Source organism: Archocentrus centrarchus, chromosome 2 (assembly GCF_007364275.1).
Source record: "Archocentrus centrarchus isolate MPI-CPG fArcCen1 chromosome 2, fArcCen1, whole genome shotgun sequence".
Lineage (NCBI taxonomy): Eukaryota > Metazoa > Chordata > Actinopteri > Cichliformes > Cichlidae > Archocentrus > Archocentrus centrarchus.
Genome location: NC_044347.1, coordinates 23,731,687 through 23,803,775, shown reverse-complemented (window position 1 = coordinate 23,803,775; position 72,089 = coordinate 23,731,687). Strand labels below are relative to the sequence as shown.

Genomic DNA, 72,089 nt, shown 5'->3' with positions numbered 1-72,089 from the left:
AGCTCAAAAAAAAGGAAGCTCAAAAAAAAAACCAACAGTAACAGAAAACACAAAAAAACGGTGATGTTGATAAGTTCCTTTATTCTGTACATTGGTTTGAAGCCTCAACATTAGCTCAAGTATCAGAAGTACCAATACATGGACAGGGTAAAGTGCTAAGTTATCAGCTAATGCTAATAACTGCTTGCTGCATCTATAAACTGTAAGTGGGGTGTCAACGCGCAGAAATGATACCTGCTAATTAGTGCTCTGTCACAGATTGGTAAAACTGTAGAATTGTGCTCATCAAAACTCGTGCACAAGCATCTTAGACAGGCTGCACTTCACATCACGCTGTATCATTTGTTAAATAAAATGGCACCACAGCACAAACAGTGTGCAGTGATTCAGATCACCTACTTAGATAGCTGAGTTGAAACCTGGCAGGCTGTTTCCACAAATCAAAAGCAGCCACATTCCCCGACTTTGAGCCATAACAAATCAAAGTGGGTGTATTGTAAACTAAATTATACCCTACAGTTGAAATAAAGGGGTAAATAGGCCATAGAGACCATTTTCCAGGTGGCTGAAAACATGCTAATTTCATGGCTGAAGTCAAGGCTTTTAATGATAGTCTGTGGGAATTGGCTCGTTTTTAGAGAAACTGCAGGTTTTCTGTCATTTTCATTAGCTTCTTTTTTCAACTATTAAGGTTCCCACTTGGTACACACACACACACACACACACACACACACACACACACACACACACACACACACATATCTATATATATCTATATCTATATCTATATATATATATATATATATATATATATATATATATATATATATAGATATAGATATATATAGATATAGATATATATATAGATATAGATAGATATATATATATAGATATATATATACACACACCTTTGGGCAAATTCTAGATCTTTTGAACTGTTTAAGTATAGTAAGCATCTGTATCCGCACATACTTTTAGAAGACAGAAGCAGTACAGCTGTGACTGAGCTGCTCCATAAGCCCGTAAGCAGCCAGTTCAGACACATTGTCATTTAAAATGGCAGCCGGCTAAGGTGCCACAGCCTCAGAGGCTGAACATTACAGCCCCTTCTTAGGGACGCCATGGTTCACATGCTTTGCAATTCTATTCAGTCTTTCATTTTATATTTTGGCACAGAACACTGAAGCTCTTAATTGTATATTACAGTGCAGCTGGCTTCCCTCTGTCCTCATCTCACTGTGTACTAAATGTACAGAGAGGAAACCTGGTCACGCCAGTATTTCATTCATTTGTCTTTAATTGACAGCTGACATTTTCACGCACTGGCACAAATTTTCATAGCCCTTGAAAGACGAAGCAAAGAGTCACCTTATGGATAACACTGCTTTCTTCATGAAGCCAGAATAATAGGAAAACACCTTCTGTGTTATTAAAGTAATCCTATGCATAACCTTGCAGTGCCTCATTATCTTGACACAAAGGGGAATGGGGCTTGTCACTGTACTTCTCCACATTTTATCCATGATTTAGCACAAAGCCGCCCTGAAGTCACAGTGACTGCTCCTTCTTACCTGTAGCTTGTATTCTTGTGTAATAAACTTTAAATTATGTAATCCTCTGCGCGCCTTTGTGCTTAATGACAAAGTCCTTGACGAACACGATGAAGAAAAAAAAAAAAAAACAAGTAGCAACTAAGCTCATTTTTGCATATTCTGAACTGCACTTGAAAACAGTTATTAAGCATGAATCTTCCCTCCTCACAGTCATTACCCACAGACAACTTTTTTATAGGCAATATCTTGGCTATTGGGATGCAATGTTTGCCATTTTTATGAGATTCTCCTTCAGTTTTGTCCACAAAGCGCTTAAAGAAGCATTTCGCTGATTCATTTTAAGTCCAGTGGTTTCTTGGTGAGGTAACCTCAGCCACGACAATTTAAAACCTCTAATATTTTTTTTTGCCATTTGACATTATTGAAAGAGTAAACAAATCAACAATTTTCAGTAGGTTACTTTTGAAATACCATGGATTACAGAGTACTGCTTATCTCATTTAAAGGTGGAAGATTTGTAGTGTAACAATCCTAACTAATTACAACATCATCGAAGTTATGTAACTTAATTTGATAACCTTCCTTGACGAGCGTCTCGCGTTTCAAAGGGAAATTATTGTTGGATTTCTTGCACTGAAAGGTGTTTTTGTCCAACGACATGGCCACCCACTTCGGCGCTGTCGGCTGGTCGCGGGCCTGGCAGACTCTGTGCATTAATTAGGCTGGTAGAAAGAGGCAGTGCACGCTGCCAAGTGAATGGAGCCTGTCTAGAGACAGCTCCTTGTAAGCTATTCTACCCTTGACAGTGTTGCACTCAAATTTGTCTCTGTGGCTTCTCTGACCCGAGCTGTCCACAAACTGCCACCAAGTGAAAGATGCAAAAAAAAAAAACCAACAGAATGAATGTTGTATTCTAAATGTAAGGTTTTCATATTAAAAGAATAATAGCCATAATAAGATGTAACACATTTGTACTCAGTTTTTTCATTAGTAACTTCAATTCAATAACCTTTTTTTTCCCCCTCAGTAACTCTAGCTCATTACAAATAAATGTTTTTTTTGTACTTAATTTGATGTTACTCCTGTACTTTTGCATAGAAGTAGCATATGTGTGCAAGAATTCACAGCCATTACCATGCTGAAGATTTTATTAGCTGCCAATGTTCTCTGCTCTTTAATGCAGTTATCTAATCAGCCAGTCACATGGTATCAGCTCAGTGCATTTAGGCATGCAGACATGGTCAAGACAACCCGCTGCGGTTCAAAGTGAGCATCAGGATGGGGCAGAAAGGTGATTTAAGTGACTCTGAATGTGGCGTGGTTGTTGGTATCGTACAAGCAGGTTGAGTATCTCGGAATCTGCTGGGATTTTTCCCACACAACCATCTCTAGGGTTTACAGAGAATGATCCAAGGAAGAGAAAATATTCGGTGAGCGGCAGTTCTCTGGGGGGGAAATGCCTCATGAGGTGAGAGGAGTATGGCCAGACTGCTTCGAGCTGATAGCAAGGCAACAGTGACTCAAATAACAAACTAAGGTACACATACACAAGAGCATCTCTGAATGCACAACATGTGGAACCATGAAGCAGCAGGAGAAGACCACAGCGGGTGCCACTCCTGTCAGCTAAGAAGAGGAAAGTGTTGCTTACCAGTATACCCATCTTCAGAAGGTTGCTTCCAGCAGGATAATGCTCCTCACTGTTGCTAGATCTCAATCAAATAGAACACCTTTGGGATGTGACTGAACAAGAGATTCACATCGGGGATGTGCAGCTGATAAATCTGCAGCAACCGCACAATGCTATCATGACCACTGAATCTGAACTGTCTGGGAGTTGGACTTTACCAACCTGATTAATAACTTTTCTATTATATACAACTTTTAACTTGCACAATTGGCTAGTTTACAAAAACATTCAAACAATTTTATAATCCTGCATTTTCAAATGGTCTTTAATGCATTATTTGATGATTTAGAATTGGTTACAGGAAGCCTTACTGCTGAGAGTTGAATTAAGTAAAGTTAGGAAAGCTTACCGCTGAAGACTGTTGCTGGGTTAGCATACCGTTATAAAAGAGTGCCACTGACATTCACACCATATTTTGATATTAGCATTATTCTTCTACATGCTAGCATACCAATTATTAGGATTGCTGTTCCAACTAGTTTTGCAAGTATTTTTTTTCTTTGTTTGCATAATTAAATTCACAATGAAGACACATTTACAAACTATTATATGTTACTTTTTAATAGTAAATACAGCTTTCTGTATGTTAGCCGAAGCTAACATGGGTGGCTGCGGCTCAGGAGGCAGAACAGGTCACCTACTAATCGGAAGGTTGGCGGTTCGATTCCTGGCTGCTCCGGGCTGCGTGCCAAAGTACCCTTGGGCAAGATACTGAACCCCAAGTTGCTCTCCGACACAAGCGTTGGAGTATGAATGTGTGTGAATGTTAGACAGGAAGCACTTACAGATACAGATGGAAGTGCTTGTATGAGTGGGTGAATGTAAATGTGTTGTATAAGTGCTTTGAGTGCTCAGATACAGTAAGAGTAGAAAAGCGCTATATAAGAACTAGTCAATTTACTCAGCCTTATCTTTGTGAAATAAGGCTATTACACCATTAAAAACCTCAAGCAGGCCTGAACCACATTTATTCCTCCTTTTTACATCACTGGCCAATTATTTTCTTTTATCGCCTAGAATAGAACTCGACAATAGTCTGTTGGGCCAGCCGTAACCAAAATGCCTTGAAAATATCTCACATGTTATTGTGCAGGTACGGAATGAGCAGAATGTTAATACGATATATCTTTTTTGTTTTCCTCGTTTGTGCACTCTGGGTGTGTTTGAGATTCTAGGTCACTGGATTCATTCATTGAAATCCACCCGTGAAGTCAGCCTATGCAAATTCTTCAATGCGAGGCTCATACTTTTTTTTTTTTTTTTTTTTTACAAGGCAGACGAGGTGAGCGCATCCAAAAATAAATAATGCTGAGGAGCTTGAGCAACATTAAATAAAAGTGAGACAGCTACAAAAGGTCATCCTCTCGTTTATGTCCTCAGGTGCTGGCACCTCTGCGACACATGTTATAAAGAGCCAGATGCCTGCTTGTGTAATAACAACAGCACGACTAAGAGGGAGACTGTCCTAAAACCTCCCCTCTGGGTTAACAAGCAGGCTCAACATTTTAACAGTGATTGACAGCTAAGAGATAAGAGGACATAGTTTAAATGCCTGGCTGATTTTGGTGCCTTGAAGCACAAAGAAAAACAAGTGTGAACCAAATGAGAGGGATTGGAGACCTGGGGAACACAGAGGTGCTGTGGTCACATTATCCTGATGAAGATTTGGGGACCCGTTCTGCTGCATAAGCCCCACTGTATCAAAGAGAGATTTACTCGTCTCGTCTAACTTTCCGAGGGTGATGCATGCCGCATAATAATATTCCTGTTAAGTTGGAGGAGGCTCTGGCTCATTTGTGTAGGTGCAGCAAGGCGGCTAAAAATAGTCGAGAAGGGTGATGGAGCAAAAAGAGGCTGCATGTGTGATGCGCTTGTAACTCGGAAGAAGCACGGGACAGATAGTAGCATGCCTCTGCATTTTGTGTTAAGATGGGAGGCGAATGAGGAGAGAGGTTGTGTGGAAGTAGAAAAGGAGATAAGGAATGAGGAGTGATGGGAAAAGCAGGATTGAGAAAACCCAAGAGGGGAGAGGGAGAGACGGCGAGGTGAGGAGAATTGGGGAGAATCCGGCAGAGGAGAGGAAAGAAGAGGCCAAACTCCAGGGGCTCGCTGCCTCTTTTCTCCAAACTGACAGCAGGCTCGAGCTCCTGCCGAGAAAAAGTGTGTGTATCCCGTTACACAAATCCCCTGTGTGCTTGTGCACCTTTTGGATGTGTGTGGGGAGGGCGAAGCGTGTGACCTAGCTCGCAGCGGATATGACTAGAGCTGGAGCCCACTAGTGCCAGGGTACGTGACAATGCAGTGTTAAAAGCCCGAACAGTGTCCTGCTCACCCCTTGAACACATCATGTATCCCACTGAAAAGAAGAAAGAGGAAAAAAAAAGCTCCAAGGGATTTAGCCATGATTCACGGTGTCACTTAGACTCACGTTTGTGTGTGTTTTTGCACTCCTGGGGAGGGTCTGCATGCAATGTGTGCAAAGTTCACACATGTCTGATGGATGATTCATGGAGGCGAAAATTCTGCATTCACACTGATTATTGATCTGTGGCAGCTGAGCTGGTGACTGAAAATGCACGCAGGACCACATTCTGATGATGCACCCTGCCTGAACGCTTAAAAGACCGGCAAAGTGCGTGTGTGTGTGTCTGTGAGTTGTGGGCATGTAGGAGTGTGTGACGTCGTCATCAGGAACAAATTAGCCAGGGCTGTGAAATTTGGCAGTGGGTGGTATTGAAAAGCACATGCTGGCTTCAATGAGCATGGAAACAGCAAACTCTGATGGGGGTGAGGGTGGGCTACGCAGACACACACACACACACACACACACACACACATGCTTATATGGAGACAGACACACATAAGCCTGCCCGTACCATATGCAACCATGTGCACTGGGCCATGTAGCGTCAAGTCCCAGCAATGATTCCTAAACAAGCTGAGACTTGTATGCGTGTCTGTGCGTGTGTGTGTGTGCTTTGATAGACTCACATGCGTTACTGTAGATCTGCATACCACAAAGTGCATTTGAGTTTCAGCTGAACACCAGCTGGGGGGGGGGGAGCAGGGGACACGTTCCCCACCCTATATAAGAACACATGATTTTCCATCCTTCACATCTTGAGTCTGACGGTGAAGAAACATTAAAATTTCCCTGCATGTCACGTGAATGCCTACGTGTTCTCTCCTCCTTGGCCTTTGGCGTACTACATACAGGTGCTGGTCATAAAATTAGAATATCATGAAAAAGTTGATTTATTTCAGTAATTCCATTCAAAAAGTGAAACTTGTATATTATATTCATTCATTACATGTTTGTTTCTTTTCATTTTGATGATTATAACTGACAACTAATGAAAAGAGTCTGGCTGTTCACAGAGCATTAATAGAGAGGCGAAGGGAAGAAAAAGACGTGGTAGAAAAAAGTGTCCAAGCAATAGGGATAACCGCACCCTGGAGAGGACTGTGAAACAAAAGCCATTCAAAAATGTGGGGGAGATTCACAAAGAGTGCATACGTTTCAGCTGCCGCAGTCCTCGTGTCGAGCCACTCTTGAACAGATGTGTCTCGCCTGGGCTAAAGACAAAAAAGGACTGGACTGCTGCTGAGTGCTCCAAAGTTATGTTCTCTGATCAAAGTCAATTTTGCATTTTCTTTGGAAATCAAGGTCCCAGAGTCTGGAGGAAGAGAGGAGAGGCACAGAATCCACGTTGCTTGAGGTCCATGTAAAGTTTCCACAGTCAGTGATGGTTTGTGGTGCCATGTCATCTGCTGGTGTTGGTCCACTGTGTTTCCTGAGGTCCAAAGTCAACGCAGCCATCTACCAGGAAGTTTTAGAGCACTTCATGCTTCCTGCTGCTGACCAACTTTATGGAGATGCAGATTTCATTTTCCAACAGGACTCAGCACCTGCACACAGTGCCAAAGCTACCAGTACCTACTTTAAGGACCATGGTATCCCTGTTGTTAATTGTCCATCAAACTCGCCTGACCGTAACCCCATAGAAAATCTCTGGGCTATTGTGAAGAGGAAGATGCAATACACCAGACCCAACAATTCAGAAGAGCTGAAGGCCACTATCAGAGCAACCTGGGCTCTCATAACACCTGAGCAGTGCCACAGACTGATAGACTCCATGCCACGCCGCACTGCTGCAGTAATCCAGGCAAAAAGAGCCCCAACTAAGTATTGAGTGCTGTACATGCTCATACTTTTCATGTTCATACTTTTCAGTTGGCCAACATTTCTAAAAATTCTTTTTTTTGTATTGGTCTTAAGTAATAATCTAATTTTCTGAGATACTGAATTTGGAGTTTTCATTAGATGTCAGTTATAATCATCAAAATTAAAAGAAACAAACATTTGAAATATATCAGTCTGTGTGTAATGAATGAATATAATATACAAGTTAAATTTTTTGAATGGAATTACTGAAATAAATCAACTTTATCATGATACTTCATCAAGTTTGCTGACGACACTGCTGTTGTGGGACTAATCTCTCACAATGAGGAGACAGCCTACAGGAGAGAGGTCTCCCGCCTGGAGAACTGGTGCCAGGAGAACCACCTCCTGCTCAACGTCAGCAAAACGAAGGAACTGATCGTGGACTTCAGCAGGAAGCAGCAGAGGGACTACCATCCACTTGTCATCAGTGGTGCTGAGGTGGAAAGAGTGGACACTTTCAAATACCTGGGAGTGACCATCTCACAGGACCTGTCCTGGACTCATCACATAAACATCACTGTGAAGAAGGCCAGACAGCGTCTCTACCTCCTCAGGCGGCTGAGAGGCTTCAAGCTCCCACTCAAGGTGCTCAGGAACTTTTACACCTGCACCATCGAGAGCATCATGCGTGGGAGCATCACCACCTGGATGGGAAACTGCACCAAGCAGGACTTCATGGCCCTAAAAAGGGTGGTTCGTTCAGCTGAACGGACCATCAGAACCACCCTCCCCAACCTGCAGGACATTTACACCAAGCAGTGCAGGCTGAGGGCCATGAAGATCCTAAAACAGCCCAGCCACCCCGGACACTCTCTCTTCTCCCTGCTCCCATCAGGCCGGCGTTACTGCTGCCTGAGGACTAAGACTGAAAGGTTGAAGAAGAGTTTTTACCCACAAGCCATCCGTCTGCTCAACTCTGAGCCCTAACTGGACCATTATTGCACAATGTAAATATTATAATTTATAAAAGTGTGTATAGTGTATAGTATATAGAGTATAGTGTATAGTGTGAATTACTTTTTTTATTTTTATTCTTCTTATTTATATGTGTGTGTATATATGGTTGCAGGTACAAAATACATTTCACTGTGCATTGTACTGTGTATAACTGTGCATGTGACAAATAAACACTATCTTAAAAAAACTTGCAAAAACGTACTCTAATTTTATGACCAGCACTTTTATGTGGTCGGCCTATAGCCACATAGTAAAACGCAATTAAGTGGAACCACAATGTCCATCTCTGCCACAGTATTCAAGAGGGCAATATGGCGGATTCCACAATCCGGTGCCTTCTCCTTTGTATTTTAAATGGATTAATTCTAAGTTCATGAGAATGTATCACAATGTAAAAGATGTAATTACACATTAATCAAAGTATATTTGTGAGTACAATATTCTTTTTTTCTATTAAACTGACTGTGCCTTCAGCTAATGCTAGCTTTTGTGCTAATATAGACAAATAGCACAGACAGTATAAAAGGTGGAGGTAGCTACTATTTCACCGCTTAGATTCTGAAATCCCATTTTGAAGCCTCGAGCTTTTCCACATGCACTCACATCGGCATATGACTTGCGGTTTAGTGATGGGAATTCCGTCTCTTTTCAGAGAGCCGGCTCTTTAGGCTCGGCTCCCAAAGAAGAGCCGACTCTTTCGGGTCCCAAATGGCTCCTTAGATTTTAATTTTTTTTAAAAAGTGTAAAATGAATTACTAATGTAAAAACAGACATTAGGCCTATACTCAACATATAATAGAGTGCTCCAAATACAAATTATAAAACAAAAGATTGGAAATCAGAAAAAACAAGGGCCTTTGAGGAGTTGATCCTGTTTCTCCTGACCTGCCCTGTTTTGTTCTTCTAATTACACTGAGGGATGAACAATTCGTATACAGTATACCAAGTAGGTTGTTTGTGCAGCCTGCTCGATATTAAATTTCAAATTTGCAGTCTACACTCTATCAGAATAATCCTTTGAGGCCAGGCGATCGCTGCTGAATCGCGGGTTTCCTGACTTTACAAGCCGCAAACAGCTGATTAAGACCTAGCCTCTCACCGCAGAGTCAGCTGGTCAAAGGAACTTGATCAGCTGGCTTTTCACCGTAACTCCACAACCATTCGTGCTATCGCAAAATATTCAAACGGTTCCTGAAAGCTCAGAAATTACACTTCACAGTCATGCAGTGGTATTATGGTATTTGTGACCGGAAGTCCACAAACGCCGGCACTTTTGAAGTACGCTGCGTCTCGTTCGACATGTTTGGAAGTATAAGGTTAAAATGTGTCCAGTCTTTGCTACGCTTTCCGTCACTCATTTTCCTCACTGTTCCGGCCTTGAAGCCGTCTGTGCTGACATTTGTTTTTTAGCAGACTCCATTTCTGTGTCACCTTAGCTAATGTTGGAGCTAGGAGTGGAAGTGAACCATTCAGGCAGGCCTCCATTTTTTAAAGTTATGTTGCAGTATGTTCAAACAGCTTTTCCTAATAATAAAAAAAAAAGCTGCCTAATATAAATCAGAACTATCTGACTCACATCTGGAGCTAGTCAAACACGAAAGAAGCCAGAGGACTAAATCACGCACGTGTGTTAGGGCTAATACCACATGAGAAAAGCTGAGAATAATTTAGGTTGATATAAAATGCCTGACATTCACTCTGCATATGTTGTGCTGTCTTATGCTTTTGTGGGTTACATAAAAACTAATAAACGGTAAGAAATAGTGCATAAAAACTCACCAGAATGCACGAACTTAAGTGTCTGATGCTCAAAATTTCCTGCACTAGCATAACCACCTCCCTCGTATCACCCTGAACACTCAAAGTCTAAACCCATGTCAACATCTCAGTGCTCTTTACCGTGCTCTCCTGAGGACACATGTATTGCAGATGTAGGAAAAACAATCACCACGCTGTATACAACTGTAGTTGATTGCATCCTGAAACCTCCCTGGAGGCCTGAAAAATAAAGAAGAAAAAGAAAGGAATACGGCCATACTGTTGTCCAAAAAAATATTATATGTAATGCTGCTTAAAACAATCACTAATTCGGTATTGTTTTAAACCAGCTGCAACATGGATGCTAAAACCACAGTAGGATTAAATATTTAACATGTCCCAGATTTTTGTGAAAGAACAAAAAGGCTACAAAATGTGCCTACATGCCTTTTGCGTGTGGAGAAATATGCATGCGTGTGTTTAAATTTGCCTCCTCTTTCAGCTCTTGCAGCCTCTATATCGCACAAGCCTATGGGTGGAGGGTGACTTAATTGTTTTGACTTCTAGCGTCAAGAATGCAAGCGCAGGGACACATGCGGCCCAAAGCCAAGGAAGCTGTATGGATTCAAAACCTTGCTTAAGTTAAAAAAAAACAAAACAAAACAAAAAAAAAATGGGAAAGGCAGGAGGCAAATTCTGCAATAAAGCAGGCTATGTTTGCACTCCTTAAGTAAAGAGATGAAAGTGCTTCCAGTTCAAAGATGTTAGGTGAAAGCTGGGATAGGTTGGTCTACCAGATATTATGTGTGAGCGCTACTTACTATAGATGTAAAAAACTAAAAAAGTGAGTCAAAAATAACCTAATAGGAAGACGTTTTCTGGATGCTTCATAAAAGCAATCATCCATAAATGCATTTTTATAGAATGCAGTATTTTCCTTTTCTTCGAGTGCAATCTGCTTCTCTTAAATCCACAAGATTAAGGACTGGCTATAATTCCAAATAAGAGGCTTCGAAAATCCACATAAGAGTCTTCAGGGAATTAATGATTTCACCGGGGGGTGGCCCTAAGCCCCAAACGCTCAGTAGAAGTGGGTCTCTAACGCTGACACAGTAGGGAACTCCAGACTGTTAAGGGATGTAGCCAGTGAGTCATGTTGGTGGGTGGACTTTTGGGTCAGGTTTTTTTCATTGTTTATCTGGTGCATTGCTGATTATTTTATAGCTGATTTAACACATCTGTTTACTGTATTTCTGGTACTATATTGCATTTAAATTACTTTTAAATTATATTTAAATTCAAACCAGGGCTGACCCAAGTCTCAGGCCCCCAGAAGACCATGATATTGGCACAAAGAGCGTTTCCCTCGTTTTCTTCTAGCGACACAATATTGGGGATTTTGAGGGTAACAAGCCAGCTTGATTGATTGCCATGAAATTCATGTTTCCCACAGGGCAAATTGTTAATGATGTTTTCTTCATTTTTTCTTTGGCATCATCATCAGGTCAAGCTTTATGAATGATACTGTCATACCAAAGTACTGGGGATAATAGACTGTATATAAAAGATGGATGTAGCCACGACAACATCAGTCATTAGTCTGAACTTCTGTTTTAAAGGCTTGAGTATAGAGGGTGTGGTGCTTATTTAACACTATCCCTGCCAAAAAATTCCATTAATCACTATTTTTAATTAGCAAGCTAAGTTAGCTACCTAGATAAGTGCGTCACACAGACATAGATATTTGCTAATTAGTGCAAAAGTATCTACCAAAACTTAAGCACAAATTTCTTGGATGGGCTGCTGGTACAATTAACCACATAGTAAGCTATAATATATTCTTCAAAATACAAGTTGTGCCTCAGCGCTGCTGCTAACGTGTTTTAAAAGGTGTAACCTTTACTTTGAAGGATAGTGTCGCACACTGCTCTCTGAGCAGTAGTGAAACAGTGAAAAATATTTGCAGACATCTTCCATACTACTACGGGCAACTGCTGCAATCTGCTAGTGCTCAAAGCAATCTTAACCCTTTATGACCTATAATAGAACAAGTCCACCATACCATATCTTTACAGTTACATATGCTGTAGTACCATCTTGTGGAATATTACAACTCACTATACATCAATAGAATCTTCAGAACTCTAATTATAATAATATGTATGAAGGAAATCCATAGTAACTACTTAAAGTAGCTAAAAAGTGCAGTAACCCTCAAAGAAATTGAAAACCATTTTTTGTAGCTACATATTATGCTAGATACAGAAATGCCATAGCTGTACATGCTAACAAACATGATTAAGCGCATGGAGTACGTTTTGTTGTTAGCGCTTTTTACGAGATGTCTGCAAACTCGTAAGAGGAAGGATACAGCGCTCTGGGACACATTGAGTGCAGGATATGTAAGTGTACATCTTCTGGTTTTATATGCAAAAAGAATTATTGCTCTATTGTGGTTGCAATTCTACCAGCATTTAAAAGCAGTGACCCAATTGGGAACACCGGTGCTTTCGCCAAACGGTTTGAGAATACTCAGTTTTTCCCTAGTGACTGGTGGTTGCCAGTTGGTAGCAGACCACTCTCTAGGCCTGTGTGACTGGGGCCTTATTCACTTGATCCTACATTGTCACATGTCCAAAATGGTGGACAAGTTGACATTATGTGGTTAGCAGTAGCGTGACTGCAAAATCTAAAGAGAAACAACAACAACAAAAAATTTTGTACCAGGTAATAAACATGTATATTTGTGCTCCAAATCTGTACATTTACACATGATGGTCTACTGTATATGGATTGACTCACTTTTGGAGACAGCCTCATGTGGTCATTCAGGGAGCTGCACTTTTTTAGCATTTCACTTTTATTTTTTGTTTTTCAGGCCTGCTGTCACTTTACTCTTGGTACCATCAAATTTTAGCATGGTGACAGTAAAAATAGACACAACAATGGTTTGATATGAATGCTAGTACTGTATGAGCCGACAACACTGAAGCCTCCTGATTTCAAAGAGGAAAAAAAAAGAGTTCACTGTAGTGAAATTCCAGCAGCACTGGATTAGAGAAACTGACACTTGACAAGTTGGGAACTTGGATTTCCCCAGAACTGAAAATTTAGTTCTCCAAATGTGCAGCTGTAAGTTGTCATTGTGCTGCAAAGTCTTACCAATCTCTTAATTGTCCACCTGCGTATTCTGTCTGAGCCTTTTTAAGCTGTTTTATCTACAGTGTCTTTTTGTGTGTGGGAAAGTAACATTTGCTAATGTTGAGAAGCATTGCCACTTTTTAAACCAAATTAATGTTCCTCCTGGATTTAGACTCCACAGCAGTATGCAATCCTCACTTCACTCTATCAAATAAACGTCATCCTTTTTTTTTTAACGTACAGCCAAAGGGTAAATATCTCTATGTGGATATATTTATGTCCAAACAGAACTATTATTGTTGATTTGACATATGTGTACAATAGCAACATGGTAATATCTCAGAGCCCTTTGGGGGTCTGTTGCATATGTTACACAAATGTCAACAAGCACTTTGTTACCTTTTGACGCTTTTAAGTAGTGAGTGTTCTACGTTCTTGAAGATTGAAATTCATGTAGATCTGAGAGCTAATGGGCATAAATGTATAGTTAAAGGCCACATGCTTAATCACAAATGTAACAGGGGAGGAACAAAGCCAAAGGTTCACATCTTCTCCTGCGATTGCTTCTTCTTCTTGTTGTTTATCCTGACAAACTTGTACATTTCAAGATGTATTTTTAACTTCTTTTTTTTTCTTGCCACATTACTTAACTATCCCCCTTTTGATCACCGACTCTCTGCCTGCTTACCTCTTCTCTCAGAATTCTTCAAAAGAACAAAGGCGAAAATTGTGATCTTTCCAGCAACGTTGTTTAAAATGTTGGTGTTTTGCAGCACTCTTGAATTCATTATGTTGCAACAAGAAGCATCCTGATTGATTCTGCATTTGTTCCTTAAAACAGGCGTCACCAGACTGGTCTTTACCGCCACACGTTACAGGATACACAAGACAAAGAAACAAAAGGGGGAAAGATTTCTGTGAATTGAGCTTGAGATAATTTCAGGAGCAAAGGTTTAAGAGTCTGCTCCCACTGTTTGGCTTAAATACACTTTTGCAGTGCAGAAGAGGAAGTTAGACAAAGTTAAAATGAGGCAAACAGAAGAAAAAAGAATAGGGAGAAATAAGAAATAGGCTTACATCTCATCTCTTTGTGCTTTGCATGACAGCTCTTTGAGGAAAAAGAACAAGATAGCTGGAAGCCACTGCAGTGGTAGCACTGATGTTGGCACACTATGAAACATTTAATTGCACCATCATTCAGAAGAGGAAGGAACCGATGGCTTTGCCTGCACCGTCTTCTCAAGCCGTGAAAGCCCATCAGTGATCCTGTTCGATGTTCCAAGTGGGCCGAGCAGGGCACTTTTTTTTTTTTTCTTTCTTTTTTCAAAATGGGTCATTAGCTTGTAATATTATTAGAAACACTTTGGGCCACCATCTCATATTTCTGCAGTGTGATCACATGAGGAAATTTGTTCTAATGCGGGGAGCACAAGTGTGACTTGTGACTCTCTCTCTGAGGGTGCTGCTGCCCCCCCCCGTCTTCTTTATTGCAGTCAGTCATATCACACCCGGCCTCCCTTCATGCTCAATAAGCTCGAGCTGTGTTTCCTAGACAAACCCAGCAGCGTTCTCTTATGGGACATGCAAACATGCAGCATACATATTACATTTGTGTGAATGGGGGTTTTTCCTCGCCTGTGAAGTTCAATTCACTGAATCCATGCAGAGGCAACAAGAAGGAGTTCACTGACCTTTTCTTTTTGTTATTTTTTTTCTTATGTTGCGGCATAGACGGGATCATGTGTGGACTCACACATGTGTTACATCTGTGTCAGTTGCTGCCTTCTATCTAAACCAGGCAACTTGCCAACCCGGCAGAATGAGGAGCATGTACCGCATAAACGGAAAGAGTAAAAAAGGTTGATTGTGGAGTTTATGTATTCTTATGAATAAATGCCTGAATTCGTATTTAAGGTGTGAAATAATAAACTTGATTTGGGGAGGTATATGAGATCTGTGTACAGGGAAGCCAGAGTCAAGCACCTTTGAGTGAACAGAAACATTCACAGAATGGGAATCTGGTTCAACATCTGCAAGTGATGATCTCAGATATTCAGGTATAAGTCTCACCAGACTGCCTCGGGGTCCTACATGAACATGAAATTTGCCACAGGTCTGAGGATGTTATATCTGAGACACCAAACTAATTCTCAGTACCTTAAAATGGCAAGGACCAGGGAAAGAAATAATAAGCGAGACATGGCACACTTGGATCTATGCACTGGCTTATACATTAAGCATTTAACCGAACAATCACGGCAGGCCTTTTACTATAAAGCATTCATAATTCTTTAGCAATTCCACCATTTGAACCAGACTGATTAGCCACTCTTACTGTAATTGTCATTGCGTTTATGCAGCCCTAAATATTTGAAGCAAGTGCCGGCTTCAGAGCTGAAAAGTGAAGCCAGTGCAGACGTGCCCAAAACTGCAGTTCCTCTAGCAGCCACTTGAGGCAGAAGTATGGCAAAAAAAACCTTTTTGGTCTCTATACAGTAACTGACGTCCCCCTTTTTGACAACTGTACAGGGGGTGAATTATTTTCTGTGATTTATCAGTTTAAATTGTATTGTATGTCAATCCCACTAACTGTGTGCTACGAGTGCCCTCAGGTAGTTGGTTATTGAATTGGCCCTCTTGGACTGTATTTGTTGTGTAGGTGCCTTCTGGAGCTTTTTTAATGCAATTACCTGAGAAATAACATGCTTGGATGTGGTTAACTGTTCCAGTAGTTGTCTGGTTTTGATGAGTGAAATTCCAGTATTCATTTGTATGTCACTTAGCACTAATGCAGTGTCTATGCATACAGTCTAGTAAGCTTGGTTAGCAAGATGCATGCATAGTGTTAGCTAACTTATTCAAAAACCATGATGGTGATGGCTTTAATGCTAAACGTGAGGAGCAAAAGACTGCAAACCCGTCGATGGCAGAGTGTGGATTAAAGTAAGAGATCCTGGTTATAGCTGCTGAACACTTACTTTAAAATCAAACACAATTTCCTTACTAAATTACAATTATTACAACACAATTTCTTTACATTTAAAAAATAAATACATAAAACATGCATTACTACTAAAGTAGGTATATTTTGTCTACTCACTGGTATTTATAAGGGTTGTATTATTAAAAAAAAACATTCCATAAAATCTGTGTATTCTTTATGAAGTAAAACATTTTTCTTGTATCCCAAGAATCTAAAGCATTGCACTCCAGTCAGTCTACACCACCTCTTTAATGCTCTGTAAGAATTCACAGCGCTTAATCAATAAGAGATAATGGCTGTACTTTGAATGTACTATACTTCATGAAAGACTGTTTCCCAGTTGATTTAAAATGAAAAAAGGTCCTTTCAAGAGAAGAGAACAAATCAATGCTCATAAAACACTAGATGTTTCTGTTCTTGTCCCAACGTCACCCACCATTTAATCCATCAATTGGTCACATGGTGCATTTTCTCCTATTACTCTCCATCTTTTTTTTTTTTTTTGCTGTGCTGTGTTACTGTGTCTTATAAAATTCTGCACACAATCCATTAAAAGTAGAACTCCACCCTTAGATACTTTTATATATCATCAGTCTGGGATGTGCAGCACATTCCAGGAGCTATTAGGTGATGAAGTGTCACATTTTCCTCTTTTCTTTTTCCCCTCTTTAGATTTGTTGGTTACTAGTCCACATAGTGACTACATCTCCCAGAATACTGGAGAAAATGCTCAAATATCCAGCTGTAATATTTGCCTTATGAGAAAAATACTAGCAATAAATGTGAAACGAGATTATGAGACAGTGTTTGGAAGAAATTAGGGTCTTGGAAGTGATTTTCTTTCAGGGCTGCGCTGCTTTGCTTTCCGTTGAGGGTACGGGTGGTAGGGAAACTATTGTTTCTGCACAGCAAGAAATGGCAATCTTTGACAAACAAAACAACAAAAATGGACCCGGTTCATTCGGAAAGCTATTGTCGGCGGATGGTTTCAGTGTTTGGTTTGAGGGATTTCTCTTTTCGTATAGTTTTTATCCTCTTTACCTGAGAGGCGGCCCACAACAAAAGATTCAACACAATGCATCCCATGACTCAATACTTCTGATGCCTGCATGCAAAATTGGGTCACCGGAGTGTTTAAAACTGTGTGCCAAGTGAACAACAGGATAGTGGTTCAATGTCCCTAGCTTCATAGCAAGCTGCTCTGCTTGGCAGGCAGCATCATAAGATTCCCCCCCAGGGTAAAGCTCTGCAACAGACTACAGCGCAGTCAGGAAGTGGGAAGACAAAGTCATCCCTTATTATGGTGTTTCATTCATGATCGGGGCTACTGAAATGCACGACGCAGCATGTGGACAGTTGATTGGGATGAATGTCGCAGCGGTGCATTTAATAAATTACCTTTTATTTCTGCTTTTTTTTTTTTTCATTTTGATCAAAAATGAGGGCTCTAAATATATATTTCAGCTGTGCCAGAGATGTTAATTGAATACTGAATGCATCACCTGGCAGTAATTACTGCATCAATTGACATTTTAATGGCCAAATCTTTCTGCTCCAACATTCTCGGTCTCAATCACTTTACATAAACAAGTGCATTTTACGCACGTCCGCCTTCCATTACCCTAGTGCATGCTGGGATAGACTCCGGCCCCCGCCTGTCATGACCCTGACGAGCAAAAAGTGGGAACAGAAAATGGATGGCTGTGTGGATCGATAGACACGGGCTTCATTCGAAATCATGCCCCATTAATTAAAATGACCACATGTGGACTCAAACCAAAAATGATGGAGATGTTATGGAGAGAATTTTAATGCCGCTAAAGTCAACTTGTTGCATTATTGCAGCAGTTTTTATTTACTGGTCACAAAATTCCCCGATAAATCACAGCAAAATACTGGCAGCTAGATTTTTCTGTATTGTCTTTCTAGATTTTATATAATAACAACGGGATTGTCAGATAGTTCATTGAGTTTACAGTGACTCCTTGATTTTTCTTCCTCATTGTGTTTTATGGAAAAGTGAAATGTCTACTTTTTGCTTTGCTGGTCTTGCAAAGTCATGCTTTTCAAGTCTACTCCTGGCCATGGAGAATCCTCACCAGCTGACTGTGCTGGCGGTTCTCCTACAAAGAGCAAGGCCTGTAATCCCTGAGGAGCTGTGACAATGCTGGGAGCTGTTCCAGCTATCATCATGGGGAATGTTAAGTGTTTGGACAATAATAACTCGGTGAGCATATTAAAACTGGGAGGGAACACGGTGCAGTGCATCGTGGAGCGAGACGGTGCCACGCTCACACTTTCTGGAACGCACTTTGACCGCACGAGGCTTCGGGAGTGTTTGGGCTGACAGGGATGTTAACCTGAGCGGGAAGATCAAATGTGGAGGGATGCCCCCAGTTGTGCAAACAAACAGGTGCAATCCCGGACACATTACTGTGAAGGAACACTGTTTTCATATACAGTGTAAAGACAGCATTCCTCATACTGAAGAGGTTTTGAATGAATTCCGAGTAAACGGATGAGGACGTGCGCTTTTTCTCTCTTGGACTATGTCAGGCTATCAGCTTCTGTCTCAGTGCCCTACTCCTTACACTGTGTTTACGAGACAGCTGCTTTGTTCATCATTTTAACAAACACCCTCAAGATAAATGCAGGCTCCAGCTGATTAATTTATTACAGAAGTCTCCGTCATGGTGGCCCATTGATAACTAAACCTTAACATCATTCTTAGACATGCTGCAAACAGTAAAATAAATCACCTATCCCCAACAGAGCAAATCAGCTGAAATAACCACCACAAATAAATTTACATTCCAATGACTCAAGTCTGATATAACAGAGAAAAATACTGAATTATCAAATGTACATTAGCATGCTTTTAACATTCCCCCCTCAGTGTATTTACAAAGAACAGTATACTGCTGTAAAATTGATTATAGTGTTAGTATTTTAATACATTTTATTGCTTTTTCAAATTGTTTTTATATAATACTTAGCATCTTCACATCTGCCTAAAAGCAGTAACCAGGTTCATAAGGTTTTGTGCATCTACGCATTTGCCTTCATTGAAACATTCCACAGTTCCTGAGGAACAGGAGCTAATCTCAGCTATATTCCATATCCTTTCACCTCTTGCTTTTTAAAACCATTTTGGTTCTCCAGCAATTAAATCCAACTGTGTGATTGTTCTGAATATCTGCCACTTACTGTTCATTAAATGTCAGTGGGAATTAAAGGCGTGAAAGCCCCGCAGGCTGAATAATGTAACGTGCGAGGCATTAATTCACTGCTGTTCACTACAAAGAACCTGGTGGATCTCTTGGAAGCAGAAGAGCGATCGATATTGTTGCCCAGAAGAGATGTTCTGTTGTTGTGCTCTCAGATATGAATATTAATGACTTGTGGCCGAAGGCACGATGCAACAGATCGACCATTTTATGAATAATAACTGGGTGAGATGATATAGATTTTTCAAGCCTCTCTTTGAAACGTTTCGCTAATAAAACTAATACATCATCCACAGTACAAATGAGACGGTGGACACTCCAGTAGGACCACCTAACTGGCCGTATTAATGGATGTAACGCAAATACTAATATTGCACTCATATACAGCGATATTCAATGCATCAAAGGCATTATTTCCACATTTTCTGCCGTGTTGTGGCTGCAAAAAGACCTTATTGCCAGTCGCATCCGAGGTCACAAGATGTTTTTCTTTTCCGGCTGTGATGCAAAACAAACATATGCGGCGTTCCAAATGAATTACAAATAGTCACAGCTGGTTACTGGTGTATTATTCAAGTTCAGGCCTGCGTTTGTTTGCCTCTGTGAGTCTGGCCTATGTGCGCTTTGTGTGTAAGCCTGTAAATAATGCATTTCATGTTTAACTTTTACCGCTGTTTCCCCCATTCCATTTCCGGGCTCATTCCGAGTCCGACAGCTGGCTTCATTGTTCGTGTTTCCACATAATTGCGTTACATGTGATTACAGTCGGCGTGTGAACGGCGCTGTTGCGGCGCAGGCGTTCCATCTAAACAGGAACATCCACAGTCATTAGAGCTAGGTTAGCTTATACTGATGCAAGAGGTACTTAGCCCCTAATGCACCACCATTTTCATCATTAGTGTGCAAATTTATGCAGCAAAGTGCAGCAAAAAGTCCTCTCACAGTCTACACTGGGAGGAACCTGATTGTGATGTAAGGTTCTCGACATATAATTGGTCTTCAACGCATAGGCTCAGTGGAAGATGGTACGCTATACAGGAAAGTGGTGATGTATTGAAACATATATGATTTGATTAAAAAAAATGTTTGGACTTGAGTTCTGAATGTTCTGCTTAAAACACTGAATATTTCTCTGGCTTTCATCTGAGGTACCTGTTTTTGATTGACACTCGAATAAATTACATTAGACTTTGAATACTTTAATTTTGCTCTCCTTGTAAAGTCTAGCTGCAAGTTTTTTGATTTTTCTGGCTGTGAATAAGTGGTTGCAACGACTGAATATGGCAAATGTTACATACTTCATAAACCTTTCTTTCTGTTTCGGTTGTTTACGTCTCCTGTTGACTATTCTGTTGCACTGCGGGTACCTTGGTGAGCTTAACTGATTTAAATCATTTCTTTGAAGTTGTCCCCTGGAATAAAGAATCCCCCCTGCACAGTTTTGCACTTTGCTAATGTCTCACCTTTAGAGGAGCATATTTCTTATGAGCCTCATAGGATCGAGCAGCAGCAGATCATTTGTCTTTCCCGCAGTGTGCGTGTGTCTGTGTTTGTCTCTGTGAGTTTTCATAGCTTAAATGATGTGTGTGCATGCAAATCTGTTTCTATATGTGTGGATGCATTTGGATGCGAGTGCCAGTCTGTGTGTATTTTTAACCAGGAGGTTACACGTGTGCAAATATATTTAAAAAAAATAAAAATAAAAAAATGAAAATCATGCAGAAAAGCAAGGCTGGAGAAAAAAAACCCACTGCTGCCACTGTAGTGTGATTAAGGACAAGGTCTGAGCCATTGTGGGGGGTAAATTATTCACACAGCTGGAAAAAACCCAAATGTTGTTTACACAAGTACATCCTTGTGCATGTATGCTGTGGAGCACTGATAGCACAATGAGGGGAAATGTCATCCTCTTTCAATCCGACTACCTGGTGCGTCAATTAGCGCAGAGAATGTGCAGCGCTGAAGCAGGAGCCTCAAATTCTTTTATCTTGAAGGTAAAAAAAGTCTGTATGCATACTGTACAAAAGGTAGTCATAAATTACTTACAAACCACATGTATATTGCAATTCTTTATTTCCTCTTTCAGTTACAAGGTCTGTTTATATTCTGTACAGCACTGAAGGCACACAAAAAAACCAATAGATATAATGGAACATAAGTATATACAAAATATACAGAATAAATAATTAACTCTAGTTAAGTAGAAAAGCTACAGAGTGTGTGCTTACGTGAACCGTTCCAAATGTTGAGTTTCCAAGAGTATGAAGAGCATATAGTATAAATCCAGAACAATGACAGCGTCTACATTGCAAATGTCACTTGCCAGCTGTCAGCTGTTTTTAATGTGAGCTGGAAAGCAGAGGAAAAAAGTTGGCTGCAGTCTGCTGTGTGTCAGGTTGTCTGTTCAAAACTGGACCTTGACTTTTGGGCAATTTTGCCAATCACCATTCACGTTCCAGGAAGTTAATAAATGTGAGCACGAGGAACGAACAACATTCCCAAATGCTGCTGTCAGACAGAAAATAGTGGCACACGTCTCGCATACGCTCATACATACGGATAAATGATATTCCACATTAGTGGCTTATTTCATCTTAGAAAAAACAAAACATTTCAGCAGGACTCTGATTGTCATGCACCATCTTATGGCATTTGATTAGTGCAATGCATTTTTACAACATTACAGTGGTGTATATACTTTACTCGAAGTGCTCTACGTACTGACTCAAAGAAATAAAGTAGCTTGTATAAAAATAAATAAAGTTCCTATGTTGCGTCAATAACTGACAGGAGAGTAGCAGTCAAACCACACTCCTGTCACTGTATTTTTTTTTATGTACAGTTGGCAATTTACTGACTCTACGGCACAATGAGCATTCTAGTTGCGGCATTCCAGCTGGCTTATGTTGACAGAGGATATAATCAGGTCATACCCAGAGTCAGGGTAGACTGATTAAACAGCAATTCTGGGTCAAGTGATGATTGAAATTCACTCACTTCTTCCCAAACATCTGCTTTATCCTGTCAGGATGCTGAGGGGGTGGGTGGGTGGGGGTGCTATGTGGATCAATTCATTTGGCTGCAGTAACACTGCAGAGATTCAATCAATTATAAAATTTTTTTAAAAAAGCTGATTTTAAAGTGGGGGTTTCAACACAGGTCTGCTCAACAGACTGCGGTTTTTAACCTCTTAAACATCCAGCGGGTTTAGGGTAAGGGTTCAGGTCACAGAAGCTGATACTTTTGAACTCAAGTTTCATACTTTTCATCTAACAGTCGTTCTGTCTGGGAGTGCAGTGTTCCCTTAATCCTGATCCTGAACCTAACCCCAGACAGCACGCTAGAGACTAATCTAGGGTTGAGTTTTGTTTTGGCCGCGGGCCAATTTAACCTTTAAAGATGTTACATTACAAATGATTCCTCAGTGACCCGATGGATATTAAGAGGTTAAGTCACATTTGGCCATAAATAATGATTTTTACCAGCTACATAACATGGCTGTCAACAGATGAAAGGTAACAAACGAATCAACCAGTTACATTCTGTGCTACAATTAAAGAGATGTGCCCATCATATATCTATATTTATATTTCACACTGTGGAAAGTACAAGAGGGCAAAAAGGACAAGGCACTTAGATCAAATATTATAGATATTTATATTTATCACAACTTCTTAAGCTCAGTTAAATGCAGATTGATGCTCCAGAACTTCCAAATAGTCTGGCTCAGTATGTAGGTTAGCTTTGAGTTCAAAGTACTCATTCTTTGTTTGCTCAAGCATGACCTTGTGCGGTCTTGAGTACATAATTGTCTCCATTAGTTTCACCTCCTCCTGGTGCCCTGGGACCTGCATGTCTACAGCAGGCTGAAGCTGAGGGAGGTTTTTTCTCAGGTACTCCGTTATTCCGAGCTGCTGCAGCTCCTTCTCCCTCTCCAGAATGTTCCTGTATAAGGAGTTGGGGTTGCCGAGAGTCACAAACTCTGCTGGGCACTCTCCGGTCATGGGTCTGAACTTTGAGCTGGGGTTTCCTGTGAGGGGAGATGTATTTTCCTTCTCCATGATGCTTCGGCAGAGATGATGCTTGGAGCTGGGTTCGTCAAGGTTGTAATCCATATTGGCGTCGTGCTCCTTGTGCTGGGAGCAGTATGTGGGGTTGCGGCAGATCTGCACGATGGGACTGTGTGATCTCTCTTCATACAGAGTGGCAGACCCCGCTCTCTGTGTCAGAGTGTGGTGAGTAGTTTTCTGCCCGTACATGCTGTAATGCAAGTGAATGGGTGAGCTGCTGCTGGTGTTTTCTCGCGGCTGCTCCTCTGCTGCTTTTTTCTTCGCCCTTCGCCGGCGCCGATGCACGACAAACACCACGAGCCCCGCTGAGCAGAATATAACCATGAGGACAAAAACAAGAAGGCTTAAAATGAGCACAGAGAGTGGGATGGTGTCTGTGAGTGAGATGAACAGGCCCCTGTCACTGCCGTCAGGCCCCAGGGTGGCTGTCACGCTCTCCTCTCCACCTGGGGGCAATGGGTGGTAGGTCCCTAAACCAGGACAAAGCATCTCATGATGAAGGCTTCTTAGTTCGATCTGCATCACTTTCTTTGGTGTGTGACACAAAATGGAGCCCACCACTGTGTCCTTTCTCAGTTTCTCTACCCATTGTTTGAGGCTGAGCAAGTCACAGCTGCAGTCCCAGGGGTTGTCCTCTAAATAAATCTGCTCTAGCGAGTCGAGTTGATCGAGCACGTTGCTCACTGGCAGGTGCATAAGCAGGTTTTTTCTCAGGTTTAATTTGGCGAGAGGCACGTTGCGAAATATCTGCGCTGGAAGAGAGCTGAGCAGGTTGTTATTTAATGACAGCAGCTTCAGGTTTGGCAGGGGATTAAATGTGCCTGGAGCAATCTCTTTGATGAGGTTGTACTCCAGATATAGGTATTCAAGGTTGTGCAGTCCTACAAACATGGTGGAGAACAGCTTTTCGATTCTGTTGCCATTTAAATAGAGCTTTTTCAAACTGCTCAAGCTGAGGAAAGTTTCATTATCAATGTAATCAATTCTGTTGTTTGCCAAGTTGAGCAATTCTAAACTATCATATGTGACAAAGTCATATTTCAGGAGTTTCTGGATCATATTTCCTGTCATGACAAGCTTAGTTGGGCTTTGTTGAAGTATTCCGATATCCGACACCTTTTGAATTCCTCGGTCCTGACAATGCATCAAAAACCCAGCCACGGGATGATTGTGACAAGAACAGTGCTCCACACAGGGACTGCTGGGAATGTGAGATGGTGTGGGGATTCTGGCGTCATCTTTGGGATTAACCACCTTGGGAGTCTGAGCTACTTTGGATGAGGGCGTAACAACCATATCCAGTGACTTCGACGGCTCTTCTAAGTTAATATCTGCGTGGGATGGACAGAGGACGTCCCGCTTGACTTTAGCCAGAATGGTCCCCTTGAGGTGATGTGGTGTGATGCAGATCACATCACTGATTGCTGATTGGGCCCTCATGTTCTCCATCCAGATTTTTAAATGTAAAATGTCACAGTCACAAACCCAGTCATTGTCCTCCAGAAGGAGCTCCATTATGCGCCCGATGTGCTCCAAAAAGCCGACATACGGTAGCGTCTGGAGCTTGTTGCCACGTAGGTCCAGGTGGGTAAGGGGCACAAACCGGAAAATGTTGCTGGGTAAAAACTCGATGGAATTGTCATTCAAGATGAGGACCTTGAGGCGGATCAGTTTGTTGAAGGCCCCGGGCTCGATGACCCGTATGAAATTTGTGTCAGCTTGGAGAAATTCCAAATTCACCAGGCCTTGAAAAGTGTCCTCTTTCAGTGTGACGAGGAAATTGCTATTTATATGGAGTTTTTTCAGCAAACCGAGAGTGCTAAAGACCCCTGGCTCCAACTCTTGTATACTATTACCCCCGATGTGCAGCGAAAGGGCATTCTTAAGCCCTTCCATTTCCTCAGCACGGAGCTCAACCAAGTCATTTTTGTAAAGGTTCAGGTGGAAGGGCACACCTGCTGGGACTTTGATTTGGGAGATTTTGCTGATGTTTCTCTGCTCGCAGTTAAGATGAAGGATGCCGTCTTTCCTCTCGCAGGAGCACAAGGAGTCACAGGACTCACTAATGGAGGATGATGCCTCTGAGGGATGGATATCTTGGGATCGGACCGCAGCGAGAAACAAGCCGATGAAAATGACACAGGGCAGCATTTCGGCCTGAGATATCTGTGAAGAAAGGGTGGGCAGGGGTGGGGAGGAAACAGAAAAGTGTTAGGCATATATATATATATATATATATATGTTTTAGAAGTCATAAAAGGTCAAACTCAAACACACTGTCCTAAAAGATCATTCTACTTCTGTGTGGCATTAAAATTATATTCAATCTCAGTGAGCCAAATGTCATACCAAGTTTCATGTGTTAGGGCAACCACAGTTTATGTATTGTATGTGTAAAAGTGCAAAATGATATTTATGAGTGCATCATATGCATGAAGAGTAGACACATTTCTGTAGAACTGTGCTTGTACAGATTTTAATGCATGAAAAATATATAAGAGTCGAGTGCTAACACTGCATATTGTATTTAATTTTAATGAAATTCATGTTAGTTTTTAGAGAACGTCTCATTCCCTCCTATAGTAAACATGAGTTTTACATATATTTAGATTTATAGTCTCACATTGTGATTTATTTATAGAACTTTTACATTTTTCTCATGCAACATACAGTAGACCTTTTGACTTGTATGACTATGCTGCAATGCAAAATGGGCCATCTTTGTGAGTAAACCTTGGTATATCATGTTTCTTATGAGACAACCAATACATACAACAGATGTTCTACAGAGCTGTGTGTGTGTGATCTGAAATCATTATGTGGTTTTGAGCTCAGACAAAACTGTTGTGATGTGAGTGCGTTTGCTGGCACTGTCAAATGTTTTTGTAAGTGTAGTTTAAAAATTGACTTCTTTGTTAACAGTTTTATAAAAAAGGGCTGAAATGTCTAAGCAACTGTGAAAAACTGTAAGTTATTGTGTGATGTGTTCTTTTCTTAATGTTTTACCGCTATGTTGCCTTTATTCAGTGTGTGTAATACTTTGTCCAGATAATGTTACTCATATTAATCCAAAATAAAACTTCAGAAATCGGGGTACCTCCCTGAGCACTGCATTTTACCAATGAGTAAATAAATTCCACAGGGTGAGGACTGAGATCAGATAGCATCTCTTCCCAGTGACTCACAGTGGGATAATGGTACATTAAAAAAAAAAGGAGACTCGTTTAGCTGATTTTTCTGCCCTTTATATGCAGGCTCATCTGAACAAAGACTTAGTGTGAGTCATGCAAATGCAGAAGTCAGTTCACTCCATGTCAAAGCAACATTTAGAACAACCATTCTACATTGAGAATGGGAAATAAATGCCCCCGTTTTTTATTGCAAAACCAGATAACTCACACGAGGTTGCACTCAAAGTGAATTAATTTGGAACCAATCCTATATTCATGACTTCTTACAGATACCCTCAACTGTATTATTTTACAAACTATATCTAAGCATTAAACCAAAGCATGTTGAGGGGCAGTGCTGTCCACTGAAAACAGAAATCAAGCTTCACTGTAAGAAGGATTTATGTTGAATGACAAGGGAACTGCTGAAATGTGGTTTTAATGATGAGCAGCCTGTGCACCAATCTAAATCCATTACATTAAGTCGACTAAAATCCCGATGGATCAAAGGCTATATCACTCTCGGGGGACTGGTGCAGAAGTGTAGACATCTTCCCCAGATCAAGAATCGTCTCGATATTCACTGTTAACGAGTGGAATTCTTCAAAGAGTAAAGACGTGACAGATGACAGCCGTTCTTGTTAAAGAATGTGATTAGTAACTGGAAAGCTTCATCCTGGCAAGACAGGGCAAGCCAATCCAGCCTGTGTTTGTCAGAGAGTGAAAGCTCCGACTCATGATTTATATCGAAATGGTACTCAACCCTCTTTTGACAAAGTTCAGGAAATAGCTTCCCTCTACTCATAGTCACAAAGACGTGGGGCATGTTTTCCGGGGGTGTTTGCAGTTGCCTGTGCCCTAAAGCAGCAGTAGGAAAAATGCCTTTTGGCATCCAGACTAGAGATTAACCCTGCAAAGCCTAAGTCATCATCAGAACTGACTGTTATTCTGGAGAAAAACAAAAAGACTTTTTTTATTAATATTTTAAAGTGAACTTTTTGATGTGTATCATGTTTATGTCTAATTGGAGAACACTTAAAGTTTATAAAAATAATCATGTTCTATATAGCCTAGGGTTATACGGTCAGGATACTTAGACCAGAAGGCCCTCAACATACCCCTACCCATAATTATACATCAAAAACTTAGAATCTAAATACTAACTACAAATACAAAAATTAATCTAATTACCTCATGAAAGTCTAGCCATCCGCACACAAAACACATCTTACCCAGGGAGACAACCAAAGTTCAGAACAGAGAGAAGATCTCAGCTCCATAAACCTAAAACATCTCTGAAGTTGTAGCCTGGCCCTTGCCTTTTTTTTCTCTTTCAACTTTTCACCATGCCTCTGCACAGTTTGTGTGCCACAGGGTAAAGTCAGTGTAACTGATGAAATCCAGCATCTCCGAGGTTCAGGCATATACCCCTAGGTCATACCTGCAATAATGTAAACGCCTGAGAAACACTGAACTCTAAAAACAATAAAATAAAAACTCTAAGCCACTCATTCCAATCCAGATCCAAAAAGAATAAAATCATCTTTAAAAACAGCTTTCTTACCAAATAAAATTAATACATCACTACAAATGTCACTTAATTCTAAGGGGTAGAGCTGGCTGGTTCTTGTGTGGACAAGTTTTTCTTTGGCTAGAATTATAGCATATTCATTTGTAGGAGTTTCCGCATCAGACTGCAAAATCTGAGCTGTGGAGTATTTAAATGAAACATATAATGTTATGCACTAATGAATTAAGTAGTTGATGTACTTTTAACATTGATAAAAACAAAAAGAAAATAGCATTGCTCTAATTCTTACTGGCAGGCCAGAACATAAAGTGTGACATGAAATTGTGTTGTAAGATACTTTTCTTCAAATGTGTTCTATTTTTTTGGAATATCAAGAAAAGCTTTAATAATTGACTGCCACAAAATGGTATTCTTCAATTTGGAAAAACAAAAACAATCCAATAAAGACAAGTCACACAAAATTTGCTACCCCTGAAATTCCTGCAGTCCTTAATAAAGACAAAAGAAACTGTACCCTGCTAACCTTATACCCTTCGGTCACGACATACTGTAGGAATTTTAACAAAATCTTTAGGTAGGAGATGTCAGAAAATGAATCTTACTATAGAAAGTGATGGACACAATTGTGTATGCGGTGACCAAAGGGGTCATAAGCAGATAAATGTAGGCTATACGAATAGTAATGTTGGATGAAGTTATCTTGGTGGCATTTTTTGATTGGTTTCTGCTGCTGAATAGTGGTTAGCCATAAACACTGCACACAAGTGGAAACAGTTTACATAATCACCAAACCCAAGTAGGACACAGGTGAGAGAACTGAGTTCTGGAGTAGCCTACGAGCGTGGGCCCTCAGGTCATTTTTAAAAATTTCCCCCATGGAGCGCACTTCCCCCACTAATGCATTTACCTCACCCACAAGAGGAAGAAAATGGATGGATGGATGTTATGTACCTCCAGTTCCACCACAGAAAGCAGCTTTTTCTTCACTGCTTCCCTGCCACGATGATTACTGAGAGAAGCAGATGCTCTAAAACGTATGCTAATAATATGTTTGTCAGATTACAGGTAACAAACTGCACCTGCATTGTCAGTCGAGTCCTCACACCTTCATCTGTTCTGCTTGTTTGTGACCCTACACAAATTTTTGAAGTTCTTGACCAGCTGCTTTGGATATCACTGAAATAATAGAATAGAATAGAATAGAATAGAATGCCTTTATTGTCATTATACAGGATGTACAATGAGATTGGAGGACCACTCCTGTTCAGTGCCATGTAACAGAAAATCAAACTCTCTAAAATAAAAATATTATGAAAATATTATAATCTGGTATGATCAATATAAAAATAAACTGTCTGTTTCTGTGTTAGTAGATCAACAGCAGACCTTTTAACCCCCAATGGCACTTTTTCTCCGATTGCAGCGTCCTGCTAATTTGACCTGCTTAGTAAATCTGGTCCTAAATGCACTAATAATCTCATCATCCCTCCCTTACCCATTTCTGCAGGGAATCACCACAACATCAGGCAGAATACACCGGAATAATTAGTTGTATGTTCTTGCCTCAAGGGAAATCTGGCGCTCTGAGTCTGCCTGGACAGCAGTACAACAATAGGGAGACCTACCGGTCTTTGAGAAAGATGAGCAGCTCAATATAGCTCATTTACCAAACTATTATTTAGATACATGACGTAGAAGAACAACGGTGAACAGTGATGTCTGGGAAATTCTTTTAAACTGTGGACTGTTTTGCATTTGTGTTCCTGTCATTTATCCAGTCTGTCTTACTGAATTGAAAGTGTCAGATGCTTTTATTTTCCTTTTGTACAACCAACAATCCACAAACTGGAGATTTCAACTTTTTAATAGTTGTGTACCCAACTAATGAGGCCTGTTCATAAAATCCCAAATATAATTCATCATTCTGGCAGTCTTAATTTTTATTTAGTGAGGCTTTAAAAAGGTCATAAAAATAACTTTATTAAGGAGCCCTGACAAATCTTGTTTTTGCTGAGTAATCTGTGTCTGTGCTTCCATGTTCCTCATCAAATGATCATTTTGCATGTCTTCAAAACACTGCAGTCAAATGGTCACTAAATAAATAAAAATACAGATTAAACTAAATGTTATTTGCAATAATTCACTTTTGCAGTTGGGTAAGCAAACTCATTAAAAGAGGAGGTAATGTGATGGATGGAGTATTAGAATTGGCCAGAGGCCACCAAATTTGAGCTTTCACAGCCAAAATTTTCTCTGAGAGCTGGATCTGCCCTTAGACCTTCCCAGCTGGTTGCTTTTTCCCCATCCATGTGGAAAGCCATGACATTTACTTTGTGTTTATTTAGAGATCAGTCTTTAGCTTCCAAATCCAACAAGAAACACAGAAAACATTGAAACACAGTGGTACAACCAGCCTTTTCCAGGTGAGTATATGAATGTAAAATTAAACCTTGGCAAAACTTATAAGCTGCAAACACTCCTACAGTCAGACATCACAGAGAGCTGGGAAAAAATCATTTTCAACCACTTCTATGCAGGAAATCAGGAAACATACCATGTGCTCCAACTACTCGTGTTTAGCGATTAATGATACTGTGACAAACCATGAGACACAAAAATCTAATTTGTCTAACCCATTAAATTTACATTGTTTAGAAGGTGATAACATTCAGACCAACATCTCCCAAATCTGGTGCTGCATAATATCTTCAGCCATTTCCTTTTCATTATTTATCTGATTGGAGCCGTGTGGAAGTCACAGCACCCAAGGCACTCACCTTTGTGACCCTGGTGGCTGGTAGGACAATATGAAATGAAAAAAATACTATTAACAGATGTTATCGCTTACTGCATAGTAACACTGCAGAGAGCCGATATGGACAGGCAATGCACTCTTCCTACTGTATTGCAAACAGACTCCCCTAACTGATCCATTTTTCAAGCAATCAATGTTGCATGGAAGTCGGCGTGATGGGCGCATAAGATGAAACACTCTTCCGGTGCCAGTCTTCCGCTGCACTCTCTTTTTACACATTCAAATGTTCATCGCTTGCTGTTCAGAGAATTCAATTAGAGATCTACTGAAGCCCTATGAGATCGCTCCTCATGCATGTGAGTGAAGCCAACTCATCACCCAAAATCAAATCAGATTAGTGAAAAAAAAGGAAGTATGGAGCTGAGGAGGACAAGACACCAGAGGGAAAGTAAAGAAAAATCTGTTGATGGAATATTAATCACAGGCTGAGTTCTTCACCGTCGCTGGAACATACGCAGGAGGCTTTGTCCATTTATAAAACCAATAAACACCCCGTTAACACTTCTACTGGGCCAGTTATAAATTGTATTGTTCCAGTGCAGTGAAATGCTCCATATCATGGAACACCCACTGTGAGTCCAGTGCTCCCTGTGGGTATAATATGTCAGAGTGACAAGGCTTCTTCTATGTGATTCTGTGTGCACACTCACACAGAAACACACAAATACACAAATGCTCAGCTTCCACACACACACACACACACACACACATTTACAACACTACTGTAAATAAATGTTGCAAGTGCACACATATATTCTTGGATATTAGCAGCCAATTGCATTAAAATAACCAAAGACAAGTTTAACTTTCAGACGTCTTCATTTTAAGGTCAAGTCCAGAAATATAAAGGTCTGGGTAGGGATTTAAAATTCAGTTACAGTTAGAGGTTTATGAAACAATGCAACTGGGATAAAACTGTGCCTTTTCTTGTATTCATTTTCAATATGAAACTCTCATTGTGAGTTGTTTTACAGACGTGCATTTTCATCCTGACCTAAAACCCAGACTGAAAGAAATCTTTCTTGATTGATCAACGAGATCAATCTAAAAGAAGTAAAGTTGTAAAAGGTTTCAGTTAGCGAGCCTGTGGAAAGATCACTGATGTCTGCCTTCAGCTGCTTTTGCATCACAATCTTTGCTGGGCTCTCACCAAGTCCACTTTCAGCGGTGCTGGTTATTTGGTGGTCTCAGCTCTCCACTGCTTTCACGTAGCTACTGTACTGGTTACCCGAGGCACACAAGAGCCCCTTGTTTACCCCACAGACATCCTGCGATGGAGGCTGCGAGCCATCAAGGACCTTTAGCTACCTGTCCAAAACTGGGTTTATGGTCAAAAACACCCGCTAGTCTCGGCCTAACTCTATACAGGATGACCATTTGTCACGGTCACCGAACCACTTCCAACTCTTTATAATTTCTCTGTTTGAATCATATTTACATGGGATTTTTTCCTGAACTTTAAAGTTCAATAAATGCATTATGTTTGATCAGTTAATGAATAATCACTGTAAATAATCAAGATCACAATCACTCACCTAAATAATTGTGATTAAGCAGCCCTAGTAACAAGGCAGGCAAGTTGTATGCTTATCAACACTTCTGTAGGTCAGACCACTTTACAACAGGCTCAGTTCAGAATTTCTGGCTCCAGCATGCAGTACCAAACTATCACCTAAAACCGCCTCGTGTGATTGAATTGTTGTTTTTTTTTGTTTAAAATAATTTCATTTCACTTTCTCCCCTGGCTGTCTACCAGCGTACCACCAACTGGCATAATTAAGCTTGGTACATTAGATTATCATTCCTTGGAAATCTAAAGTATCGAGTAAGTAGTGTGAGAAAGCAATGGTGCTACACAGACCTTTGCTGATAAACACGTACCTTTGCAAAAGTCACTAAAAATCCCAATTGCTCCGGATTCTGACAAATACAGCTTACTGCTGACAGCATTTCAGTAGGACTGGACAGAATGTGGCTTTATCACAGCTTGACTGTGACAAACTTTAAAATGACAACTGTATTGGTGTGGGTATTCATTTGCAAAGCCAGAGTTCATACTAAGCATCCCATCTTTACTGAACAGCTCATATGCCCTTGCTTGCCACAGATTTTTGCACGCTTTATGCCCCTGACAGAGCACTGCAGTACCACTTATTTTACCATCTGTACATTTGTCATAGTTTCCAGAGAATTGAAAAAGACACACACACACACACACACACCATAGATACAGTATGTGACAAGAAAACAAGGACCTGGATTTGCACTGTACTAAGTATGAATGCACACCATCCATTTGACAGTTCCGAACATTATTTTTAGATAATATGAACACAGTCAAAGTCGTGTTCTGTCCTCGTCACTGTCAAAGTAAGTAAAGCATGCTAGAGCCACAAATAGCCCATAAGGCATAATTCCTTCCTTCTGTAGCAGGAGGCAACTTGATGTAGCATGAAAGACTTGTTATCCCTAGTGGCACCCCGACAGATAGAGCCATTCTCTTAGCTCGTTCAAGAGTGATAAAAGTCACTCCAAATTGGTGTTTTGGACATATCATGGAGATTTCTTGTGGAGATCTCACAATATTATTGGCTTTTCACTTGCTCTTAAAAGCATTAGTCAGCTCGGTTCTTAGCATTTTATGACCTTAGTCCTCCTCATTGCTAGGCTACCTGCAGCTGCGATGATTAATGGAACTTGACAACAGGGAGGTTGAAAGAGTAGAATTTAATTCACTGAAGTCTGAAGTTGTCTGACAGTTTAATCCGCTGGTTTACCACCAGCAGCAATAATGTAAATATAATCTGCATGAACACCGTGAGACTGAAACCCGAGCAGGTTTAAGATTAGGATTCTTCATGTCAAGTTTTATTAAGATGTATGAGGTAACCTGAGACACGTATTGTATTTTTCTGTGTACGGTTAAAGAGGATTCACATGTACATATATTGGGTTTCAATGCTCTTGCCTGTTAGTCGCTGTGAACCAGACGGTGTCACGTGTATCCCAACTGAATTGTGGAACTATTGCTTCATTCTGCTTGCGGTGCTTGTGCTGGAACGTTAATAAAAACTTTCCATGTGCCAGTGCAAGTGCAGCCAATTGAACTGCATTTATTCGAATGCTCCAGTGCTGCAACGAGTGAATCAAATGTGCTATGGAAAAAAAAAATTAAGGCAATTCCCATGTTTATATAATTATTTTAACTTTAGTTTTGCAAGTGCAGTACAAGTTATTGTTTCTGTTGGTTTAGATTTTTGTTTCAGTTAATTTTTTTTAAACTTCTAGTTTTAGTTAATTTTAATAACTGTGTTGCCACCAAGGATACCCCACCAAACATCAGGCCTACCCACTGAGATAGGGTCCCCTGAAAAATGCAGTTAAGAAGCTAGAAGAAGGATGGATAGTTCAAGTTCTGCAAACCTATTTTTATCCAATATGTAGGAGTTAACCATATACAAAACAATACAGTAAAGCTGCTCCACTTGTTAAGTGTCTGCATATTTTAATCAGTAAATGTGAGTTAACACTGAACTTTTTGGACTTGGTATTTGTCAGGCTGTTTCAAACAACAGTTCTTCCATTAAAAGGCTCCACCGTGCTGAAACAAAGATCCTTTTAGCTGTGTTGGAAGCACACAGCCTTGGTGATCAGGGGAGCGAGGCTGATAGCACACGCTCTGCTGGCTGCTACAAGGATTGCATCTTTAGAAACATCATCAGTGGCCCGGTAGAAAAAATTCGATTGGCCGTGTGCTTTTCTCATGTTGTGCAGTAGTTCTAACAGCTGGCAGCTGATCCCTGTGGCAATTCATAGGCAGATACTGAACTCCTTCATGCATAGAAACCTAAAACATCTTTATGACTATTAACTGATAGAACTCCACAGTTTTGCTTACTCACTACCTTGTGTATCTGCAAAGCTTCCTCACTTTTTGTTCTCTGCTGGTGGGCCTTACTTTCTGATAGAGAACATATGCATGATAGAACTAATAATAGAAACACAAAGGCAGCGTGGGGATGGGGAGGGAAGAGGAGGGAAGAGGGGGTGGCTCAGCTCCCCTGGCAAGCATGATTTAGAAGGCTTGCATTTCAAATGGTCTGTTTAACTAATGCGCAGTAATTAGTTCTCCTGAAATAAGCAGAGTTCCATCACTGTATAGTAGGATCAAGGTATGTTTTCTACAGAGACCCATCTGCACCAAACAGATGTATATTTCTGTATACATTACTGTCACTTTAAAAATAAAAGGACACTTTCTATTCAGGAGTGACTCACCAGCAGGACTGGAAACTGTAGATATATTTGTTCAAAATACTCAATCTAGTGGCAGCTGTACCTGGAATGTCAAACAAATCAAAAAGCCAATATGTTGAAGAAAACTGATCGTCAATAGGGATGGTGTTGTGTTATATCATTATGAGGTAGTTCTTTAATAATATTCAGCAAGTGTTTCTTATCTCTCCATCTCCTACGTAACCATCCTTAGTCTTTTCAGCCTTTCAGCTGTTTCTATTGCCCACTTTAAAGCTTACCCTCAGTAAAAAGGCCACAGGGCAATGGTAATGACAGTCTCATGATTCACTCCATAAATAAGTGTAGATCTGCCACTTGGAAAACAACAACAAAAAAAATCATTCTCAACGGAGCCACATATTATAGGTAGACAGGCCTGCCTACTGAGTATAAACAAAAGAAAGGGCACCACCTAGAACATTCTGTCATGCCAGTTAATCACAGCTTGGACTTTATGGTCCACAAAAAAAACCCAAAAAAAAGCATGCAATTTTATGGACAACAACCTGAAAATAGCCACTAGAATGATGAAGCCTCTAAAATACTAGTTTGAAAAAAGAAAAATAAGCTTTTCCATCTTAACATGTTTGATATCTGAAATTGAATTTTTAGTAAAGACCATGCTCAAGGGCAGCATGGTGGCGTGGTGGTTAGCACTGTTGCCTCACAGCTAGCAGGTCTGGGTTTGAAGCCACCGGGCCTTTCTGTGTGGAGTTTGCATGTTCTCCCTGTGTCTGCGTGGGTTTCCTCCCACAGTCCAAACACAGCAACTTTCTTTTCTTCTTTCATTAGCTCAAGTGTTTCATTAAATTCATCATGCTGCCAGTCTTGGTAGTAATGCTTCTTTTGTTTTTGTATTGCATGTGTGCTATGTTACTGGCATCAAGTCTAGAAAAAATAAATAAATAATTTACACTTATTATAACCTTTCAAAATACAACAACAGATACACACGAGTTCAATTTCCAGAATTAAAAGTATTTTTTGTGATTACCCTGTGCATAATTTAACCACCAGGGAGCGGTGTTTTACTCGTGGGTGTTTTTGGATGTCCTTTGATTCTTATCTTTTGCTCCTTTTTAGCTACCTCCCATTTTCGGCTTGCCACTGCAAATCTGAATATATTCCTAATGTCTCGCCTGGTTAAAATATGATGTGTACAATCTTGCGTAACAAACGTGTATTACACAACAGTGCAGCCTGGACCGAATTCAACTTTAGTTGATATCTCTTCATATAATACATTCATGTCTTGGATAGTCAAAGCAGCTGTTTCTTCACATTTAGTAGACAGCTTTAGTTCCTCGTGGAAGATAGGAAACCATTTTTTAAGAACAGAGCTTTACAATAAGTACTTTTAACATAATATCTTCTGTAGAACTCTACAACACCTTGTTAAACAGTCAATGACTGGCATTATTACTGATGAGATTTAATTCTAAGATAGCCAAATTTAGTATCAAATAACGAGGCATTTTCCAACACTTGAGATAATCTAAACAATTTGGTTAGTGCCGCTGACAAATCAAAGTTTGATATTCAGCCTTATGTACTACACTCTAGCTTACTGTTCTTCAGCACGGCCATGACGAGTTTACCAATTGAGCAAATTACTATGAAGTCATAAGCTGTTTTTTTATGACCACATCTGCTAGTGGCTCTGTTCATTAGTAACAGCTGAATGGTATGTGATCAAGTGACAATTCATCAAGATGCCTACTAAAAGCAAAAAAAAAATAAAAAATCTACATGCCATATGCAAACATGTCTGTATGTGTTTTATATTTACCTGACAGCAGCTAGACAACGGTTGTCATAAGTGACTGCACATTTTCACAAGTGGATGCACATTTTAAGCCCGTGCATGTTCAGGAGAGAAATGGAAACGATGGTGGAGCAGCTTTTTTTTAGCTGCATTAAAAGTAATAGGATTAGCACAAAGTCAGATTTATCTCTGAATGTTTGGGAAACATGCGGGAGCTGGATCATGCAACCCCCCCCCACCACCCCGCAAGTCTGAGTCTCCCTCTGCTCTGCCCTTTCCCTATTTATTCACTAGACACCTCCATAATTCATTACTGTGTCATACGGGAATCAGTATAACTTGCTTTATGATGCAGAGCCAGTAGAACTAAAACTCCACCTATCTGACACTTTGGCTGATGCAAATTTGCCTGAAGGAAATCCAGTCTGTGGTCAAGGGAAATAAGAAGACTCATTGGAACTGCCAGTATCAGACACAGAAGACTTAAGCAGAGGCAATGCTTATGGGTTGATAGTCAAAAACATTTTCAGACTGGCTCCACTGTTAGAGGATGAAAAGACTGATAGATGTCAAGTCTGGACAAGTGAGTTTGATTTAATCAATAACCCTGAGTTGTGATGTCTTTTTAAAAAGGCAGATACAGCTGGTACATTTTTACATAATTCTTGTTCAAGGTGTCTTGCTTTCAGCCTGTACGCTTTTTTTTCCCCCCTCAGTTAATTGAGTGTCTGACGACTTAACAACTGCAGAGACTTGAGCTGACCTGCGACGTCCAACTAAACAAGACCTTTCAAGACCAATTAAGTAGGCAAGCCACAGCGGGAAGTAAAAGGAGCTGGACAGCATTCTAAGCTCCTGCTAAACCCTGTTAACAGAACAAAAGCTTCAAAGTCAAAAGTAAGACTGTACGCCACCCATAATTCCCTGTTTGTTTTTGAGATGGATTACTGTGAGCCATCTGAAATTCTCAGAATCAGAACTGAAACTGCAGATTATTAAATGCAACGCGGCGCTGTCTGCACGTCTGCCGTAAGAAATGTGTACTGATCACACGCGACGCTGGTGCAACAGAAGGGAGTGTTGCACTTCAAACAAAGGCAGCGGGGTTGTTTATTGTTCTAAATAATCTGCTCGCTGAGCGTTTCGTCAGAATGCTAACCACAGCCCATCAAATTCTATGTGCTACTTTTCCAGCAGCAGGTTTTACAATATTCATAAAGTGCTTGGAAAGATAGAAAGATAGATAGGTGGAGACTCAACAGCTGGCATTAATGTTTGGTGTCAAAACACTGAACAATGCTAAACTTGTAAAAACCATTAAGGTGTGTTGAAAACATGCTGTTGCTACATTTAAATAATGAGCATAACTGCATTAAGTGAAAGAAATTCTGGGTAAGGAAGCCGACCAACAACTCTCTCCACTAGCCCATGGGCCTCAAGCCCCCTTCCATAACCCATGTTAGGCCCACGTTTACCCCAAACAACTGAGCCATCAGCACCAAAACTATCCCAGATTAGGCCCAGATGTGTCTGTTATGTGTAGCAAGAAGCACGTTAAGTGCTTTTTTTTAATTTTCCAAGGGTTTGTCCTTAGTCACTCTTTCGTAATGTTGTACTTGTTCGGGAGTGTGCTATCTCAAACATGCACTTGAAACGCTCCTGAATGGCATTTTTACAGGAAGTGCTTATCACCTTTTGATAAGTCCCACCTGCAAATTGACACCTTCTTCCTGCGACGCACAGCCTCAGAATACCAAGGACCTGGCTCAACGGCAGGAAAGAGCCTTCCTTTCTCCCAGTCTTTAATCCCTTTTCCCTCGGAGGTCTCCAAACCAACAGTTGCGTGCATCTACTAATACTGCTTTTAGCCTGGGGGGCTGAAACAGAGAATGAGGCAGAGAATGCGAGACGGTAAGACTTGTTGCGTCCGGCTAAGGGTTGTTTCATTTCAGCCTGACATGGGATAGCAGATTAAAGGCCCCCTCCACCCCTATCCCGGCAGTCCATTGCTTCAGAGTGCGTATGTGTTTCTGTGCTGCCTTGTTTATGCGCTCGCTCTGACCGTCTATCAACTTCCCGGAGCGCCCCTGCAGTGTTCCCAGGCACCAATTATGCCAGGACTTGTCCCGTTCCTCCTCTGGATTGGAAGTGATGTGGCTTGCCCCTTCAGGGTCGACACCACTGCTACACCCACATATCAGTGAGAGATTCTGCCAGCGCCCGCGGCCCTCCTCCACCACAATCCTGGAGAAATGATAATTATGACATCCACCCACTCAACAAGCATGAGATAGTTCAACTCCCTTGCCCCTTGTTCCAGCCCTCTTTTTTTTTATTTTTGACTGATTCAACATTATGTGGGCTCGTGCTGCCTACTTTCTCTCCGCTCTCCAATATATCTGCAGGATTTCTCTATCTGACAAACAGTGTGTGCTAATAAAGTTTCACCATGGCCTGAAGCTCTACTCTCGACCTGAACCGGCTCTAAATCTGCAGACTGCTCGCACCTGTCAGGCCAATTTCCTTTTGGTCGCTCAAATTATTACAACAACACCTATTCAAACACATATTTGTGGTTCCCCTTCACTGCAAACAGTTTGTTCAGTTGTAGGAGACTAACCACCACTGCACCACCTGATATCCACAAGTAAACATGGGCTCTTTTTTCCTCTCTGTAATTCCCTGTGGCTGGGTGTTTGTTTTTTTTTGTTTTTTTGTTTTTTTTTTGGGGGGGGGGGGTTATTATGGCAATGGTGCTGCAAAGCTAGAGGGAAAAAAAAAAGAAAAACCTCTTAATAGAAAGCACCGCAGCAAAGTTGTGTTTAAAAAAAAACTAATAGTCAAATTATTATGTGACCATGTGCCTGTAACTGTGGAATTACCTTATTAAGCATTCTTCATTCGAGCAAAAAATTGAGGTCCAGATTCAATTAAGCAAACTTAAAGATAATCAGACAGCGCTTTCCCCACTAACTTGCACTTCCTCTAATTGGGGGGGCAAAAGCAATCGTGCTGGCCTGTAAGGCATAAATGCAGATTTATTAAACTGCGATACAGAACAGGAACGTTAACAGCGCCGCGTAAAACGTAATGAGATTAATTGGCAAGCTCTGCTTTCTGATTGGCTCGGTTCTGTCAGAATTCCTGACGCAGCGCTCATTAAAAGACACCTGTGACCACTAACAGGAATAAATATTCATACGCCACAGAGGTAATTAGTTATGGTCCAAACGCGAATATGGTGACGTGTGAGGCAGTTTCAGTGTGTTTCCGTGCAGAGCGCTATTAAAACAAGAACCACTCACTACAAAGTTTTGCTTTATTTGATTTTATATTTCCTTTCTATGTAATAAGGAGCGCACAGGCACACCAGCCCGGATTACCACCGGGCAGCACCGCGCCGTTGATACTGTAACTGTGTGTGGCAGACAGCCAGGTGTGCTGGAGGTAATGGAGCCCCCTCAGGAAAACTCACAGCTCCTTCTCTGTTCCTTTCCTGTCAGGTCCAGGCACTTTTTTTTTATAGGCGCTTTCCGCCTGTGCTTTCTGACAATTTACACCTGAATATGCCACACGTTTTATAGGAGGCTTTGTTTTTATTTATTTATTTTTTTTTACAAATGCGGGTGTGAAAGTGGAGGGTTACTGCACTGCAACATTCTTTAGCTATTTAGAATCTACCCATAATGGACACGGACTCCTCATCATCTAAGCTATATTTTCAAGAAGCAGAAATAAACTTTCCATAAAGCACACCTGGTCCTTTATTGCTATCAAATTAATTAAGCGCAAATGCGCCCGTCGTACAGCAAGTGAGACTTACCGGATAAAACTGATGAAGAAATTTCGACGGGTAGTCCAAATTTTCACCGTGCTTGGTCCATCAGTTAATGCGGGAAAGCGACCACCTTAAAGGAGGGGGTAACACTTTCTCCACGGTCCACCAGGCTCCTTAAAAACGGGCCGACACACTAGAAAACTTCACGGGCTCCGTCAGTCCTCTCTTTTCCTTTGCGGGTCCAGAGTGTCCCTCTCTCTCTCTCGCTCCCCCTCTCTCCCTCCTCTCTCTCTCACACACACACACACACACACACACTCACTCACACACTCTCTCTAATTATTCCGATACACCAGGAGCTCGCGGTGAGGCTTCTCTCCGGTCCCGGGATGATGATGAGCAGCCCGCAGCCTTTCTCCTCACAGCCTTTCCACAATCAATTAGGATGAAGTTGCAGGTTCGAGGCGACAGTATAAAAGAGTGTTGTCATTAAAGCGAGGCTATTCTTTCCTCTCTTTTCAAATGATCTTTTTAACGGTCAACTTCAAATAGTGACAGCGCGTGCCGTGCTCTGCCCTCCGCTCTGTGTAGTTAACCAATCTGCGATATATTGGAGTTGCTCGGTAATTTGCATGCTGTAGAGGGGGACTACAGCGAGGAGAGGCGGCGTCAAGCCGGCCACGGCACGCGGTAGCTGCTCCCACAGAGACTTTCAGAATAAAAGCCCGGAGAATAAGATTGAAATCCTGGAAAAATATTTATTCAATTTTTTTTTTTACCTCTTTTAAGCAATTTCTCTAGTAAAGCATGAATTAGATGATAATTAACCACATATAATTATTTTTCATTTCTTTTCAAACATCTCGCAGCTAACCAAAAAAATTGAAGTCACATATTTTTTATGAAGGGAAATCATGCAACTTCCGGTATTTTTCTGTCTAGATATCGGACAATTTTATACATCTGGGAAACAGAGCTCCTCCTCTTGGAGATTCTCACAATAGGCCCACCAAGAAAAAAAAAATCTTGCATTGATAGCTTGCTGCAGCACCAAGCCCAAGGGATGGCTATATCAGTCAGATAAGGCATCCAAAACAGATTAATAGTTCAATAGTATGAAAAATATGTATGTAATAGTCCAGTATTCACACATGTCAAGTGTAGCATATTTGACACAATAGCATTGGTCATGTGAGAGAGAAGAAAAGAAGTGGGGGACCTGCACAGTGGCAAACTAACACACCTTCCATCACAGCAAACTGTGTGCCCTTGAACAAGACTCTGAAGTGCTTCCACTTCCAGATGAGTTGTGGCTCAGCTTGACCTTTAACCTCCCAGTGGTGCAGAAGTATAAGATCATTATTATTCCAGCTCATGCTCCTGTTTGATGAAAAAAAAAATGCAGACAGTATAACAGATCAAAACCACTGAAAATAACCTTGGAGTACAAACCGATCATCTGCATCAAAACCCTGGGTTGTAATTCTCTGCAGCTTACTCGCTGATCACTTTCAGATGGGCCGGGAACGTCTCCCCCACTCGGTTTTGTGTGTCTGCTGAGTAAAGCCAAGTGGGTTTGTCACAGGATTAGTGAAAATTTACTCCCATCTGGAACATCGCAGAGCTGTGCAAGTGTATCGCTTGACCTCATCAGTGACCCAACCCAGATAGATCTTCTCAAAGGATGTAGTCGGAGAGCTGAGGAAGCAGGAGTGAAGAATTACAACCTTTAAAAATACACAGGGGTTTGTAATGTAGAGTTTAGTCATAAAATAAATAAAAAAAATTTAATTCATTTATACAACTTGATGTCACCTTGCAAGCAGATTAAGACATTTAGACAAAACAAAATTAACATTAAACAGTGCATTAACAGCAGTGATAATGAGCAAGTGTGGTGTGCTTAAAATGCAAAGTCACACACAAAAGAACTCCCCAGCCTAATGTTTCATTCTGGTAAAAATACTGCTTCCTCTTAGAGGATCCTCGCTACAAAAAAACAAAAAAACAAACCCTTTTTAGAGGAAAAGGCACAGTAAAAAGCAAGTAAAATGGGCCCATTATGGTTCAAATCAAGAGACACCTGTGTGTGTGTGTGTGTGTGTGTGTGTGTGTGGGGGGGGGGGGGGGGGGGGGGGGGGGGCAGGAGTGTCAAAAATTGCAGTTCCTCTTAAGGCCACTTGAGGTTGGCTCTAAAAGCAAGTCAATCCCCATGCTCCCATGTTAAAATGCTCAACTTTACAGCATTAAAAATCTTGGTTTGAGCCTGATACATTGTTTTTGACACATTGTAGTTTCTCCCTTCATAACAACTGTGCAGTAGATACATTTTTTTATAGCTCATCACGTATGAAAACTGGTGAGGCTTAAAGTTAGGGGTGTGGCTTTGATGAGTGAAATTCTAATATTTTATTATTATGTTACTAATTAGCAGATATATGTGTATCTGCATTGGACTCATACGCTTTAGGAATTCAACTTGACAACAGAGCTCGCTAGAATTAGCCGATAACCTAGCACTCCACCCTCTCGTAAAATGTGGTAACTTATGGGTCCAAAAAGACCAACACCAGTGAACGCCGAGACCAGCCAGAAGACTAAAGCTGAGGCTTCAAAATTCAGAGTTCAAAACAAACAGGTGATGTCGTGATGGCTACATCCATCTTTTACATACAGTTTATGTTTTCAACTCAGTTTTTTCTGATAGTTGGAATGTGCTGGAGTAGCTTTGCATGATTTACAGTTGGTACAGCCTCTTAGTCTGTCCTCTCTGTGAAGCAAGCTGTTCAAGCTGTCCTTTCGCCTCTGATGAAGGCCAACTTTCTTCCAAAACAGATCCCTTGAACAGCAAGTTGGTGGGGCTTCTGCGCTCACAGCCTGAGCTGAGTCCCTGTGTCCCGGAGCTGAGATGACCATATTAGGGATATCCCCTCTCAGTGACATCAGATAGAGCCAAGAGTGGAGGGGAAAAAAGCCTGTGATGCCAAGTGTTTAGAGTAGTCTGTAGATCACTGTGAGTTTTTGGCTCACAGGCATTACAAGCACACACACTGATCTCTAATTAAAATACTGGCTGTGTTTAATTGTTTAATTGTAACAGTATATGTGACAGAAAAATAAGAAATCCATAATACTGTGCCTTTGTGCAGGCACATAAAGGCCACAAACCTTTACATAACTTCCTTGTTTTACTGTTTCAAACGTGTTCCAGTGCTTTACTATATGGGCGATAATATCCAATAAAAGCAGCGATAAGATGAGCGTCTTTATTTGTATTTGCGGACTGAGGCTAGAACGCCAGTCAAGGTGCTGATGGAGCTGTCATTTCAACAATGGCACAACGCGTTTAATTATTTACTCGTGTTTCACTGATGTGCTGTTTAATCACAGAATGAGGTACTTTTTGTTCATAATCAAATTAAATACGAGCCCGATCAAGCAGATGGGGCATCAGTTGGTGGTGCGCTTTATGTAAAACCCCGATGGGTAAAATAAATGCTCTTTGTGAAACTTCCACCTAACTTCCACTGAAATGTGAGAAGGCAGAGGGAGAGAACATGTGCGCATCAGTGTCTACATGAATAACTTGATTCAGTTGTGTTATTCAAAAACTATGTTTACATTGCAAACAGCACCTTGCACTTGTTTTACAAATTTCACATTTGGATGGATGGATGGAACTCAGTGGTAGATTTTCTATTTCATTTTTTTGTGTGTGTGTTACTGTCGGGCTGTGTTTGAGCTTCTAAACAATAAGTGCTCAAAATAAGATAAACACTTTACACTGTAGTGCTCGTTATCCATCTAGATTGTTTTGGTGCGAGTTGGCCAGTTTGGTTGTTGAATATAATGAAACTAAATTGCACTTCACTGTGGTGCTGAAAATGCAAAAGTATAATAATAAAAACAAAAACAAAGTATCAGTGTCTACTTCTAGAAATCATCATTACTCCAAAAAAATCCACAAATCTTGATGTGAGCAGGTTCCTGCTGTTTAAATCTGCCAAGCAGCTCATAGACTGTATAAAAAAAGATGGATGCAGCCACCTTGATGTCATGAATTGATTCACTGTTGCCATCTTGGCATTTTGAAACACGATGCCATGAGTGTGGGGCAGATATGACTGAGAAACCGAGGGATACTGCATCTTCATATGGTAGTTATTTGTTGATCACAAGGTAGCATACTGTGCTTTATTGTCCTTCTGGACCATAACTTCCAAAATGAACACCATGCTCTGTTTAGTAAGACTTGGATCTAGTCCCTGAGTCCCTATGGGCTAGTCCCTGAGCCCATAAACCCATCACAAACATTTGTGAAAGAATGGGAGCTCAGTGAATTCCAGCGTGGTACTGTGATAGGATGATACCTGTGCAACAAGTCCAGTTGTGAAATTTCGTCACTACTAAATATTCCACAGTCAACTTTTACTGGGATTATAACAAACTGGAAGTGAATGGAAACGACAGCAACTCAGCCATGAAGTGGTGGGGCATTTAAAATCACAGCGCGGGGTCAGGAGATGCTGACTGTCATAATGCATGCAGAGGTCCCCAACTTTCTGCAGAGTCATTCACTACAGCCCTCCAAACTTCATGTGGCCTTCAGATTAGCTCAAGAACAGTGTGTAGAGAGCTTCATGGAATGGGTTTGCATGACTGAGCAGCTGCATCCAAGCCTTACATCACCAAACAGTGCAAAGTGTTGGATGCAGTGGTGTAAAGCACGCTCTCACTAGACTCTAGAACACTGGAGACGTGTTCTCTGGAGTCACGAATCAGACATCTCTGTCTGGCAGTTCAATGGACAAGTCTAAATTTCTGATTGCAAGTATAAAGTTTGGTGGTGGGGGGATTCTTGTGTGGGGTTGTTCTTAGGAGTTGGGCTCGGTCCCTTAGTTCTAGGGAAAGGAACTCTTAATGCTTCAGCATACCAAGATGTTTTGGACAATTTCATGCTCCCAAGTTTCTGGGAACAGTTTGGGGATGACTGCACACCAGTGCACAAAGCAGGTCCATAAAGACATGGATGAGCGAGTTTGGTGTGGAAGAACTTGACTGGCCTGCACAGAGTCCTGACCTCAACCTGACAAAACAACTTTGGGATGAATTAGGACGGAGACTGTGAGCCAGGCCTTCTCATCCAACATCAGTGTCTGACCTCACAAATGCACTTCTGGAAGAATGGTCATAAATTCCCATAAACACTCCTAAAGCTTGTGAAAAGCCTTCCCAGAAGAGCTGAAGCTGGTATAGCTGCAAAGGGTGGGCTGGCATCATGTGGATAAAGAATTGCATGTCACTCAAGTTCATGTGTGAACTTGTGAAGATCAGTGAATACTTTTGACAATAGAGTGTATTTTCAGGCTGTCACTAGCATGAACCTTGCATCACAGGTAGAAGTACACTTTCTTCTGCACTGTAGAGAAAGTAACTCCTACATGAACTTCTCACTTCAAGTTTTGTAGATTTTCTTGGAGTAAAGGCATGACTTCAGGATTTTTTTATTCTTTTCTTTTCTTTTTTCCCTCATGTCCACTACAGAGAACTCTTCTGCTACACAAAATAACTTAGCAGTATTTGCATGCAGCAGTGTCCTGAAAGTAATTAGTCAGTAGTACAGTAGTGTTTCCTCTGATGCATTTCTGTCTGTAAACACTGATGCTCCAGCTGAATTAATTCCATTTCAGGGTAGTATTTTTTTTTTCCCTTCCAAACCCTGGTTTTCTTTTAATGTTTGTTTTTACTGGGGTCGCCCAAGATTTCCCCGCTGTAGACTTTCAAATACTAAGCCAAGGAGCTCCAGACTCCAGTGTATGCATCCCGGTGTAGCATTTTGTGTACTGGAAACAGTGATTTAAAAACTCACAAACAGAAAAGTAGGGTGGCACTCGCAAAGGAAGTGTCTGCTGGCAAAACATCTGTCCGCTTTTCATTATAGTCATCATTTACTTAACAGCGGAAAAAAGCTCCGCAGCATCCACAGCGTGAGCCCGTGTCCTCCGAGGGCTCCCATCAGTACTAAGTGTAATGCTACCCCTCTGTTGCTTCTATAGTACACTGACAGGGACACATCCAACATTGTGTCCACACAATTACATACCTCCTACTTGTTTGATGGAGCAGCTGAGGATGTGAGCCGAAAGACAGCCCGGAGACATTTAAGGGCATGGCGGCATTAGCCAAAGGCAAAACCAAGACTTCATTTGACTCTTCTCACATTAGGCGTGCGTTGAAAATATGGCTGAATGCTAAAGAAATGTGCGCTTTTGTAAGGAAATGTAGTTATTTAATGTATATGTAGGTTTGCCGGTTTCTCAGCTACAACTGTTCTTATGCATAATTTAAGAGCTCTCAAGTCGCAGCTTTTTTCAGGCTTGAATTTTCAGAAACTTGAGTGTCTTCTGAAGAACCTTCCTTTGGTAAACAGGATTTTTTATATAATATTTTGCATAATAGCTCTGTAACAACATGCACAATTATCATCAATGTATTCCACAGCTGTTTGTCCCCCCCCCTTCCATCAAGGACGTATTTTCTGCTGCAATGTAGCAAACTCATATTATATGGTTGATGATTTCTTGGCTTTGTTTGGACCTAAAGGCATATATATTTTGCAGAGGGATATACCTTTTAGTCCTTCTGATGTCACTATTAGTCATCCTCAGAGTAGGACCACAGAACCCAAGAAGCCAAGAGTAAAAACCCTGCCGCGTGATGAGATTCCAAAGACAGAGTGGCTTTAGCTTATCTGCAATGAGAATCTCTTCACAAATAATGAAGATCCTTTTGCATCTGTGTGTGTTTTTGTCTTGGCCCAAGGAGCTGGCCCACCCACAGTCCTCTGCTGCACAAATTGTGTGCTGCAGTCTGAGATGTCTCACATGCTCTGCATCAGGAAAAGGAGGAAAAAAAAAAAAAAGAAGAGGTCTTGCCAGGCCCAGACTGGGTAAATTTAGTCTTGCTCCTTGCTATTTCTCCTGTCAAAAAGGAGACCCATCAGAAACAGGCCTTCCAACCCAAACTTTAGAATCCCATCGAGTCTTTTTCGCCGTTCACCTCGAGCTTTCAGTCGTGGAAAAACTGGTCGTGTAAGTAAAAGTCTGCAAGCGAGAGCTGTGTGGGATTAGGGTCAGTAAACATTGCATGCTGTTGGAGCTCAAAACATTCATTTTAAAAGTTTCAAAAATATATTACAAATGGGACTTTTTATGTTCAAGTGATCTGCACTCTTCTGCATTGATTAAAACATGTACTTTTCCTCCAAAAATCTGGACAAAAATAATCATATTCCACCCTCTCTGAAAGTGCTGCATATTATGCATTATGCTCCACCTTTACAAACATCCTCGTGATATTTACACTCAGTAAAATAATCTAACCCAACAATTCAAATTTAGGCTGCACCCTTTAGTCAAATAGAAAATGAAATTTGTATTTTAAGTCTTGTGTAACGCTTTTATACTTGGACTGTAAGCTCTGTGCGGTTAAACAATGTAATGACTGACTCGCACATTGTGGAGGAGACTTCAGTTTACAGCTCAGCATCATGTATTCCCCACTGATGGTGCCACTGCAACACCACTTTACATACTGCCACATTAGACTGCTTTTATAATACTCTACACAACAGCTATGTAGCACAACTTGCATTCCTTTCTGATTGAAATATAGATCTAAAGTGCTGAGCAGTGGCTTTGTTTTTACCTCTTCTTTTATTGTGACTGAGACGATGAATGTGTCAAACAGGAGATCCAGTGGAGATAGCTCTGCAAGCTGTATGTCACTGACAAGCAGAAGATAAATCAGCCTTTCTTTAGCATGGTGTTGTCTTTACTGTCCATCTTCACTAGCAACAGGAAGTCAATGTTGAAAGGAAGCGCAGCAAGCTAGCTAACGAGCTAGTTTTTGCAGTCTCCTTGTGGTGTTTCTTCCATGGCTTCACAAGGTAACTTGATTGCAAACAGCTTGAGCTTTGATTATTATGCTAGTATGCCAGTAAAGTCTTGAGCTGTGTAGTTCAAGCAGAGATAAAGATGTCCAGAAATCCCCTGTAAGCTCATTTGCATGCCTCTGCTGCTCTTTGATGGGTAAAAGTTGACTATATCTTCAAATTTCACCCTATAGCCTTTCATAAAATTGAGCATAGCATTACTTCTGGTAGGTTGCAGAATCCTGGTTAGCCAGTAATTCTGTCGGGTCAGCTGACTTTTGCTACTTCCTGCATTAGCCACTTTGAAATCCTACCCGCATCCCAGCACTTAATGCTCCGTGCTATTCATACTAGCTCCAACTTAATCGATGTCATGTTCCGTCATGGCCATTGTTGTTAAAGTCTGCTCTGTTCTTTGATTAGGTCTTGCTACTGTTCTCCCCAAGAACAGATCAGAGGCTAAATATAATTTATTGCGGATGCAAAAACAATCGTATTTTCAGTGCTGCTTTATTTATTGCACATCATTACACAGGCTGAATTGTTACCTAGCCCACTAAGGTGACATTTGCATACTTAATCAGGGGAGCAATTGAGTGCCCCAGAGTACCCCTCTGGCTAACCAGAAGAGCACTTGCAGAGCAGCTTGTCCAACCAAAGTATCCTTGTTATCAGCCTGATTGCTACTTTGGCAGAGCTACTCGACCGGAAACTTCCCAAAGCCAAGAGTCTTTTTGATAATCGCAAATGCTTTTATGGTCTGGTTCTGATGTTAAAGTTCCTTTAGTGTGATTCTTGGAAAAAAAAAAAAAAGATTGCTGTAGCAATGAGGTGCCTCAATCCAGGCGAGAAGTCATTCTCTATACTTTTGATATCGCTGGTTGTCTCTTATCACTCAGCTATTGTTAGCTTGAAGCATCAGACCATGGAGTGCCCAATCACCCACAAACACATAGAGGGCTTTTACTCTTATCACCTTAAAAACCTTTTCGTGTTCACGGTCCTCTAACCAAACAAGTCCTGTACTTTTCCATCGGTGGATGGACTTGTTGGATGATGGAAACTTACGCTAGGGTAGAGACAGGAGGGAAGGCAAATCAAGAATCAGTGGGACTTCCTTTGGATGTAAACAACCTGAGTGATATTTAGAAGGATTAAATAATACATACGACATCAATCAAAATGAAAACATAATGAGGTTGAGGCAAACTTGTGCAACTTGGTTCCTATTTACACAGGCTGACGTTTAAGCTGTCTGATGACAGGCCCTTTCATCACCTGAGTGCCCGTTCAGCAACTTTTGCCTTATGTTAACATAATGACTTAGCAGTGTCACGAAAAAGAATACTACCCCTCAGTTCCAAACCCTGCCTTTCTGAAAAACAAGTATGAGGCTGTGCCGTGTAAAGGAAAGCATGCTAATTTGACTCAGGTCCAGGCTTGCAGGATGTTTGATTGCTACGCTCCGGCAGTCCAACCTGTCTTTGTGGTGTTATGCAATGATAGCCAACAATGTTTTGAACTAAAGTAAAAAAAAATTGTGCCATGTAGCACCACAACAGTTCGAGGGTTTTTGGGTTGGATAACACTTAATTGAGGTGTTGAACACAGTCATTAAAGATATTTTAACACTAACTGTCAATCAGCTTCACAGACATGATGAGGCAAGAATAAATATGTTCCACAGCATATGTGACCCTTCAGCAAGCTATTGTTAAACCCTTCTTAACAAGTTTGTTTTCTACCTCTCCAAATTGTTTAGCAAGGATTTACAGTCTGTAATGAGACACTTTACTGCATACTGTAATTGTTTGCTCAAGTAATGTGCAAAAGGAAAAAAATTTCAAAGGCATAATAGAGCAGCGCTGCAGACCATTGAACCTGAACTGCTTTGAGCGCTACAGGAATTAACCACTTGTGTTAATTTCAAGCCTCTTTGTTGTTCATACTTTTATCGTGACTCCTGCTGTACTGGATCCTCTTACACTAAATGTCACCGATGGCCCAGCGTGGCGGACTTTAAAGTCACGGTTCAAGTGTAAACCTTTCTTAAAAGATGCTCTGCACATCTCAGCATCTACATTCAGTTTTATTCATTAATTCTGACAGGGCTTTGATATTTTCTGAGTGCTCTGTTTTCAGTTTTTTACTTTTACACCATTTGTGACAAGAGGGCAAAGGTGAACGCACGGCAGCCAGATGCAAAGACGTACCAGGACGGGGGAACATGGCAGGTGTCGGATTTGATCCCATTCCCCTCAGGGCGACACACTTCCCATGTATGACAGAGTGTAAGAAAACAGGTTCCAATGGCTACCTGGGTCAGTACCAAGATCTGACAGGAAAGAACAGAAATGCACAAGTCTTACATTATTTCCTCTACAAACGTCAGGTGTAGCATACTTACCTTAAAAAAAAAAAAGAAAACTGCAGTTCTTATAGTGGTCAATTAAAGTCAACTCCAAAAGTGAGTCAGTGCCATAAAGATGGATGTAGCTATACCACATTACCCATTGGTGTCACTGAGCTTAATGCCCAAATGGTTTTGCTTGATATAGCTGTATAGCTATAGATCATTACAATAGCTGTAGATATACCAAAGAAAGTTAGCATTCCTGTGACATGTGATAAGCTTTAGCAGAAAGTTTGACCTCTTCCACTGTAAAACTGTAATAGTTAATTTGTAAATTGATTAGCACTACTTAGCATGTAATGGCAACAAAGACAACAATGGCTAACATGCTAAAATCAAAACTTCCAAACCAGTGACCAAGTGTCACAGTAGTCCTAGCTACATTTGATCATCAGTCTGGGTTTTCTGACAATGTTGCTCCATTGCAAAAATTCAAATATAAGCACTATTTTCATAAAGAAAAAGTTGGCTACATGGTAATCATGGTGAGCATGGGCAGGATTTGTTTCTATGGGAGCAAATCATAATCTGTTTGGAGGAGGTATGAGTGGAGCTTATGTATTACAGCAGCGGGGTACAAATAAGATGTGTTTTTGACATCACGTTAACCTTCACGTACTAACAATTTGATTAATTTGAATGAAGCCGACATACCCCGACATTCCACCATTAGATCTGTTTAACCATTTTAAATTGCATCAACTACACCCTCATCATAAAATACACTGTGCATGGAAGCCTTTTGTCCTTGAGTGGAAGACAAGCGAACTCGTCTCCCACATGCATTACTCATGCTGCCTGAACCCCATTGATCTATTATTGAGCCAAAAAAAAGAGAAAAATCTTATTAGCAATCCAATCCCATTTGTCATCCGGTGCCCTTCCCCTTAGCATCATGCCTCTTTTACCTATCCCGTCTGAGTCATGAGTGCGGTATGAAAGATACTGATAACGTTGGCCTTGCAATTTTCCATCCTTTGAACACCTGTTTTGCTCTCCAGAGATGTTCATTTGACGCCGCTCCAGTCATCCTCATGTACGCACCACACCCCCCCCTCCCCAACAAACTGCAACAAAAGATGACTACCTGGGCAATATCCTGCTTATTGTTCACCTGGGACAACTTTTAATTAAAACCTAACGCTGCTTTTGTGTTTTCAACAAAGGGGCCGACGCTATTGTGATCGGGTCGGGGTCCACCTCTACTCTTCATCTCCCATTATTGACTGGTGATCTATGAGCCACTCTCAGGTAACACAGCAAACCGTGAACCCGTCGTGACCCGTGAGCGCGGCTGACGTAAGTTCTGGTGAAAGAGGACAGCTTGTTTTGCTGATGAAGTAGCTTTGGGAGAGACTGGGGGAGCCTCGGGCCCTAGCCTTCTGCCACATGGTCCCTCGGTCTATTGCTCTCTGATTTCCTGTTTTATTTCGCTCGCGGTGCTTGTCGCTCTGCATGTCTGTCCCCCCGCACTCTCTCCCTTTCTCTCTGTGTCTGCTCTTGTCCTGAATTTCAGCCTACATTCTGCAGGACTAACACAGAGACACTTTGGGTCAATGTGTAATTGGTGGCCATTTTAGTTCAGGGGTCTCTGCCCCATAAAGTGAGCTGCTGTGTTTCATTAATTGCTGAAACATGCATGCATATAGCAGCATTAGACACGTCACAAGAAATGTTAGGAAAACGTGTTTAGAATTGCAAAAATATCAGGCTGCATTCAAACTCCAGAGGATAAGATGAGTAGAATGCAATTTGTTGGCAAAAATGAACAAGCATGCGTTTTTGTCTTGAGATTTTGGAAGATATCAGAAGGATGAAATTTCATTTTCACTACTTCCCAAAAGCCCAAATTAAACTTCAGCAGACCATTGCAGGCTGGAGGGATGAGTGGTATCAATTATTGGGTTTTGTGGCCCTCTGCTGGTCATTTGGCATAAGAGCGTTTGACCCAAAGGGGTCCTGCCAGAAAATAAAATCCTGTTCTTGTTTCTGTCGCACAGATTTCTCAGCATCAAGTTAGATTGATTCCATTAATTATCCTCCAAACCTCCCAAAAAAAAAAAAAAAAAAAAAAAAAAAAAAAAAAAATATATATATATATATATATATATATATATATATATATATATATATATATATATATATATATATATATATATATATATATTTAAATATATATAATATATTTGTTAAGAAATTGTGTTGGATAAACAGAACGTGCATACCTTAATATAAAATATGACGTGTGCAGTGGGTCCTGGCAGAAGCAATATATTTTGTAGTGATGGTCTATGTGTGCATGCATTTTTTCATTTGGATACTGTACATTATGCACAGCCTGCAGTGCTTGCTTTCCTGCTTTATGGACTAAAAGCAGGAGCTAATTTTTCAATCCCCACCCAAACATTTTTATGACTACCCTTATATCTCCCTGGCAAAATCTGTGAAAACTATAATCATGACAAAATGTAAATAATTAAATTCCCAAACGGCCGTGACCTTTGCCGATGCTTTTACAAGCTCAGTCAGTTTACTGCAGGCTTCTTCTTTTTTTTCTTTTTTTTTCCCATTCACTGTTGCACACTCTGCTGGCTTCACACAACAACAGTAACACCGGAGAAAAAGCTTTAAACTAAAGTGAGAACAACAGGTTTAGTGTTAGCTAAACAAACCCCTCACGGCTGTGATAGCTGCTGCCGGAGCATTCGGCGATCGCGTGGGCTGATCAAACTAACATTTGTCTTTAGATTCCTAAACCACCAACTCGGAGTGTGTTTTATTCAACACGTCTGTGGACTTTACTGCCATAATTACAACCCCATTTCCAGAAGAGTTCGGTACACTGTGCACACTGTAAATAAAAACAGAATGCAGTGAGTTGCTAATCTCATACACACTTCACAAGAGAACATAGAAAATATATCATATCATATTACTTTTTTATGACGGAGCTTTAACCCACATTTGTGGTAATGTTATTTACTTATAGATATGCAAAGTCTTTGCAATTTTTATGTTGAGGAACGACATTCTGAAATTGTTCCACAATTTGTAGACAGTCTTTTGCAGATTGGTGAACCTTTGCTCATCTTTACTTCTGAGATACTCAACCATGTGTCTATTTCTTTTTAGTACCGCTTACTTTTCCAGCCTTTTGTTCCCCTGTCCCAACTCCTACATGTTAAATTCAATTCTGCCAATTCTGCCAAAAATTCTAAAATTGTACATTTTCTCACTTTTGACATTTGATATGTTTTCTATGTTCATCTGTGAATAAAATTTGGAATTTGGGTATTGGTCACTTAATGTCAGTTATGGCCGTACCCTAGTAAATACCCTATATTTCAGAAAGTCCAAAACAGACTTTTTTTTGGAAGCAAAAACATGGTGGCTGTAGCTCCGGAGGTAGAGCACGTCACCTACTAATCAGAAGGTTGGTGGTTTGATCCCTGGCTGCTCCAGTCTGCGTGCCAATGTATCCCCGGGCAAGATAATGAACCCCTAGTTTCTCTCTGATATGTTCGCTGGAGTGTGAATGTTAGAAAGCACTTAGTTGTGTATGAATGGGGTGTGAGTGAGGCCTGTTGTATAAAGTGCCTGAGTAGAATAAGCAGTGTAAGAACCGGTCCATTCAAAAAGCTTTGAATTAACTGTGTGTCAGTTGAAATAATTATTGTACCGAATGAAGAAAAACAATTAATAAAAACTAAAAATTAAACAATCTGATTGCCTCGGGTTAATGTTAGGGTCAGGGTTAGGATCGGGGTTGTCACCAATGACAATATTAGTTTATCCCTCCCTCAGAGGGATAAACTAATAAACTACATCTTCAAAGATGTCTGTGCACTGGAGATCTGACGTAGGAGGGAGTTTATGAAACTCTGAGCTTAGACCTTCATGCCTGCTGTAATGTGTATTCTTCCATTCTGCTTGATGTCTCATGATGCTCTGTGATAAATGTATCTATATTTCATGATATTTTTCTGTACAATTATTTCTGTATGGAGGCACACCTGTTATAGACTGGACTTTCAGATATTTGCAGTAAAATTAATAGAAGCTTTGTGTGTGTGTGTGTGTGTGTGTGTGTGTGTGTGTGTGTGTGTGTGTGTGTGTTACAGGCAGAACAGCAGGGACTAAAAAATAAATAGATGTGCTTGCAGCCTCCATTGCACCATTAATTATAATTTGTTGATCTCTCAAACCATCTGGGGCAGTTTCCTCTGAACAACAACAAATGTAATTACATATGAAACACCCAAAAAATCATTTTAAAATGTAATAGTAAGCAGTCAGATATACCTGTGTTGCTAAGAAAAGTAATTATTTTGTATGTACTTTTGCTCATTTTTATGATATTATCTAGTTTTCCTAATGTTTTTACAGTAATTTACTGTTGAACTGTTGGGTTTAAAAGCATTTTTAAAGTAAAATCCTTCTGACTTCTTTGTTTTTTTAGCCCTTAAATATGGTCAAACCTGAGTGAAACCAGGCTTCAGGCTTCAAAAATTGAGCAGATTTCTAGTGGAATGTTCAGGGCGTCCATGGATGAGACGAAGTCAGCCGTGAAAACTGCTTTACACGGCGCTGATCTGTCCACACCCACTCTGACCCAGCCAGTCTGCCTCTATCTGTTGACTCAGTATCAGCGTTGCACTGTGATGGCATTTACCCACCACTTTACCAATAGAAGAATCTTTGCTGCTGCTACATCTGAGACACTTGTAAAGGCATACTGCATTTATATTCAAGTTTATCATTGGCTGTGCAGTAATGACAAAGTGTGCACAAGTTAATGACCTAATTCAAGCACTGCATATTTCTGCTTCCACAAAAGCACGATTCCATTCACACATACACTGACGCACCAACTCTGGGCCTCAGCTGCAGGTTGCCCTCCACTGGCAATTACTTTCATCCACGGACTGTGACCAGGAACTGTTACCCTTGGGTTTGTGGCACACATACATGCATGCACACATGTGCACACACACGCACACACACACCTACACACACACACACACACACACACACACTACTAACCTGCTGAATGCTGATTCTGGGCTTGTGCCTGTGCAGCTTTGGTTCTGACTCTGGTCTTGATCCCTTCCTACACAGTGGCAATCCTCCTAAATGCACCCTGATGGCTGCCTGGTCACCAGTCAAATGCATAAAGACATACGCGCACACACACACACACACTCAGGATGACTGGGACCAAGCTTTTACTGCCTGAGAAACAGATATACAGAAACGAGGTAATGATGCCTGGATACACCCATAGATAAGTAAATTTACTCATATACAGCACACAGACAGGGAAACAAACCCGAATGAGCCTTGGAGTGCTTTGAAGACAATTAGAGTGGAAGCAAACAGTGGATGAGGGCCTCTGGGAGTGGGGATTAGGGCGGCAGTGTTTGGCTCCAAGGATTAGTTCAGGGGTGCAGGGTGCTTTAAAAGCAGGAGATAAGCTCTCCAACAACTAAAGGTCACTCACCAAACAGATTGAGTGCTTAGCAAGGATGAGAGGAGATCTTAGCGGCAGCCAGGTAGAGCTTAGGAAAGAGAAAGTGTATGTCCATGGTGTGCATGTATTTATATGGTTTTCTAAATAGGGATTTTTCCTGGATACTATGAAGACTCCAGTATTTCATAATATAAATATTAAAGCTCAAAATCATGACCTAGTCTTGCTGAACTGGTTTGGGTATAAGAGAACCTTTTTCTAACCATGGTGTTCTAGAATCCTAGACAGTAACAGCATCGTGTAGATGCAGCCATACACCCTCTTTCCTAGAAATACATTTTAAATTCCATCTAGAGTTGAGCACTTTTTTCCTTGAATTTTTATGGAACTCAGCTAGCTAGTAGACGTAACAGCAATTTAGTCAAATTCTTTGAGCTAATGTAAGTATTACAAAAGAACATCACTGTATGGTGTCCCGGAGGTGCCAAATACAGCAAACTTAAAGAACATGAAAACAACCAAAAATATATGGCAACATTTCAGAAACACATTGACTAAGAAAGGAAACCATAGCTTTCACACAGGTGCAAAGATGAACAACATAAAAGAAAAAAAAAACAATATTTAAAGTACTTAACCCTATTTCAGAAAGTACACGAACAATGGCAGATCTAAAAAAATTTAAATGTTGTCTTTTAAAAATGATTATTCTTTTTGTTGTGTTTTGCTTGTATATGCAAACACATCATATTACTTTAGTGATGTTAAAAAAACCAAGACTTTGGCACATAAGTCTGAAATTAGCTTGGATTTTCTCTAATCCATACAGGGCACTATTCTGGTTGGATATTTGAATACTCTTCTTGGCAGAATTGGTAAAGTTTATTTAAATTAGTTGGTCTCCTAACACCCATTGGCTTTTGACTACAGGCCACAAATTTTCAATAGGGTTGATGTCGGGGCTTTTGGAAGACCATTCCAGAAGCTTAATGTTAGCCTGCTTTATCCATTCTAAAACCAGCTTTGATGTGAGCTTGGGATCATTGTCCTGCTGAAAATTGTATTCAGGTTACAAGCATCTAGCAGTTGAATTGAGATGAAGTTGAAGAATTTGGAAGTAGTCCTTCTTCTTTGTTATTCTCACCAGTTTGTGCAATGTACCAGTACCACTGGCAGCAAAACAGCCCCAGAGCATGATGCTACTACCACCATGCTTAACATTTGCTATAGTGTTCTTAGGTTTGGAAGCCTCACCTTTACTCCTCCAAACATACAATACCTCTTGTCACTGTGGGAAAATAGCTCAATCTTTGTCTCGTTTCACCATAAAACTTTTCTCGAGAAGGCATTTGACTTGTGGGCAGCTGCAAATTTCAGTTGAGTGTGAAGGCATTGATTTCAGAGCAGGGGCTTCTTCCTTGGTCAGCAATGTCTCAGTCCATGGTGATGTAAAACTCGCTTCAATGTAGACAGTGATGCTGGTGTTCCAGCAGTTTCCAGGTAATGGCAGGCTTGTACCTTGGTGGTTTCTGGGTTGTTAACCTGGGTCCTAACCAATTTCCTCTCATCTGAGGGTGACAGTTTGCGTGTTCTTCCAGACCTCGGCAAAATGGTGACACATCTGAATAACTTCTACTTGCATACAGTTGTTGAAACTGATGGTCCTGGATTCTGCAGTTGTTAAGAAATGGCCCATTAAGCTTGTAGAATGGAACAACCAAAGTCCTGACCTTAACCCTATTGAGAATTTGTGGACCATGCTTAAAAGCCTTGACTGTGCCAATAAACTAACCAAATGAACGCTACCAATTCTGCCATGAAGAATGGTGAAATATCCAGCCTGAATTATACCAGAAACTTGTTGATGGCTATCAAAGGCTCCTGGTTGAGGTGCAGCTTGCTAAGGGACATTTAACCAAATATTAGTGGGGTTATCTGCATACTTTTGACCCTATGCGAATTAGAGAAAATCCAAAATAATTTCACTTCTGCACCCAATTCATGTTTTTCTTTTTTTTTTAAAAGCCATTAAAGATGTATGCTGTACAATCATTCCGCTCTGGAAAAAGAACAGTTCAAAGAAATCATTAAAAGCCCAAACTCACCATGACTTTCATGCTCATTATGAGTGTAGGTAAATTTTTGTCTACAACTGTAAAGGCCACTAAGGATAGCCTCATAGTTGTTATATAATGGTAAGAAAAACTATGACAATCAGATGTACCCATACCTAACTGAAGTACAGTTGTGCACTTGAGTTAGATGTCTCCATTCAAATTAAAGCTTGTAGCACCTGCCTAGCCGCCCTGCTGCCTGGCCCCCTGCTGCGATTCAACTCAAGAAACCCACTGGGTTTGTAACAGCCGGCCTTGTTTAGCACCAGGGACAAGGTCGTTTAAGTGATAATGAAATCGTCTCATTACTGTAATGAGACACATTTATAATGAAGGTGATTTGCCCAAAAGTACACACACACACATACAGGTACATATAAGCTGACAGATGAGCATGGAGCTTAACACATGCACAAACATACACAGAAGACAAGGCTATCCTCATGGAGACAAGCTTTGCGTACTTCAGACACAAAAAAATCTGGCACCTAATTACCTAGCAAGCAAAACATAATGTGAAACCTCTGTTTGAGGGGAGCACTGGAGTCACCCATTTTACCCTGATCAGTCAGAAATGATCTCTTTATAGCTGCTGTGTATCTTCCTATTAGTTTATCTGTTTACTTTCAGCCACCACCTCAAAGCTAATTATGCTGCAATGAAGCCTTAGTCTGGATGTGATGTGACTCTTGGTATTATTGTATAGAGTGGGTGAGACAAATATGCTGGTATAATTGGCAGGGATGTGGCTGTTTGCATTTCTTCTGTCAACAGCTTTATATTGTAGGCTTCATACAGTTTCCTAATAAATATTTCTAGTAATTACACTACAGTAAACTCTGGTTACACACTATTGCACACTGTAAATTCTGGTGTTAAGGAGCTGTTAACATCATTGTTGCTGGTTATATTATTAATCTGAGTCTTATTTACCGGGGAAAAAAATGCTTAACACCATTCCTTCCGTTTATTTAAACAGTTCACTTAAAATGATTTTGCTTACCCCTTCTGAAATTCAGGAGAGAGAAACTGAGGTAAACTGAGCAAGAAAGATAATAAAAGTTTAAATGGTTGCTTGACTCATGACCTTTGTTACAAGCTGAGATTTAGCATAGCTAGCCATGAGATGTGGTGAGCTGGCAATTTAAAAAGATGGACAGGGTGATTGATCTTTTTTAATATTTTAAAAAGTCACCAGTTTAATTTACATTAAGGTTTAAAGTTATGCATTATTAGGGGCTCTGATTGACAAGCTAGATCCCGACACAGTCTCCTACAGCTAACAGCGGTCAGCTAGGTTTCACCTCAGCTAATTTGTGTCGATAAACTGGACCTTTCATCTTTCTTTGTGCTGTTGGGGGCTTTTCTAACTTTGCATTGGTGTTGTTGTAGCAAAGATACCTATACAGTTTCTAACTGATGTATGCTAACCAAACTAGCTAAAACCAAATGCGCTAGCATTAGCTGATCAGTTAGCATTCCATCTGTTTATCCAAATATGGGCACTTCTGGTTGGATATTCACCTTCAGGATTTTCTGTTAGAGAGCAGAATTCAAGGTTCTATTAGTTAAAGCAAGTTGTTCGGGTCCTTAAGCAGCAAAGCAGCCCCAGAACATCACACTACCAACACCAAGTTTGACTGTTGGAAAAAAGTTTGACTTTAGTCATGTCAGTGTGCAGAATATTTTCCCAAAAAGACTCGGGGATCATCAAAATGGTTTTTGGCAAATGTGAGACAACCCTTTGCGTTCTTTTGGTAACCTTAACTGAAGCAAGAGAGGCTTGTGGTTCTTTAGATGTTCTTCTGTATTCTTTTGTGACCTCCTGGATGAGTCACTGATGCTGTCCTGGGGTGATTTTGGTAGGCTGGCCACTGCTATGAAGGCTCACTGCCGTTCCAAGTTTTCTCCATTTGTGGATAATGGCTCTCACTGTGCTGGAGTCCCAAAGCATTAAAAATGGTTTTGTAACCTTTTAAGACTGGTGGATGTCAGTGACTTTGTTTCTCAGCTGTTTCTTTAGCATGATGTGTTGCTTTTTGAGATCTTTTAGCCTGCTTCACTTTGTCAGATAGGTTATATTTAAATGATTTCTTGATTCAACAGGTCTGGCAGTAATCAGGCCTGGATGTAGCTAGAGATATTGAATACAGCTTTCCAAAAAATGTGGTTAATCACAGTTAATTTGCCATTTAACAAGAAGGGCCAATTACTTTTTCATATAGGGCCAGGTAGGTTTGGATAACTTCTTTCCTTAATAAATGAAATGATCCTTTAAAAACTATTTTTTGTTTTTTTGCCTTTGCTCAAGTTATCTTTGTCTAATGTTAAAATGTGTATGATAATCTGAAACATGTAACTGTGACAAATATGCAATAAAAAAAAAAGAAATCTGGAAGGGCAAATACTTCCTCCATCTATATCTGTAAATCAGTGTTGTGCAACAGCTGACCTACTCTGTAGCTGAATGCCACAAGTTGGTTTTAGTTTGGAGCAAGAAAGATAAGGGTAAATATTGAAAAGCAATTACTTACTTGTAGCTGGATTTTGTGCTCTTCTTTGCATGAAATCAAATTATCAGTCCAGTCTGGATGTGACAGATGAGACAGGGTTCAGGTTCTGGACCATATTCAAATGAGTATTTCACTGAAAAACATCAAAAAGCAATGAAATAGCCTCATTTTATACCAGGATAACAAGGCAAAAATAATGTGACCCTGTAGGTTAGACACTGTTGAATCTATACTGCAGACATGCAGGGGGAATGACAATGGAGCGTCTTCATTCTTGAACATAAATTATAGCAACTCTGTTTATGGAGAATTTCGACAGAAGATGAAATATTATACACCATTTCAAAAAAAAAAAAAAAAAAAATATATATATATATATATATATATATATATATATATTGAGCTTGCATTCATCTTTAAAACTTGACTTTCCTTCAAACTGCCAAACAATCTGAAAATTAGCTGCCTGGGATGAAATAATTACTTGTTTCTTGACATTATTTGCTTGGTATTTCTCCAGAGATCTGTCTCAAATAACTGCCTTTGTTCAAGCACAACACTTCTGAGAAATGGTCAAGGACTCTTGAAAAAACAAAGGCCTTGGAGCCGACTTCATTATCAGTACTTTAACACTAACCCCTAACTCCTAACCACATGCTGTTAGGATATGTTTTGTTCTTCTAGGTCTTATCAGGCCTTTTCCCCACAACATATAGGGTTAGAACTAACCCTACCCCTGTGATGGGTTAGACATCAGAAAGTTAAAGCTTCTGTGAATGAGACAAAGGTTGACGAGGCCTAATTTGTGCCCGTTCATTTATGAGCCTTGCTGAGTCACCCAAAGCTCTCACTCCTTTGCCTTTTAACCCAGCTTGAACTCCATCCACCTCCTCCTGTGTTGAAGCGCTATTACTCTGTGCAATAATGTCACACACACACACACACACACACACACACACACACACACACACACACACACACACACACACACACACACACACACACACACACACACACAGAGGATCTGAAGGGTGCTCTGCTGGTTTGGTTGCAAAGTGACTCCCTCGGGTCAACGTACCACTTGGAATGGATTTCCCTTCATCTATCTAATATCACCTGAGACTTTACAGATTCGCTCAAAAGCTCGCTCTTAAGAAGTCGCTTAATTTGCTCACCTCTCTTGAGTAAAACCCCAAATAAATATGAGCCTTTTTTTTTTTCTGCAGAAGCTCCTCAAGCTGTGGGATTGGATTTCAGACACAAGAGGGCACTGGTAGATCTCCAAAACACTCACTGAAAAGCCAAGTCAATCATGCTGCATTGCCCCCTGGAGTAAGTAGGCTATTCTCTGGTGCTTGTTCATATATAAATAGTCTCCCAAGGTGAATATCTTATAAATTGCCTGTCCACAAGTTAAAGGGATCACACTTAGGTCTGTCATTGAGACTGAAACAGACTGAGACCTCATGTCAGCCCATATGCACTGCATCCAGCGCATGACCCTGCATCTTTTTGCCACTGCGCATTTATTTTTTCTGTTTGTGTCTTTACCCTGCAACTCAGAAGAGGGCACATCAACTCCATAACTCATCTCTGGTCATTATCCCTGCCAATGGACCTCGATCACTCACAAACCGGCTCTATTAGCTTGTCAAGTGCGGCCCAGTAGAGACTCTTTGAAGGGACATGCATCTCGCTGGTCACGGTTGTCCGTCTCGTATCTGTTACGTTCCGCAAAGCATGTCGGATGAATAGATGCGGCGTTTGTCATGCGGCGAGTCGCAGGGCGAGGAGACTAAAGTGAAAGCACTCACTCACCGGCAGACACACGCACAAAAACTGCCAAAAGAGTCAGCATCTATGACAGTCCTTCCCATCATTCACACTGTTGCATCAACCAAGCTATACGCGAAGCCTGACCACGTTACATATTTTGAGTCTTTCTATTGAGTGTATGCTTTCTTTTTTGTGCATTTGTATGTGTATGTGGACATCTGTGTGTGTGTTTCAGCTCTGAGTGTGTGTGTGTGTGTGTGTGTGTGTGTGTGTGTGTGTGTGTGTGTGTGTGTGTGCACTCCCTGCAGATTGCTGCTCATCTGTGGTTTATTCATCCCTGTGGATGGCAAGGGTGTACATGCTGAAAGGATACATCAATCATTGGACAGCGGGTAAAAATAGATAGGCTTGGTTGAATACAAATGTGTCTCTTAACTCTGAATACATTTGTCTTTGAAAGGGAAAAAAAAGACAGTAAAAGGAAAGTAGAAAAAGAGATTTATTTTGTGTCTCTCTCCCTCTTTTTATTTATTTTTTTGGTCCATATTCAGAGGGCTGATCACAGCCAGAAAACAAGTCGGGCACTCTCCACCCCGCCATCTTCTAATCCCACACACTGAGAGGCTCCTGCTGTCCATATCAATTAGCAGCATTTAGCTGGTCACACCACTGTGCTACAGATGACTACATTTCCCACGTCTCAGTGAGGCAGATTGCCTCCCATTATTAATGGCACCGCTGGGGAGGAGATAGCTGCTGAGCACTACGCTGTGAACCTGCAGTTGAATTCTTGCCATCTGAGTGCTGCAGAAAACCTCCTCCTCTCTGCAAAAGGTCAACTCTTCAGATATATACCTTTTTTTTTTTACTTTGGTTGCTGCACTTTTTTATTTTTATTATTATTATTATTATTATTATGCATTTTATCAGCTGTTTTGGCTCAGTTACCCAGTGTGTATTTTCCTCTAATATGAAATGATGTCAGCTGTCATGCAAGATAAATAAAGTGAAGGAAAAACAGGAGGTACAGTGCTGCTGCAGAGCACAAATATTCAACAAGTACGCATATATTATCACACAAGTGCATCTGGTGCATCCTCTCGTGCACACAGACGCATCACACCCTTGATGGTAAGGGGGGGATGCAAGGGTGACAGATCAAATCTTGGCATTGTGCTAATAGTTTCAGTGATGGAAGACTTCCTGTTTATGTGTGCACTCCTGTGTGCGTGTCTACCTATGAAGCTTTATTGATCATGTGCCAGAGGCGTGGGTTAATGCCCAGCATTTTTCAAGAGCTCAGGGCAAAGTCACTCAATGAAAAAGTACTGCTGGCAGGGGTTCTACGTGTTTAATCCTTACATCAAGAGGAAGGGGTTAAATAGTGCATGTCACCTTCATCTAAAGTGACCGGCAGAGTGTACTAACGCTCATAGTGGGTTTGCTGGAGTTACACTTGAGAGGCACTTGATGGAGGAAGTTGTGTTAGAGATGGGATGTCTAATATAGGCATTGCCTGCTGTTTGCAGAAGTAGCAGTCTAAGCAGAGGCCGCCTCCAGCTCTTTTGAGCTTGGGAGACATCGTCTCTCCAGTGAGTTCTGTGTCTGTCCCGGGGTCTTCCGGTAAGACATGTCCAAAACACCTCACCTAGGAGGCATTCTAGTCCGATTCCAAGCCATCTTAACTTTCGATGTAAAGACGCCGCAGCTCTGATCTGAGCTCCTGCCGATGACTGAGCTTTTCACCCCATCTTTACAGCTGAGTCCCTCCACCCCTCGGTCAGAGCTTATATCTGCCACTCGTATCTGCGATTCTTTGGGTCAAAACCCAAACTTGTGGATGTAGGCAAGAGTAGGGATACAGATCAACCAATAAAAGGGCAACTGGAAACCTTGGCTCCTTCGTTATGCCTAGAAATTCGGTTCAGTTGTTTTGTGACTATTTGAATATGGTTTATTCTAATTCTTGAGATTCTTGAACAAATGAACACTTCCAGAGTATAATTTTTTCTTGAAATATTTTAGAGGGAAAACAAAATATTATAATTTTTTTCAGTCGGACATTTACCATATTATTAGCCTTGGTTGCCAGTACTATGCGCTTTTGTTTTATAGACCTTAAATTTTCATTTTTGTGATCCCCTGTGTTTCCCCTGTTTGCATCTGTTTGTCTCTCTGTGCTGATGCCTCTTGTATTCAGAAGGTTATTTTCTCATGTGACTTTCTGTGTGTTCAGTTCCCTCCTTTGTTATCTTCCCGCACTCATCAGTGTCTGAGTCCACCTGTACCTTACTACCCTTCTCTCTCTAGGGTGTATTTCGTTGGTTTGTCTTCATTCTTGCTTGCCCCATCATCCCTCATTTCTTCCACATTTTTTTTTCTAGTTTCTTGGAATTTCCTTCTGTTTCTGTGCAGCTCTTCTTGTGAATACACTTTAGATAAAAGTTTCTTTTATTTTAACACCTGCCTTTCAGTTTCCAGTTTGTGTGAGTGATTGCCACTTAGCCCACTTAGGACTACCACTCATGCCCAAGATGGTCAGCCAGGAATGGTCTTTTTACCTTGAGTAGTTCAAATAGTGCTCAAAGTGTGTGTACTTCTTATAAAGAAACACCATAAAAAAATGAGGTCAAAGTTGGCTAAATATATGAACAAAATCAAAATGTTGCTAAAAAGTGAACATGAATTAGTTACTGAAATTTACTGGGAATCAAATTTTGATTTTATTTTATCTTAAAAGATGCTCTATAGTGTAGAGGTTTACACATTTGTAATTGGGAATTGGCCCATTTCTACCCATGGGAACACTTATGGCGACTCTTTTAAAGGAGTCTAAAAAGCTAAATACAAATATGATGCAGAGACTTGCAAGTCACTTAATTCCCATATTTATTTGTAAACGGTAAAAGTCCACATATCAAGTGCCCAAACTATAAAATTATATAACCCAGCAACCATACTAGAAACCATGTTTATAAACAGACACAATTTTGTATCACTCCACGGACTCAGGAATACTTCCAAAAATCATAGGTTTTTGGTTTGAAAAGTAAAGCCAAGTGCTTTTAAACCTGCATTTTTTTCTAATGGACAGCAGGGGGTGACTCCTGTGGTTATAGAAACTATGGGAAAATGGCCCCAGCCTCCTCTGCTCAGTGTCTTCAGTAAACACTTTTCCTGATGACTTCATGGTGTCATTCACTAGTTTCAAGTATTATTGACAAAAAAAAGTTTATTTTGTAAATCAGTCAGAAAGGAGGATAAACCAGGCATTCTCATTGGCTAATGACCTACCTGTGCTTGGGATGTCTGGTTTCACTTCATGGTGGTGGCATCCATCTTTTATATACAGCCTGTATATATGCCTGCAAATGGTACGGGCAGTTTGCCTATTTATGAAAGCTCCACTAATACTAAAAGATGAATTAATGGGATGATTTTCCACATTTCTGTATAAAAATACCAAACTTTATTCCTCATGTGTTACTAAACCGACATTTTTTGTTGCTGGATTCAAATTTAAAATGAGCATTTCAAAAAAAGGGTCATATTTAATTTTTTACGCTGTCCCAACTTTTTTTTTTTTTAGAAGTGTTCTAATAAACTCTCACTGCCCATTAAAATAACCCCCCCCCCCCCCCTTGTTTCCTGCGTGCCAACCCACTCACACTAATAAGGCAATACAGTGAAAACACGTCTGTGCATGTCTTGCTCTGGAGTTTCACCAGATGATCAAAGGTTAATTAGTATTTCCTAACTTTACTGTGTGAGGTAGCTCATCTACACTATTTTCCCTTAACACAAATCTCTTGCACAGCCCCCCCCCCTCTCACTTTCTATTTTTTTTAAGAGTGACTATAGCACCCCCCCAAAAAACAAAACAAAACAAAACAAAACAAAAAAACCCTCTAAATCTCAAGACTTTTAAAACTTTTGTATTAAAACTGCTTGGAGTGTACTGGACGGTGAGCCTGGAAGGCCAGAAAACCCCAAACACCTGCTCAAGTATTATTTGGGTCACTGGCATTGATCAATAACTCTACCGGTGATATGTTATGGTCATTTTCTGTTATGGAGCCGTATAAATCTCACTCATTGCCCCTTTAAATGGAGTCAGTGAAGGAAGTTTAGTGCGAAACATCGATACAGGCGATGATCGCTGCATTTCAATTCCAGCCCGGGATTTGTCATTCCGAAGACTCTCCTGGCATGACTGGCATTCTCAAGCCTGGGGGTGTGCAGCAAACCCAACTGGCTCTGTTTTTACTTCTGTTTCTTTTTAGGGATGGTGTAAGTTATTTAATAAACTGCTGATTCAAGCAGCATGATTGCTGGCAGCATGCACCTCCACTTAACTTAACGGCCCTCATAAAATTAACAGTGGCAATAAAATACATACCACGAAAGTATGTTTCTAATGACACCTGGAGGCCCGCAGGTCATTTTTGTAAGAAATTATACTGTAAATTATTGATACCAACAACTTCAGAGGCTTAGACTGGAGAGTGGTGTAAATTCACTTTAAATACAGCAACACATTTGGCAAATGCAGGTCTGTCACTTCAGGTATTTGCTTCAAAGGAGCTACTAAAAAACAACATTAGTGGATAAGAAACATGTGATCTTCTTTCGCCTCTGAGCGTCTGTCAGCATCAAACCTCTACTACCAGTTTTGTTACAGCCTTCCCTGTCACCATTTTTGATACAGCTATTGACACCTGTGTATTCCATGGTGCTTTCTGAAGATAGCAGAGGTTGTAAATTGTATCTAGAAGCCACCTCGACAGTCAGGGAAAAAAAGCCATTACTCAGAGCAGGGTCTATATATTTCAGGAAAAACCCAGGAGGAACATGGAAATTGAAAAATCATCGACACTGCGCTGAAATGTGGAGTAAATGATCCTAAGCTTTGGTGAGAAAAGGGTACGTGTGTGTGTGTGTGTGTGTGTGTGTGTGTGTGTGGGGGGGGGGGGGGGGGGGGGGGGGTTGCTCCTTGACCTGGGTGAGTCATTCAGTCCCTCGACCTGAAGGAGACCATGATCAGGATGCACGAGTTATTTTAAACTCTTTGATCACATAGTATCCATGACTGAATCATCCCCTTTCATGTTTCATATATTTCTGTAAGCACAGGTCCATCACTGATTTTCAAAGAAAAAAAACAACTATCAACCGGAGTTCACCACTACAAAAGCAGCTACATCTAACATGTGTGGCCAATCGCAGGGCGAACACAACTCCAGTCTTTGCAGAGGCTGCACATTGCAACTCACAGTCTTATCAGCAGGGACGGCGTGTGATCAAACTCCCGATTCCTATTCTTTTCAAAGCAGACCATGTGACAACATGAGTCACTTGTTACAGGGCTTTGAGGAAACCAAAATGCCATTTTTATTAACTTAATTTCCTCCATAATACGAGCCGTCTACATGACTTCTTGTATGATTTGCAGATGAGTCACGTATGAGATTATTACTGAGACAGTGACTTGTGACTTCAATTTGAGAGTGCATATTGGTACAATCTTGCCAATATAGCAAAATTAAACCACATTAGATTACTGTGAGGCCCAATGTGCTGCATGCTTTTATCAAACTTTTAACTTTTCCATGACCTTGATGGAAATATAGCACATTGAAATTAACTAAGTGGCAGGAAATGGAAAGTAGAGATGAGGCTGGTGTTAATGCCATTAGTTTTCCAGGTACTGTATAATGCACCATTTAGTGGTGTAAGACAGAGAACTGAGTAGGTTTGATGGTTTAAAAGCTGAAAGCCCGTGTTTTGCTTTAAAACAAGCAGGCAAAAAAAAAAAGACAAACATGAATTTAAACCTGCAGTAGATACTGTAACTTTTGGTTGTGATAAATGGTAAATGGTATTACAGGCAATTGTTGCACACCGCGTGGTTTTCCTGTTTTCCTCATAATCGAGCAATCACCATGTTCACTACCTGTATCATTAAATATTCAATGTCGTATCTATTCTTTTTTCACTTGTTCTGATGCTCCTTGTTTTAAAAAGAAGAGGCTGGAAAGGAGAACCCCCTCTTTGTTCATATTACCAATCCCAGTGGATCCTACTTGGTATGCATGCTAATCTTATAGTCACATTAGTCGTGTGCCCAGGACTAACAGGCAAATGCTTTTTTCCAGAAACAGAAACAGAAACAGAACATGTTTGTTTGTATGGCTGTTTCTTGTTGCTAACCAGTAGCACTGGTGGTTTGTAAAGAAATAAAAAAAAACCCTAAGAATAATTTTTAAACTCTAATGACATGTCAGTAATCTGCTAAAATCATAAAATTTCTAAGTTGGATAGCTTAAGAATGACTTTCTGATTGACTAGAAATAATTCCAGCTGGCTGTCTGCTTTTTAAATCCCAATGCTTTCTATATTGTGTAAATGTTCGTTTCAGGCTAACTCCTGCTTTATCCCGCCATTGCTAACCTTCTCTTCTTTGCTCCCTCTGATGAAGCAGTTCTTTTCTTTTCAAGGTGTTTGTTATACATTATGCCAGAAAACGAAATACATCCAGCAACATCTCTGAAGACAAATCTATATTAGCTAACCGCTAGTGACTAATGGCGGCTAGCCGTTAGCAGCTAATGGCCACATGGCTACATCTAATTGTGAAATGCAGCCAACATTCGGTAAGGCATTATACTGTACAGATTGCTCTTGGTTTCAGACTCAGCAGTGTACACATACAGTGACTGAACAAATATGTAACTTCACTGATAAAAAGGGTTAGAAACTAAAGTTATAGCTATAGTAGCTATATAGCTACATGATATATCTATATAGGCTACTGTATATAAAATATGTACTGTTTTGGACATATTACATTTTTATTCTTTTTAATTTCTTATTATAAAAAGGCTGACATTTACTCAGCTGTCTTTATAAATTGTTTTGGACCACATGGCTGTTAGATCAATTTTTGTGATTCTAATATCTTTTGCTTTGTTCTTGTGTTTATTTGATCATTGCTAAAGACACAAAAAGAATCCCCAAAGTGTTTGTATAATAAACCAGGCTACACATCTATGTTTTACACCGCTCACAGCCACCGTGCAACACAACTGTAATTTTCACAATGCCAAAGGTGAGGCATTACTTTGTGGGAGCAGAGAGCATGCTGTGGGGACAACATTTAATTTTATTCTGTTGTAGCAACTTTTGAGAGCACACCATTATGCAAATGTGGAATTTAAGGGACTAAAGCGAAGATGACAGAAATTGGTATAAATAAAAAGCACTGGAAACAACTGTGAAGTAGAATTTAAAGTAAGAAGCAAGAATATAAAAGTTTACAAAGCATGAGCAGCATGTGGATTCAGCTGGAAAATGAGGTCAATGCACTTTTGAAATAAAAGCATCATTATATTTAGAGACAGCCTTTACACCGCATGTTCATGGTATGTCTTTAAACTGTGAAGATCTGTGTGTGAATACAGTGTATAGGCTGGACAATGGCCATAAAAGGGGACATCTCAAGAAATGCAACTGCTAAATAAAGGAGAAATGGATCCTGTATCCTTTCTCAGGATCCATCACACACAAAAGAGAACATATCCAAAAAAATAAAGCAAGTATATTATACTCAAATACATATAAAGTGACAGAGTAGCCACTAAATGACTCCCCCATATATACTGTAACAGAGCAATGATGTCTATGGTCACGTGTGCGGTCACTGTAATTTACCCACTGACAGCAAGAGGGCATTACAAGCTTGCAACGCCAGCAGGAAAAAACATGCCTCTCTAAGGGCTGGTTATGTCATTCTCCCTCTTTTTTTCCTCTCTCCGAGTGTCTGTTCAGCCACAGGAAGCTGAATTCTGTATATTTAGGGGGAGAAACAATACCCTCATCTCTCTGGTGCTTATGCTGGTGTCCCTATTTTATCTATTTTTTTTTGCCAGCCACTCTTGTAGTCCTCCTCCACACTGTACCACAAACACTCACAGCATTGTCATTGAAATGAGCTTGGAAGAACCCCGTCACACTGTAAACACTGGAGTTTTAAAAAGGGTCCGATCCCGACCACCGGATCACGTCATCAGGTTCCGAACTGTTAATTTCATGAATCATTGTTAGTTTTGCGGCCCTCCTCCTGACAGAGACACAATACATGAAATGAAAGAATAGAAAGAAAGAAGTGTTTAATTTTTTTCTGTTGTTTCTCTGCATCCAACTGGACCTTTGGATCCTATGTTAAAACCTTTCTTTTAAATTACTGAACAAAGCCCATGTCACACACACAAACACACACACACACACACACACACATATATATATATATATATATATATATATATATATATATATATATATATATATATATATATATATATATATATATATATATATATATATATATATATATATCCTGTTTGTTTGTTTTTTTTTTTTATTTAATTTTTACTGTGGGTCCTTAGAAAAGGACATTTTCTGTGAATTAGCAGAAAATTTCTGTTTTCTGATTATAGATTTTTTTTTTTTTTGACTTTATAAAGTCCATGTCGTGAGTTGGCAGTAAGTTTTCAAATATCCTACTTAAGAAAAAATCTCTAATTGCAGAACAAAATCACGTGTTGCTGGCAGTTTTTCTTTAATTGTACAGATTGTAAGTATCCATGCTGATGGGTTTCTTTTTCTACATTTACTACAGTGGCATTTCTTTGAAATGACAGCGTGTAAAAACTTCCTAAATGAATCATTTAGGAATGTACTTAATCTTCTGGACACAAAAAAATGTGTTATGTGTGAGTTATACATGGGTGTGTAGGTTATTAGGCAGTGGGTTTAATGGTGTGACTTATTTAAGATCAAATTGTGCTCAAAGAAAAATGAGTTTGACTCTTGTGGTTTAAAATTAAACCTGCCAATGGTGGGAATTTCC

The 72,089-nt window shown here is 40.5% G+C and overlaps 1 protein-coding gene across 2 annotated transcripts; it reads right to left on the bottom strand.

The window, feature by feature from the left end:
- Positions 1-22,585: 22,585 nt before the first annotated feature.
- On the bottom strand, positions 22,586-41,552 carry slitrk6 (SLIT and NTRK-like family, member 6). Of its 2 annotated transcripts, XM_030754228.1 has the most exons (3): positions 41,008-41,552; positions 23,306-25,773; positions 22,586-22,781 (listed from the first exon to the last, which is right to left on the bottom strand). In XM_030754228.1, the coding sequence occupies exons 2-3, from the start codon at positions 25,756-25,758 to the stop codon at positions 22,763-22,765; spliced, it is 2,472 nt and encodes an 823-aa protein (XP_030610088.1). In that variant the 5' UTR covers positions 25,759-25,773; positions 41,008-41,552; the 3' UTR covers positions 22,586-22,762. The 2 variants fall into 2 exon arrangements, with proteins under 2 accessions (XP_030610088.1, XP_030610087.1); XM_030754227.1 differs by having other exon boundaries at positions 22,586-25,773.
- Positions 41,553-72,089: the final 30,537 nt, after the last annotated feature.

Excerpts from the sequence above, each read along its gene's own strand:
- slitrk6 (XM_030754227.1), bottom strand. The coding sequence starts at position 25,758 with ATGCTGCCCTGTGTCATTTTCATCGGCTTGTTTCTCGCTGCGGTCCGA.